This window comes from Choloepus didactylus, chromosome X (genome assembly GCF_015220235.1).
Source record: "Choloepus didactylus isolate mChoDid1 chromosome X, mChoDid1.pri, whole genome shotgun sequence".
Lineage (NCBI taxonomy): Eukaryota > Metazoa > Chordata > Mammalia > Pilosa > Megalonychidae > Choloepus > Choloepus didactylus.
In genome coordinates, this window is record NC_051334.1 from 169,684,367 (window position 1) to 169,756,455 (window position 72,089).

The 72,089-nt window shown below is 41.2% G+C and overlaps 1 protein-coding gene across 4 annotated transcripts; it reads left to right on the forward strand.

The window, feature by feature from the left end:
- Positions 1 to 6,961: 6,961 nt before the first annotated feature.
- Positions 6,962 to 59,799, forward strand: LOC119523661 (ankyrin repeat domain-containing protein 26-like). Of its 4 annotated transcripts, XR_005214648.1 has the most exons (8): positions 6,962 to 7,286; positions 8,681 to 8,723; positions 9,288 to 9,359; positions 9,511 to 9,684; positions 10,530 to 10,636; positions 54,200 to 54,720; positions 54,992 to 55,184; positions 57,016 to 59,799. XR_005214648.1 is itself a non-coding variant. In XM_037822458.1 (6 exons), exons 1-6 carry the CDS (start codon positions 7,087 to 7,089, stop codon positions 54,222 to 54,224), a joined length of 621 nt encoding a protein of 206 aa, XP_037678386.1. In that variant the 5' UTR covers positions 6,962 to 7,086; the 3' UTR covers positions 54,225 to 54,768. The 4 variants fall into 4 exon arrangements, 3 of the variants coding, with proteins under 3 accessions (XP_037678386.1, XP_037678388.1, XP_037678389.1); XM_037822458.1 differs by lacking the exons at positions 54,992 to 55,184; positions 57,016 to 59,799 and having other exon boundaries at positions 54,200 to 54,768; XM_037822460.1 differs by lacking the exons at positions 54,200 to 54,720; positions 54,992 to 55,184; positions 57,016 to 59,799 and adding an exon at positions 25,664 to 25,941.
- Positions 59,800 to 72,089: the final 12,290 nt, after the last annotated feature.

Below are 72,089 nucleotides of genomic sequence, written 5' to 3' on the forward strand. Positions count from 1 at the left end.
GCAAATGTGACAGTTATGGAAATAGGATCGTTGAAGATGTGATTAGTTAAGACGAGACCAAACTGGACTAGGGGGAGCCCTAATGCAATATGACTTGCATCCTCATCAGCAGAGAAAATCTAGACAGAGAGAAGACAGCCATGAGACAGAGGCAGAGGTTGGGTCATGGCACAGCCAAGGAGCACCATGGACTGCCTGCCCCTGCCAAACCCAACAGACTTCAGAGGGAGCAGGACCCTGCCAACACCTTGATTCAGGACTTCTGGTCTCCAGAATGGTGAGACAATACATTTTAAGCTACTCGGTGGTACGTAGTGATGGCAGCCCCAGGTAATGGACACACCCTGACACAAGCATTCCAGTGCACACAGTTCACTTGGGAGGGCATCCTCGGGCAGCAGAGATGGGGAGTGTGAACTGAGAGAGGGGAAAGAAAGTGGCATATACAGCATTTGCCATTCAGTGGATTACACCCCCTTGCCCGACCTCCCTACCCCTGTGGGTGACTTAAGTTTCACTCCCCATGGAGGAGGTGGAGTGAAGGCAGAGTGGAACACACCACAGCTATCCCAGCTGAGGGCACAGGAAGACTGAGCGTTTCTGCACAGCCTTCAATGCTATGAGTCACTGATGGAGAGCTGCCTCTGGGTACAATCCAACATAGCTAGAATTTCCATGTCAGATGCAGTCTCATTTGTACAGTCAAATGAGCAAATTATCAGAGCAGATGTAACAGAGAAATGTTGATTTCTTGAGGGTACTGCCAAACATAAATTTTGGATTCATTACTCTCTGTAAAATATAATTAAATATACGATGCCTCAAGGGCATAGACTATGACTGAATTGTATTAAACTGCCACTAAATTTGTGAAATGTACCTGACTTTCTAGACAATGTTTTTACAGGAGTCTGAGACTCTTCTTTCAGGCTACTGGAACTATATTTACCTTTCCGTTCTCCTTGCCTTTCTTCTGCCCCGTCAGTGGCCACCACCTGCTGATCACTGCATTTAGATCATATTCGTCTTCCTAAGCTGCCTTCTGTCTTTTGCTTTTTTTTATGAACAAGGGTCTGCAATTAGTGCTATGTCTCAAAAAAGCAAACAATTATAGTGCTCTGTATTCATAACATTTTTCCTTTTGTTCTATTCTTTTTATATAATTAGATTTAAGCACTTCAGGAACCCATTATGTACCTTAATCAAAAGTCATCTTGCCTTAAGCATCTATTCCTCTTTAAAAATTTTATTTCTAAAGTGACTGTGCTACTTTTATATTTTTAACTCCACCCTCCGTAGTTTTCCTGAACCAGGAGAGATGTTTCAATGGCTTGCCTGTGAATTCCAGCAAACTGGTCATTTATACTGATTGCCTGGTTAGCCATAACTATTCTACAAAAAATAAGTGATGGTACAGTCACAACAGCTGGGACTTTACAAAAAGACAAAACTGAATTCTCGTCCTCTCTTTGCCACTTATAAAGCAACCTAACTTCCTAAACCAAAATGTCTTCACTTGGGCTCTAATTTTGGTATCCAGTGACTCCAAGATCTATTTTGAAGTTGTTAGGAGAATTAAATACATGGGAAATGATGGTAGTCCAACAGATGTTTGTTTCCTTTCCTGTAATTTACCCAGTCCCCTCTTCAAAGCAGATATGACAACCAGAGCAGATCTGGTTTGCTTTCTCTCTAGCCCTAAAATACTTCTCAATGGAGAGTATCATTTGGATTTGGGGACCAAAATCTCAATCATTGGGCTTTTCTCTATTGCAGAATTTGTTTAGCTGTGCACATCCCACTCTTGAAGCTGCATTGTTCTAAGAAGGATAGAAGGATAACTGAACTGAAAATGTTTTAAGTTCATTTAAGAATAAGATGATTATTCTTATAATCATTCTTATAAGATGGTAGAAGCATAGTGGAAGGAATGAAGTTATTTCAGGATATTTGTTGTACCCATTACTTTACTTTGTTTTGTTTGTAAATGTTTTTTATTTGATAAATAAAATGTTACTTTAAAAACAAAAAAAGAACAAGATTTTAATAGAAAAGGATTTTTTTGTGAGCTTGCAAAACTCTAAAGTTTATTTTTAAATTAGGAATTTATAAGACTGCAAAGGGTCACTGAGAGAAACAATCAAACATCTTCAAATATTATTTCAGAAGAGAGATGTAAATGCACAGGCCAGGAAGTTATTCAAACTTGCTCGGTGTAAATGTAAGGGATGTTTCAGGAAGTAAAGTAAGGCTCAGTTTTACATGGGTGAAAGACATTCTTACAAAAGTCCAAGAAACTAAAGGCACATTTTCCCCCCTAAAAATGTTCTTAAATTTCACAAGAAGAGATCCCACCTTCTCTGTTAATTTCCTTTAATTACTTTTAGGTGGGTATGGTATGATGAAAAACTTAGACTGGTCGTTTTCCCAGGTTCCTGGGGAAGCAAGTTCTGAATCTTTGGAATTTCCTGTGATAGTAGCACAACTGATAGTTACAGGACAGTGCGTGCGTGTGTGTGTGTGTGTGTGTGTGTGTTCCTGTGATAGTAGCACACCTGATAGTTACAGGACAGTGCGTGTGTGTGTGCGTGTGCATGTGTGTGTGTGGCAGCCACACCACCAGAGAGACCAACCAGGTAGGTGTTTGGGGCATGGGGCTTTGAGCCCGGCCCATCAGGCATCTCAGCCCACCTCCCCGACCTCCAGGAGGCAGGGGCTGCAGATTGAGCCCAACCATGCAGGCACTGATTCCATCCATCACACCTAGTAAGGACGCCCCTATCAACTCGGGACACTGGAAACCCTGATGAAATTCTGTGATTTAGATAATACATGGCTGCCGTGCCAGGTGGGTGACCAGTTCTGACTCCACGAGGGGGAGGACACAGAGCTTGCATGAGAGAGCCTCCCAGACCTCACCCTGTGCACCCTATGGCTTCTTCTGATTTGTATCCTTTCACTCTAATAAAGCCATAATCATAAACATAATGCTTTCACTGAGTTCAGCAGATTGTAGCTCCCAAGGGGATGGTGGGAACCCCCAAATGGGTAGACAGTTGGTCAGAACTGCAGGTGGCCTGGGCCCCCAAACTTGTGACTGGTGTCTGAAGGGGAATCTTGGAGAGGATGGCCCTGAACCTGGGTAGAGTTCTGGCCCAGCTCTGGGAAGAGTCAGAGTTGAGTTGACTGAGTTACTGCAGTCTCTGCAGCTGGTGTCAGAAGCCATGGAAGTTGCAGAGGTTTTGATATCCTATATACAGAGGGTATTAGCAAGAAGTACAGGCAAAACATCCCATATAATATCCTTGATTTCTGGTTTAATTCTGTAGCCCTGTATAGTTGTACCAATATGTTATTACATCCCACCCATGTGGTCAAATAAAGAGGCAGGACTTGTAAAAGTTGAATAGGACTCTGTTTGGAAGGTCCACAGAATTATTACCAGCAAAGAATTTCCTGTAACGTAAAGGAGTGAATCAACAGATAGGTTGTGGTCATTTATCAAAATTTCAGACCCAAGTAATGATATATCATAGTAAAATAAAGACAACATGCTGATAGGAAATCAACATGGACTTTTCTAATATTCAAAAATTACATAAATGGTTTTGACAACTAATGTTTTACAAAAACAAGACTGGTTGTGTATACATGGAAGGGAGAGCTGAACAAAGCATTACAAAATTAATGCAATTATTGACTAAATGAGAAAATTCAATGATGCCTCAAGGAAGTCATTATCAAGAGTATTTCTGCTAAATTCAAACGTGTGCTTCATTACATTACTACTATCTGCTAAAAAAATTAACAGAAGCAAAATGATTAAGCTCTGATCATTCTATTCCAATCTGGCTATGACACTGAGCCAGCAATGATGATAAACAATGGGTAGAACTCACCGTGTTTCCAGTTAATGTTTACAAGTTCAAGCTTGAAACATGACTTAATAACTTAATTTTTAAAATGGGCTATCTGAGCTCAGCATGGTGAATTTGAAAGAAGTTCCAATAAAGATGCATTGTACAAAATGGAACCCTCTCAATTGAACCTTTTTTTTTTTTACTTCATTACCCATCCCTAGGCTGACATGTGGACAGAAGTTGATAGAAGATCTTCAGAACCAGGAGGTCTTCTGGCTTCTAGGCAACTACTTGAATTGAGACGAGTGACTCTATTGAATGCAATTTGCTCCTGGAGTATCCCAGAGCAGGGTTCAATATTTGGGCCAAAACAAACTCATCCCCAGCTGTGCTTCAAACACTTGGATTGACATCAGGGAGCTCTGTCCAGCAACAGCACCCACGGATTTTCTAGGGCATTTCCAAACTAAAACTGATCTGCAGGCATCACTCAGTGTGTTTCAAGGTCAGCAGATCAGCAAATTCAATTCTGCCTGCAATGTGAATCCCCTTTCCATGTCAGGTTTCATATGAGCAGGTTCTGGGGTGAGGACACAGATGGCTTTATTCTGCTTCCAACAGCATCCATCTAATTCCTTTATTTCATGAATTTAGAAACTGGAGAACACAGAGTTTGTGATTGATATTTAAGTTATCTTTGACTACTGATCAAATACCTATGATGGTTTGAAGCTGTATCATGTTCTTTTAATCCATTCCTGTAGGTGTAGACCTATTGTAGGTGGGAACTTCTGATTAGATTATTCCAATTAAGATGTGACCCACCTCATTCACAGCAGGTCTTAATCCTCTTACTGGTGTCCTTTTTAAGAAGATAAAAGACAGAAAAAAACCAGAGAAGCTGAGAGAGGAAGCCACTGAAGCCAGAGGCTGAAAGCAATGAAACCTGAAATCTGAAACCTGGGACACAAGGACCAGCAGATGTTTCCATGTGCCTGGCCATGTGGCAGAGGAGCCCCAGATCGCCAGCAGCCTTTCTTTAGAGAAGGTATCATCCTGTTGATGCCTTAATTTAGACATTTTCACAGACTTAGAATTGTAAACTTGCTAGTTAATAAATCCTCACTGTAAAAGCCAACCCATTTCTGGTATACTGAATTTTGTCAGCTTTAGCAAACAAAACAATACCCTTTCCAATAGAATGTTGAAAACTCATTCTTAAGCAAAGGAAAGTAATCTCCTGGGGAACAGGCATTAAAATCATCCCTGCACTAGGAACAAGGAGGCACCACCTTGGCTAACACTGGGTTCAAGTCATGTGGTTCTTCCTCCCTTTACTTATTGGTGAAAGGAGTGGGTTGGAGTCTAGGCTCATGAAGGTTACTATGGGGTCCACAATTTTGAAAGTTAAAGAAAAAAACAATTTTGAAAGATTCCAGTATTGTTTTCCCCCTAAAGTCAAAAACACTTGGACATTTAGCACAGGACAGAAAAATGTATTGTTTCTTTTTATAAAGTGGGGAAAATAATCCAGAAAAAAATGTAAATAATTTACATTTTAGCAAATCTTTCATTAGAATTTCAGTAAACTCATTTTTTTGTGTCTATTGTCAATTTAGTCACTTAATATTAACTTTGGTCCTAAACTTACATTAGTCACACACACACTATAATATAATAAAAGCCAACACTGAAATAATTAGAACTTAAATGCTCATCACAATTATTTAGTAAAATACACACTAGGTTTTACTTGATGCTCTTTATCTTTTCATTAACATATGAAATTTTATATTTAGGAACAGAACTCATAATTAAGCATTAATCTGACTTTAAAGAGCAAATTCCACCCATTATATATCTGTCCCTCATTCTTTTTGCATCAAAGTTAATAAAGCCATACATCTTAATTATATACATGTAGATGTATATATATTCATTGTTTTCATGTTCATCATATATATAAAAGAAGGACAAAACATATTTTATCAAGAAATAAACGTAATGAACATTGATAAAATTTAGAACTCGCTCCTAAAACAACATGAAACATTGTCTGAAAACTATGCTTCTGTCTTCTGCATCTGTATATGTAATTTTTGGTATGTATTTCCAATATCATAATTTGTTTTTAAAAGAAAATAATGGTTAAATGAAATCTTCTGTGCACCTTTCACACAATCATTCCAAACTTTAAAACATTAAACTCTGACACATATATTTCAAAACCTCTGAGAAAATAAATATTAACACTTACCAATTTGCCAAATGAATTATGTAAATAAATACAACAGAAACCGCATATAAAAAGTGAATGTTCCAAGTCTTTATCCAATTCATCTGTAAAAGAAGTTTAAAAAGAAAAAAAAAAAACACTTGAAAATTGTACCAAGTTTGATTTGTTTCAAACACATGATCCTCAAATAAGTCAAGGACAGTCTCTGAAAGCACTCAATTAAAATGAAATGTCAATGGAGGGATCACAGTCATGAATATTTACGGGGCAAATCACAAAGCATCCAGAGATGCTTAAAATGCACTCACCAAATTTACGTTAAAATGCTAAGATATTATATTGTTTGGGAAAAGTTTAACAAGCTTCCCAGTTTTTGATAGAACAAGCTGACAGAAATAAATAAGTGAAAATGTTGCAAATATCAGCCACATGATAATGTTGGTTAACAGATATAAATGAAGCCGTAAGTCCTTAAAAGTAGAGAATGCTTTCTGTTTCTACAAGTGTCAGCAAAAGGACCATAGGTTAGGTCATAAGGAATATTAACCTAAACTTAAAAACTTAAAAAAGAAGAAATAATTCTGAGTATATGTTCTCTGTCACACAGAAATACAAGCACCCAATTTGTTAATAATAAGATAACAACAATCCTATCCTCACGAACGTCAGCAGCAAGAAACCCTGACCACTGGGAAATTACAAAGCCGGGGGGGGGGGGGGGCTCAGGACACACAAACCGGAGCTAAGGGCAGCCTCACGGCAAACATCGGCATGCGCACGGGCGCCGGCTCCTGAGGGGCACGCGCGCATGCGCACTTCCGTTTAGCCAACCGCTTGGCTACAGTTATTCTGGGCCAAGAGGCGTTGATGCTCCCTGTGTGTCTGTGTGACGGAGATTGGGCGGGTTCCCCTCTAGCGCTGGTTCTGGGCTCGGGGGACAGCGAAGAGCCGAGGGACAGCTAAGGTGTCTCCGGAGCCGGTGCCTCAGTGATGAAGAGGATTTTCGGCTTCGGGAGGAGGAAGAGCCATCCGTCCCTGAGCTCCGGCAGGGCCGGCGGGTGGGGGTACCTCCTCCGGGACCAGGACCTTGGCAAGATCCACAGGGCCGCCAGTCGCGGCAAAGTGGCCAAAGTGCAGCAGATCCTGTTGCTCGGAAAAAATGGCGTGAATGACAAGGACAAAAAGAACAGGTGATTATAAAGTTTTCTTTAAAAATATTGTACTCTCCAACTGTATTTATCTATTATTTGAGCCATTCTTGCATCTGTTTTTTTCATCAAACATAGCCTCAACACCTGTTATACAGCAGACACATTTTTCTATTAGGATCTTTTTGTCCTTAAAAACTTCAAGTTTACCTGCCTAGTCTGAGCAAGTTGAGAAATTTAAAATTGAAGTATTAAGACTTAATGTGAATTGAAGTTTTTCCTCTCTCCCTTCATGCAAAAGCATTTCTGAAAGTAGGAAATTGTAAAAAGAAAACTTTATAAATTAAAGCAATACTTTTGCAATAGGAATAATCAATTATATTTTCTACTTTTTATTTTTTTATTTTCATAAGGACAGCTAAAATTTTATAAGTACAGAGAAATACTTTAATTGCCTTCTAAAAATTTATAACATTAAATATTAATATTAATCTTTGGAAATACATGACTTACATACATTGTATACTTCTAAATATTGAATAAAATGAGCTATACCTAATCATTTAAATTCTGAGTTTCCTTTGGCTGAGTTAAAGTTTCTTGAAAACCAAAGTAACAATTACTTTATCCTTTTAATTCCTTTTGTTGTTTTATTTCAGCCCTCTTTCCCCATAACACTTTTAAGAACTAAACTTTATTCAAATGCCAACCAAATGACTTGAACTTCAGTAAACCTGTTGTATGTACCATATTTCTCTTAATGTAAGGCACTGTGAATTGTGAGATGTCCCAATGAAGATGTCCCATTGTTTCATGTATCAATAAGAAATTTTTTAAAATGCAGCTAACTACGGTTGTAAGACATCATCAATGTTAAGTTGCATTCCAATGTCAGAGCTATTAAAATGTGAGAAAATGAGCATCTTTGAATCACGGAAATACGCTTTTTCTCTAATTCTTAATACATACCTGCAAAATAAGTATAATTGTATCATTTTACTTAGTTGAAATGTTATCATTGTTCAGTAGGAATAATAATTTTAGCTAACATTTATTGAGCTGTTTTTTCTGCCAGGACCTGTTATAAAGACTTTGTATAGATTCTGATTTAAGCATCACACTGGTGTCCTGTGAGATAGCTACTATTTTTCTCCCCATTTTACTGATAAGGAAGTGGAAGCACAGAAAGGCTGATAGCTAATAAGTCACAGAGTTGAAATAGGATTCCAACCCAAGTTGGGCTGAATCCAAAAGCCATGCTCTTTCATTAATGTAGTAAGTAATATGTGCTAACAAATATTAAACTTCAGAAGAAAATAAGTCTTTGTTTTGAAGGCACAGGAGTAACATGCTCTTTAATGTTTACAAATACACTAATAATTGTATATCTTGAGATAGTGACTATAAGTTCCTAAAAAGTCCTCTCCCTTTTATAGGACCGCTCTGCATCTGGCCTGTGCCAATGGCCATGCAGAAGTGGTAACTCTCTATCTTCTTGACCAAAAGGGGGATGCAAAATGAGACAAAATGGTTTCAGTGGCTGAGAGATTCCAAATGGAGTCGAGAGGTCACTCTGGTGGACATTCTTATGCACTATATAGATAACATCTCTTAGGCTTTAATGTATTGGAATAGCTTTAAGTAAATAGCTGAAACTACCAAACTCCAACCTAGCAGTCTGGACTCCTGAAGACAATTATACAATAATGTAGATTACAAGGGGTGACAGTGTGATTGTGAAGACCTTGTGGATCACACCCCCTTTATCTAGTGTATGGATGAGTGGAGGAATGGGGATAAAAACTAAAGGACAAATGGGGTGGGATGGGGGGATGATTTGGGTGTTTTTTTTCACTTTTATTTTTTATTCTTGTCCTGGTTCTTTCTGATGTAAGGAAAATGTTCAGAGATAGATTGTGGTGACGAACGCATAACTATGTTATCATACTGTGGACAGTGGATTGTATATCATGGATGATTGTATGGTGTGTGAATGTATTTCAATAAAACTGAATTTAATAAAAAAAAAAAAAAAAAGAAGTGGTAACTCTCCTGGTAGAGAGAAAGTGCCAGCTGAACCTCTATGAAGGTGAACATAGGACAGCTCTGATGAAGGTATGTAGTGGCCAACTGTTTCAGCATGAGATGGATTTGACTTAAATACTTAGGATAAAAACAGATTTGTATAACTAATCGGTGAAATATTTGGACTGTTTATTCTTAATTCCTAGAATCTGAAGTCTGTTTCTCCTTCTAATACTGACAGGCTGTACAATGCAAGGAAGAGGAATGTGCAACCATTCTGCTACAACATGGTGCTGACCCAGATATTATGGATGCCAGTGGCAACACGGCTCTCCACTATGCTGTCTGTGCTCAGCATATACCAATAGCAGCCAAACTGCTTTCATACAATGCAAATATTGAGGCAAGAAACAAGGTAGAGATCTACTAGCTTCATTTACAAAATATTTGAAATAAATTTATTTTCATCTTGACGTAAGTAGGGTCTATTTTACATATTTGGTTTGGAAACAGGCTTTATTAAAATAAACTAGACAAAAGCATTTTACAATAAATAGAATTCTTGCTGCTTCTGACAGTTCCTGTTTTATAAAAAATGTTTACATAAAAGTGATTTATCTTTCAGTGACCAAGGCTTAATTTAAAAGAGAAAAAAAGGAAAAGAAAAAGGAGAGAACAATCAGAAATATTCAGATCAATTTGGAAATTTAGTAATTGAGGGAAAATATCAAGAGAAGACTTTTTTTTTCAGTTTTTATGTTTAGGCAAGGTGCTCTTCAATTCCGTGGATGATAATTCTCAGTTTGGAAAAGGGTGAGTTGTAAACTTGCCTAGAGATCAGTTTTAGGCAGTCTGTGAGGAAATCAAATTGAGTGAATTGGGCAATGAGACAGAAAAACAAATAATTAATTGACATCCTATTCTGGCAGAAATAGCCACTTAGATAAGAGTCTAACCTCTGCTCTCAAATCTCGAATGTCTTGATGGGAAGCTGGGAGGAAAGGATTTTATGCACAATGAAATTAAGGTACAGTTTGAGTTTACTAGGCTCTGTTCCACTGCTACCCAGGAAAATTAAATCCAGTTTTTGTTATGTACTCTATTACTTACTCTTTCCTTTTTTGGCCAAATCTCCAAATTATAAAGGGAATTGGCCATGCAAATGTGAGACAAAACTGAAGTGATCTTTTTTAAGGTTTTAAATTCACTTGAGAAAATAGGTAATTTTGTAAATTATAAATTGTTTTTACTAATTTTCAGGATGACTTCACACCACTTTTATTTGCTGTACATGAAAACAAACAGCAAATGGTGGAATTTTTAGTAAAGAAAGAAGCAAATATACATGCAGTTGATAAGGCAAAAAGGTACAGTAGTTCTTTCTTTTTTTATACCTCAGTGGTGTTCTAGAGTGGTAAGAACCACTCATGTCAGAGAGATTGAATTAATAAGAAAAGGACTAACATGATTATTTTTATATGGTGAAAAATATCAACACAAATCAGATAGTAGAAAAGTAGTTTTTCTGATGGGGCAACATGAAATCCAGGATGCAGCAGGATTTCATATTCCTTTATGATATTGGTTGATGTTTGTGATTTATAATTTGATTTTTTTGTCATATGATCTCATAGTAATGATTTTGTAAATTACAGACTCTAATTTTTATTTTACTTTATGATGCAATACTGAATTTCTTTTTTTAATGTTTTTTATTGTGAAGTATAACACATATACAGAAAGATGATAACTTTCAAAGTACGATTTAACAAGTAGTTATAGAGAAAATTTCAAAGAATGTTATGGTTTACTATTCCACCCTTTCAGTTATTCCCTTATTGTGAAATATAATGTAAATACAGAAATGTGATAACTTTCAAAGTATAGTTTAACAAGTTGCTATAGAGCAAAGTTCAAAGCATCTTATATGTTACAGTTCCACCATGTCAGTTATTTCCTTCTAGCTATTCTAGTACCCTAGAAACTAAAAAAAAAAAATTATATAAAGATTCAGTATTCGTAATCCTTTGTTAAAACCTGTCTTGTCAGTTGATTACCATCTCAGTCTTCAGGGATATCTGTGCAGTGACCAGCATAGCCTGTTCATATTAAAAAGGGGTGTCAACATTATGGGGAAGGGGCATGCATCTGGTTGATGTTCTTGGAGAGGCTATTGCCTCTGGGGTTTTAGGATTTATCTGGTATAGGAACAGTCTGGGGGATTCAAGTTCTGAAAAGTAAACTTAGTGAAACTTTTATAGAGTCTCAGATAGGGATCTAGGTATTCTCGAGTATTTTTGGACTACTGTTGATTAGGGCTTGGCATACTGTGGGCATTTGGAATATCTACCTGGAACTTGCATAAGAGTAACCTCCAAGATAGCCTCTTGACTCTATTTGAAATCTCTTAGCCACTGAAACCTTATTTTGTTACTTTTTATCCCCCTTTTGGTCAAAAAAGCATTATCAATCCCTCAATGGCAGGGCCTGACTCATTCCTAGGAGTCATGTCCCATGTCGCCAAGGAGATTCACTCCCCTGGGAGTCATGTCCTACAAAGGGGGTAGGTTAATGAATTTATTTGCAGAATTGGGCTTAGAGAGAGAAAGGCCATATCTGAAAAGCAAAGAGGTTCTCTGGAGGTGACTCCTAGGCATAATTATAGGTAGGCTTAGCGTCCTCTTTACAGCCATTAGTTTCACTAGAGTAAGCCTTTAGATCAGGAGCTTGACTTATTAAGTAGGGGGTTCCTAATTTCATGTAACATATATTCTGTCCAAGATAAACAATCAATGTCTCACATTATCTTTACTTAGTTGTACAGTCATTGTCACTGTCAAATTTTTAAACAATTATCATAACCCAAAATACCCCAAAGCTCTTATCAGCCCCTGGTTATTTAACCCTGGTATTACTATGGTACTGGTAAGGTATTCCTATTAAAGATAGCTTATACTATTCATATATAGTCTATAATGTGCAATATGTAGTTTTTCCCATATACCATTCTGTTGTTAACTCTTTGTACCCGTGTCATACCTTAGAAGTAGATCATGCAAGCACTTGCGGGATACATACCTTTAAACAAACCCTTTCAATCATGTTTGCCTTCCATGTGGCACTGAATACTTACAGTCTCAATAATGAACAATCATCACCCCTGTCCATTCCCATACATTTAAGTTCACTGTTATTAACATGTCTGTACATACTAGGTTATCATTCCCCCTTCACTAGCTTCTATGTATAGGTCCCCTATATTCTACATTATAAGACACTGATTTTACATTGTTCAGGGAGTTCACATTAGTGTTAACATACAATATCTCTCCTTTTGTGTCTGACTTATTTCACTCAGTATTATGTCTTCAGGGTTCATCATGTTGTCATATGTTTCAGGACCTCATTCCTTCTTACTGCTGCATAATATTCCATCATATGTATATACCACATTTTGTTTATCCACTCATCTGATGAAGGACACTTGGGTTGCTTCCACCTTGGGAAATTGTGAACAGTGCCACTATGAATATTGGTGTACAAATGTCTGTTCTTGTGACTGCTTTCAGATCTGGGTATATACTGAGAAGTGAAATTGCTGAATCGTAGGGTAACTCGATATCTAGTTTTCTGAGGAACCACCAAACTGTCTTCCACAGTGGCTGTACCATTATACATTCCCACCAGCAATGAATAAGAGTTCCAATTTCTCCACATCCTTTCCAGCATCTGTAGTTTCCTGTTTGTTTAATAGTAGCCATTCTTGTTGGTATGAAACGGTATCTCATTATAGTTTTGATTTGCATTTCCCTAGCCGCTAGTGAAGATGAATGTTTTCTCATGTGTTTTATAGCTGTTTGTATTTCCTCTTCAGAGAAATGTCTTTTCATATCTTTTGCCCATTTTATAATTGGGCTGTTTGTACTATTGTCGTTGAGTTGTAGGGTTTCCTTATATATGCTGGATATCAGTCTCTTATCAGATATATGGTTTCCAAATATTTTCTCTCATTGCATTGGCTGCCTCTTTACTTTTTTCACAAATTCCTTTGAGGTACAGAAGATTTTTGGTTTTGAGGAGTTCCCATTTATCTATTTTTTGTTGCTTATGCTTTGGGTGTAAGATCTAAGTAACCTCCCAATACTACGTCTTGAAGATGTTTCCCTACGTTATCTGTTAAGAGTTTTATGGTGCTGTCTCTTATATTGAGATCTTTGATCCATTTTGAGTTAATTTTTGAATAGGGTGTGAGGTATGAGTCCTCTTTCATTCTTTTGGATATGGCTATCCAGTTCTCCCAGCTGATTTGTTGAAGAGACTGTTGTGTCCCAGTTCAGTGGATTTGGGGGCCGTATCAAAAATCAGTCAACCATAGATCTGGGGGTCTATTTCTGAACTCTTGATTTGATTGCATTGATTTATATGTCTATCTTTGTGCCAGTACCATGCTGTTTTGACTACTGTGGCTTTATAGTAGGCTTTAAAGTCTGGAAGTGTAAGTCCTCCTACATGGTTCTTTTTTTTTTTGAATGTTTTTGGCAATTTGAGGCCCCATTCCCTTCCAAATAAATTTAATAACTAGCTTTTCCAAGTCTGAAAAGTTTTTGGAATTTTGATTGGAATTGTGTTGATCTGTAGATCAGTTTGGGTAGAAATGACATCTTTACTGGGAAGGAACCACCTGCTCTGCAGGTCTATTTTGGTAGAGGTGGCTGAGCCAGAATGACGACATTAACTCTCTAGCACCCAAACTCTTTAGACAACTCCTCAGGGGGAAAGAGACTATTGGGCAAAATCTGTCCCGAACATGACCAAGCACAAAATCTGTTCTTCCACAATGAGAATACATGTAGGCAGTATTAAATCCTATAAGATGCATGAGTGAATTGCTTATATAAAGAAATGCATCATTGTTGAATGATCATGCTATTATTCATTAATTTGAATGTATGAACACACAGAAACTCTGCTTCCATTTCTGCGAATGACAGGCACATATTTATACTCAACATAATTGGGGAAAGGAAATTCAAATCCAAAATAGACCTAATTCCCTTCACATAGGAAACAAATAAGTATTTCTACATTGTAACCAAAGTGAGATGATGTCAATTACTCCAAAACAGTGCCACCCATCCACACGTGCCAGTTCAATCGCAGCAGCCTAAAAGCCCAGGCTTTGGTTCTCTTTACTTGACAAATGCCTGGAGACTGCACCATAAGGAGTTGCTTGGATTAACCTAAGCTTTGCTAAGAATTGCCCTGGGGTACCTGTTTCAAATACTACCTGGAGAAGGTAATGCTTTAGTCACCAAGATATCACTGCTAAGGAGGTTATCAAATTGCTTTTCTTTCCTTGAAAGAGAAGAACTAGAAGATCTCTTGGTAACTGGGAAAATGTGTGTGTGTGTGTGTGTGTGTGTGAGAGAGAGAGAGAGAGAGAGAGAGAGAGAGAGAGAGAGGGAGGGAGGGAGAGAGGGGAGCAACTTCAGCAAGAGAAGCAGCAGAAACAAAAGAAGAAACAGGAGGAGGAGGAGGAAGGGAGTAATTGAAAGAACTGAAAGAAGAATAAAGAAAGAAAAGACAGCCCCCACTGTAATTTTTCCTGGTGGTAGAGCTGATTGTTCTGGAGCATGAGGGGTTGGGGTATCCACTTTTGCTCCCTCCCCAGGCAGCCAGTTTGAGGTGGCTGGCCTGTGTTTTCACAAAGAAATGAGCTACCTCCTGGTGACAACCTGGCGGACAATAGCTTGGAATACCCAATACACACAAGTCCAGTTACACCCAATGCCTCTCCCAAGTGCCCCTTTTGGGACTTGAATAGCTGGAGTAATTCTCATGGCCTAGCACCATTTCCTCAACACGATGTCTACAGAAGAAGAGATATTTCCACCCATCCATGTATGTATACACACACAGACACACAGACACATACACCTCAAATACAAAATAGGCAGAGTCTCCATTTTGCAAAGCAGACATTTGGAAACAACCTTGATTTAGAAAAAGACCTCTGACTATTAGTACAACAGTGGTTAGTTTGTTTTAACACATCATTTCTCCAATAAGATCAATGAGGACTCTTCACCTTACTTGAAGTCAGTGGTCCTCAACAGGGAATGGCTTTGCCCCCCAGGGAATATTCTGCAATGTCTAGAGACATTTTTATCACACCTGGGGAGTGCCATTGGTGTAGCATGGATGCTGCTAACCATCCTACAATGCACAGGACACCCCACCACCACCCTGCAAACAAAGAATTACTGGGCCCAAAATGTCAAGCTTGCCAAGGCTGAGAAGCCTTACTCTAAACCAATATATGGAAAATTCCATCAACACCAACTTGGCCAGGGTAGCACAACACTGTTCTGTGGTGATTAAGAAAGAGAACCAGCTGCACCCTTGAAACCACAGATTTCATCTGATTAACACTTATCAGATATTTAACAGAAGATTGAAATCCATTGTTATTTCAAATGCCCAATTACCTCATACTCCATTGATGAATCGCCAGCCCTGAGGCACAGCTGCAAAAAAGTTTTCCATGCTAAGAGAAACCAAAAAGTAGTGCCAGCTGGCTACACTCTCTTAGGGCTAGTGGTTATGAATAAAGGTATAATCTCTTGAGATGGTAAACTGGCCTCACCTAACACATGTCCTAAGAAATATTCATATCTTTTGACACAATAAATATACTTCTATGAATTTACCCTAAATAACTGGAGATGTGTCCCAGATTTTATTTAATAGTTAAGGCCTATTAGTTGAATTAGTGAACTGATATTCATCAAAATGTTATTAGCAATTAAAAGTTGGAAATAACTTATATGTTCAAAAGTAGATGGTAATGAAATAAACTCTAGCGTATCTGTATCAGGGAGTAATAGGCATTGAATACAATCATTTTAAGTGATTTTGACATCATATGAAATTGTTAATTACATAATGTTAAGTCATAAAGCAGGAAACAAAAATGTAAAAAGCATGAGTAAAATTTTATAAATATTTATATACAAATAAAAGGAAATAAAATAGTGATGGAGTTATACATGGTATACATTATTTTATTTTTTGTAGTTTCCAAATTTTCTTCATTAATGTTTTATTATTTTTATCACTTTTTAAAAACCAGGCTTGTCCCCTTCCAAACAAGCAGTGTAGGATACTTGTGTGGGGAATCTGTCCAGACAAGAGAAATTGTATGACTATATGGATATCAGTTTCCTGAGGAAATGACCCAGCCAGATAATCCCACTGTGAAGCCCAGAATAAACTCATCGTACTTCATGAGATCAGGGTCTCAAATGATCTGAGACCCTACTTTCTCCTATAAGCAGACAGCCATGGATCATGAGACACCTCAACAAAGAACCCGCAATGCAAAATAGCGACCAAAACAAATCACAAAGTCAAACAAGGCAAAACAAAAACCAATCGAAGGACACAGAAACTAACCAGAGGGAAGTAAACCTCAAAAATTCAAAAGATGTGTAATTAATATCCTCAGAGATAACAGAAGACTGTGAATCCATAACCAGTGAATAGAGTACTCCCAAAAGGAGCGCTCCAAGGAAAAGAAGCAAAGATCTCTGGGCTTTATGTATCTATACAAGCTCAGAAGAAATCTGGGAAAGGAAAATGGGGAAATCTTCCAGGAAGAAGAGCAAAAAAGTAAAAGAAAAAGAAATAGAAGCGGAAGCATAAGAAAATGATAGGCCCTGTCTTGAAAGTTCAACAGTTGAGTAACAGTAGGTCTTAAAAGAGAAAAGAGACGATAGAAAGAAATATTTAAGAAATAATTCAAGAAAATCCCCCTTAAGGAGATTAGTCATATTTATAGATATATATCAGTGAATGCCTAGTAGAGATAATGTTACTCTCTCTCTTTTTCTCAGTGATGGTTGGGTTATGGAACAGGGATAATTGCAGGACATACATTATATATACTATTATCAAATAAACATTTTGGACTTGTCCCCTTCTCATGCAGAGAATCATTGGCATTCCAGAAGAGTACAGAATGTGGTCTCATGTACCAACTGGCACACTCTTAGATTCCTGGGAACACTGTACTCTTTTTGAGCAGCACAGTTCACTCTACAAAATCCAAGGAGTACCTGAACATGTTTCTCCAGGCTCTTGTCCATCATCTAACTCTTGCCTTCTTCTCTTACTCTATCTTCATGATGATGTAATAATACTGATTTATTCATTGTTTCCAAACTCAGGCTTTTTTCTGAACCTTCAAGCCTTTGCATAAGCTAATTCTCTTGCTTAGAGTGACTCAACCCAAAACACACATACAAATGCACATGAACACAAATAAATTTCAAACAATGCCACTGAGTACAGCTGGGACCACTGTGTTTTGCACAATCTGAGATAAGAAGGTTATCAGGGACAGTAATTCAGCTCAAGACGCCATGTTCTTGCTGTCCAGATGGGGCAACTTTTTGTAATATGCACAGAGACACCATATAGACTGCTCCATTTGATAAACCTCCATTATTTCTTCAAAAATCAACTCAAACATCACTTTCTCAACATTCCTGAGCCTGCCGCACCACTGTTCCTATTTATTATCCTTTTCTTTAATGTATTGCACTGACTGTAATTACTTGTTTTTACATGTGTCTCTCCCTTACTCAACTGTAAAACTCCAGTAATTGGAGTCCAAGACTTATGCATTTTGGTGTCACTCTGTCACTGAGCAAGGGCTTGCTGCCCAATGTACAGAGAAGTCAAGGCCAAGACATCGGGATTTTGAGAAAAGAAAGAGCTTTAATGCAAGGTTGATGAGCATGGAGACAGGAGCCCCTTGCCCTGGCACAAATGTGTCTCCCCCAAATTTTAATGAGTTTAGGGTTTTTATGGGATTTAAACAAAGAGAAGTGGAGACAGTGACATCATTTAAGTTGGCACAGATTGACTATGTTTCAGTTATAGTTGTTAGGTCCAGAGCTGTTTAAGAATCCAACGAGTCATGGTTTAAGTAGAGAGTTTAAGGTTTATTAGAGGAAGAAAGGAGAAGAAACCAGGTGGGAGCCATCAGAAAATAAAGAAAGGAAAAATGGCTCCAGCCCTCTATCTGAGAGCAGCATTTTTTAAAGGAAAAACCCACGTTGGGTGTTGGGGGGGAAGGGTCCTGCTGAGTGTGTTCTGGGCCTCGACTGGGTGAGTGCTTATCAGTTTCTACTGACTGGTTACTAGGGTTTTAACACACTACTCTTAATCTTCCCTTGTCCGCCCCCTGAGGTCTAGGCACCACTGTGACTGGGATTTCTAAAACAGCCTTCAACCCTTAGTTTATGGCACACCTGCTATCTATGAGATAAGCAGCAGGGCCCCTGGATCAGACATTCCTTCTACATGTTAAGACTCTTTTTCTGGGGTCTGACATTCCAGCCTTTTATTTTTAATAAAAAAAAAATTGGTACGGGTTTGGGTAGAATTTTGGGTTAATGCTTTAACTTAGCTCGAAGCAACCTTTGTAGGGGAAAGGGACGTCGCGCTCATCTCTTAGCTACTTCCGGCTGGGTTCGGACGGAGTTGGGGCAGAGTTGCTTTGAACTAAGTTTTAGCATTATTAGATTGATGTTTGGATATTTTCTGCTGGAACTGGCTGGTAGTGAGGCCTTTGCTGCGGCAGGAGCAGATTTTCAATTTCTCGTTATAGCAGGAGTATGTTTTTGGAGTTTTGCTGGTTAGTCACGGCTGCTATTGACCTACTGATAAATTTAATTAGACATTGTAAGAGACAAGGAGCAAAAAGAAAAATTAATATAAGGATAATTACTGGCCTCATAAGGGGGAGTAGAATAGCTTGTAGAGGCATGGAGAAGAATGAAAGAAAAATTGAGAGAAAGTTTTATTGAATATTGCATAGAAAAGAATGAAAGAAAAATTGAATATTGCTTACTTACTCAGACTTACTCAGCAATTAAATCTCTCCTTTTTATGAGACATTTTCTTATTTTTAAGAAACGGTATCTTGTGAGCATCTTCTATAAAGGGGGAGGTGGGTGGAGGTTTTTTCTTGTAACTGCTTTTTGCTGAGCAAGGGTTAATAGGTTTTTATATTAATTTGGAAGATGCTCTGGACAAACTTAAAGATATAATACAGGCAACAATTAAGACAAACAAGTGACAAGCAGAACACAAACTATGGTAATAAGGGCCATTTTCTATTTTATGGTAAATTCATTAACCACTTAGAAAATGCATTTAGTTTACTATAATTTTAACATTATTTTGCATATGATTTAATATTGAAGAGACAGTGTTATATTTATTTGGTATATATGTGTAGCACTGAATACTAATGAATGTTTAAGTTTTTCCTGAGCTGCATTGGGTGTTAAGTTTATAATACCATACATGCTGTCCCCTCATAAGAGCAGGCCTTAGTGTTAATTATGTTTTTAGGTTTTAACCACATCACACTGGCAATTGCAGCTCCAGGAGGTATCTTCTTTGTACAGTTGTAGTGCAGCATCGTTGGTCCTCTGGGAAGCAGGACGGTGGGCTTCAGGGTTCCATTGGGCTGTTTCACAGCACCCTCTGGCACCATGCAGCAGAGCTAGTCTGGAGGCTATGTTCACCAAAAAGCTTAAGTGACTGAGTCTTTTCTGGCAGGCAGAGGCAAAGGTGTCTGTAATAAAAGGTGTTTTCAGTAACAGCATGTGTCCATTTACTTCTGGAGCACGTTCATGTGATATGGTTGACACCCTTATAGCTTTAGGGACCACGGAAATGGGTCTTACCAATAACTTTGATGGGGAGAGAGCATGCAGGCACAGTACTAGGAGCTTGGTTTAAACATGCAAGCACTTTAATTAAAATAGAGGTCTAATTTTTCTTTACATTTTTAGTAGGGTTATGTTAGATAATGGGTAGAACATAATTTATATACTTGCCTTGCTTCTTTTTAAAAGTGTTTTTTTGTTGTTGAAGATGAAGCTTTGACTCGTAGCTAACTGCAAGCACTTTCAGAGAAGCATTAGAGTAAAACAATGTAACTTACAAGGAAATTTGGCTGTTTTTGTGACAGATAACACTTTAAAAATAACTGAAATTATAACTAGCAGTACTACATTGTTGTTTGATGTTATGCACATCAGTAACCAAAAGAAGGTTAGAAGTTTTTAATTCTTATAACATTGTCTAAATGTTTCTTCCGCAACTTATAACATATTACATGAATTTAATCATTTTGCCTTTTACATTGATTATTGAGGAAAACATTCTATAACATTTTAATAAAAAATATAGGTTTAAACTTGTTAGAATACTGCTAAATAATTAAAACACTTCAGTTAATGCATCTTGAAATACTAATAAACAATTTTTGGCAAGGATTAATGGAATGTATAGGTGTTACATTGTTTCTCTTAAAAAAATGCACACAATGATTTAACTTGGCATGAATTTTGAAATTCATGAAATATTTTCTTTTTTTAGTTTTGTTAAATTTTTTATAGCATATTGGCTCTATGAATATGTTGATTACTGTATTACTGAACAAGGTTGCAGTTACGAATAAGCTTTATAATCTTGTATAACAATTATTAAATTAGAGTATTTGAGAGGGTTTTGCTGTTTGCCATTTTATGGCTGCTTTTTATGCCCACCTTTTTATGTGCTTTAAGGTAGCTTCCTTGGTAGGTTTGGGACATATTAAGAGGATATGGGTTAAAGCTTTTGCTTTGTGCTTACAAGATATTAAGTTTTCTTTATATATTTCAGGTTTATTACAGTGATTATTAAGTAATTGATGGATACATTTATTTGAGGCATGGATAACTTAGAGAACAAATAATATTTTTATACATTTACAAAGTTTTGTTTAATATAAAATGAGTCAACATAGTTTTATTTACTGGCTAAACAAGGCTGTTAAAGGGGCTTTGTGCTCATGTTACAGGTTTGTTTGTTACACTTTAAACCTATGGTTTCTATTGGAAAAGGCCTGAGCCTTATTAGGTCATCATTTAGCCAGTTTGGGTTTCATTAAGTAATCTCCCATTTAAATAAGAGTATAGGGACAGACAATAATTTAAAAGTAGAGAGTGCCTAATACAAGAATTTAAATAAACATAATGTTAACATAAAGTGCAAGAAGTTATTTTGATAAAAGAGACTTTTTGCATCCTACACTGATTACTCAGAAAAACACTTCTACAACCTTTTAAGAAATAACACCCTAATAATTTAAGGAAACTTTTTCTTAGTAAAAACAGCAGGAGACCTTAACATGAGGAGCTTGCAGTATGGTGAGGAATGTTTATATTTTGTGAATTATTAGGCACATACTCACAACATTGCATATTACTGCTTTGGGTGGTGGTTAAAATATTTAATGCTATTTTGTTTTATAAAACCACTTTTTTCTTTAAGTTTTGAGGTTTTGTTGTTAAGCAGTGTTATTACTAGTTTTTACTATTTTTTTTAACTTTGACCATAGAAATAATTGTTTTTACAAACGTTTTACAGCTTTCTGTACTTTTGATGTCCTTTCAGTAATTTTAGGTTTTTGCAAGGACCCTTCTGACTAGGTTCTTTTTGACTTCTTAATTTTAAAAACTGATAGGCTAGCACAATTACATTATTATTATATTTTTTAATTGCTTTGGAAGTTATGATATTAAAGCACAGGTGGAAGTTCTGCACATATTTTTTAAGCTGTAACTTTTCTTTTAACTTATAGATTTCGTTGTTTTTCTTGAGACAGTTTGCTATAGCTAGCCATACCACATATAAAGGCCAGCTGGCTGCAGCTATAGCTTAATAACAATTTTAATGACACTTTTTAAATTTAGGCCAATTATTAGGAATAGTTTTTAGGGAAGATGTAACTGGCACGTTTTGAGAGTTTCCCATGGCTGAACAACAGCAAAAGAAATTATAAAGACAGAACATAGGAGTAGGAGCTGTTTAAATGTTACTGGTTTTTTACACAAATGCAAACTGTGCAAACTGCACAAAATTTAAAAGGAGAACTACAAAATCTGGGGTTATGGTTAGTGGGGTTCAAACCCACTGAGTTTGCATGCACGACCCTTGGATTAACTTAATTAGCCTTACTACACAATAGACTAATTGAAACAAAAGAAAGCAAAGTGAACACAATAAACAAAAAAATTACACACTTACCAAGCACAGGGAAAGTCCCAACCGTAAAGCTACCTCAACTCAGATGCATTTGGCGCCCGCCTAAAGCGGGCACTTTCACCTGGACTTCCGAGTCCCAGTACTCTAGGAAAAATTTCTGGGTATCTGAGGGGAGCTTCACAGCCCATGAGACATGGATTAGGGCATTTGAAAACATGGTTTTAAATAGTTAGGCTTGCCTGACCTCTCATTAAATAGAGAAATAAGGTTTTTTTTTGTTAGGGGAGAGGGAAATTTTTAAGTAAGTGACTTGTGGCTTAGAAAATTGTTTTTTATTTTTGGAAACTATATCCTTTTTGTTGGAGGGAGTTAAGGCTAGGGCAGCTACACAGTAGGAGGTCATTCACACATTGAAGCAGCTCACTGGGATGTAAATTTAGTGTTTGCAAATCAGAGGCTAAACATTGTTAGGGATGAGGTAGGTGTGTTGATAGTAAAACAGCAGCAGACAGTAAGTAAGGAGTTCTTGCCTTATTCATTTATCCTCCAGTTACGCCAGGTGTGCAGGCTTCGGGTTTGTGCTGCACTCTCCTGCCCGGGAGAGGCGGGCTGGAGGGGGAGACAGGGGAGGGGCACACGGGCAGTGAGCATGCTGCACGCGGGTGGGGTGAGGTAAGAAGGGGACAGTGATGATGGGACGAGAAGTGGGGGAAGGGGTTAACGGTGAGGGGAGGGGAGTGGAAGGGGTTAGAGAAGAGTTACAAGGGGGATGATTTGCAGGATTAAAGAAGAGAAGCTGCTTAAAGGCTTTTCAGGGTTAACTTTTATAGAGAGGAAAGCAGAAGACTTAGAAGGATTTTTTTGTGAAGGAGGAGGATTTGGTAGGAGATGACAGAGTGGCCCAAGAATAGCCGGGACCAAACAGTTTAGAAAGCTTAAGATTAAAAGCTACAGACCACTTGTTGTTGTGCCAAATAAAATTATTAAGTTCAGCGAGAATTTGCCAATTGAAAGTGCCATTTTCTGGCTAATGTTTTTGTTGTTCTAAAGGATACTGTGGCCAAATTGTATTGGTTCTACTTCCCCTTTTAATTGAAGTTTAAACATCTGAGGGGGTAGATTTAGGAGGAAATTCATCTTTGGAGCTATTGAAAAATGACTGTATATTACCTATGATTATCTAAGAAATTCGACAGGCTTGTGATTTGTTAGGGAACTTTTGCTCGTCAGAGGCTTACAGAGATCGCCCGTGAGAGATATTCACTGTTTCCTGCTCCTTTAGAGGCTTACAATTTCCCTGGACGAGGCTGACACGAATTGGGGCTACGCTCCTCAGAGGCTTACGGAGATCACCCGTGGGGGGGACCCACGGCTCCCTGCTCCTTTAGAGGCTTACAGAGACCACCCAAAACATTGCTCAAGTGAGACTAACAGCCCAGACCCATACGACCTGGTCACAACAACAAAGCAGGCGTCCCCGGTTTGTCATTGGGGGTCAGGAAATGTGTGCAGTCTTTCGCCCAAGGCATCCCCCGGGTTACTTTGACTACTGCAATGGGGAAAGACACTCACGGAGTGTTGGAGAGTTTTGACTGAGTGCTCAGGTTTCCTAGGCTTACGAAGCCAGGTGTCGCATTAAAGCGAGCCAAGGCGCCACCCTCAGGTGGGCCAGGATGTCCACAGGACATCGAACAAAACTCCCGAGGGGTGATCTGGGCAGAAAGACATCACTTACCTACCTAGGGCCGAATTAGTTGTAGATGTTTGAAAGCCGTGAGGGTGAGCCGGCATCGCATCAAGGTGGTCGGAGTTGATGGACTCAAGCCACTGAATGCATGGAAACCTGAACAGCTGTGTAGTTCGGGGAATGGAGTTGACTGGGAGGCTGCCCCATTGTCCCGAGGGGCCAGGAAACTTAAACCTCAGTCAAACCTCCGTCCCAGGTCTTCGGCACCAAGTGTTAGGTCCAGAGCCGTTTAAGAATCCACACAAACGCAACGAGTCATGGTTTAAGTAGAGAGTTTAAGGTTTATTAGAGGAAGAAAGGAGAAGAAACCAGGTGGGAGCCATCAGAAAATAAAGAAAGGAAAAATGGCTCCAGCCCTCTATCTGAGAGCAGCATTTTTTAAAGGAAAAACCCACGTTGGGTGTTGGGGGGGAAGGGTCCTGCTGAGTGTGTTCTGGGCCTCGACTGGGTGAGTGCTTATCAGTTTCTACTGACTGGTTACTAGGGTTTTAACACACTACTCTTAATCTTCCCTTGTCCGCCCCCTGAGGTCTAGGCACCACTGTGACTGGGATTTCTAAAACAGCCTTCAACCCTTAGTTTATGGCGCACCTGCTATCTATGAGATAAGCAGCAAGGCCCCTGGATCTATATGTTAGACTCTTTTTCTGGGGTCTGACAATAGTCAATAGGGAGTGTGCAGGGGCAGGTCAGAGAAGCCGGTGAAAACTGACAAAACCCAGCTGGGGCAAGCAGAAACTGGCTGTAAATGAGGGTGTAAAGGAAGGCCAAGCTTCTGGGTACAGCAGTTTTATAGATCACTCAGTGAACATAAGAAAACAACTACAATAGCAAGTAAAGGAATGGAAAGAAGCTACACAAACAGGCTGTAAATCACGGCTGTAAAGAGGGGCAAGCATTTGGTTACCGCTGTGTTACAAATCACTCAGTTAACGTAAGATAACAACTACAAAAAGTAAAACCACTGTAGTCAGTGGTTACAGACCTCACACCTTGCCTGCCCTGGAGGTAACCCCAAGCAGATATTAGCTGAATGAATGAAAAAACCTTCAGTATAATCTTAGGCAAATGGCAGGACCTCCATGAATTATAGTTACTTTAATTGCTGTAAACTGCGAAGCCTGGATAAAATTATTTCTAAAATGCCTTCTAGCATGAATATTCTATGATTAATACCCATGAATTTGAGTTTATATAGCTTTAGGGGAAACAAACACAAACGATCTTGAGGAGTAATTACAGCCAGTTTCTTAATGCTTCCTCACTTCAAAAGACAAGATGGTAACAATTTCAATTGCACGTTTGCTTGTTTGGTTGCTTGATTAGTTCTACTTAACAAAGAAAATAGCTGGTCTACTTAAGACTTTAAAATGATGACAGTATAGACATTTCCCTCCCCACCCCCCATCCACAGTGCTATTTCTCTTTAAACGTTGACAAATCTCCCTCCCACTCTCCCTGACTTAAATGCATTATTTAGCTAACTTTTATGACTATTCTTTTATCCACTATTTCAATAATGAATTTCTTTTCTCAGTGGGAAAAACAAACATTGAAATAGAAGTGTTGGGGATGAAGAAGAATCAAAGAACAGGTTCTTGTTACTTTGACAGAAATAGACCTGAAGTGCACTCAGAACCCACCTGTCCCACGACTACCCACGAGCCAGCTGTTGGCCATGGACTGGCTTATTTTCTTCATTAAAAGCAAACAAACAAAAAACACATTCTCTCAGTAAATCTGAAGGTGTTTGCATTCACTGTCTTAGAGTTGGGAGGTATTTTTCTTGTTATGTCATGTTATGTTTTGTTATGTTTGGAGTCTGTTTGCTGCTGCAAAAGAAAAAATAAATAAATGTATTGACTCATTGCTCAGCCTGACATTTGTTAGCTCAAAGGATTTTCAGAAAAAATGGCCAAAGAAGGCCTCCTTTCCTCTTTGGAGCACAATTTCCCTTGTCTGTGAGGATTCAGGAAAAGCATTCCAAGTGATACATTAAATCAGGGATTAAGGAGAGAATCTCTAAGTGCAAGCTATTTATTTGGTTCGAATGGTAGAGAATGTACTGATTGATAATGGAATTCAAAGAGGATCACGTGATAGACACCAGATCCTAGAATTTCTTTTGTGAGCCTCTCTTCTTCACTGGATGACAAGGGCAATGAAATAACCTGAGCCGGAATCCTACTTTAAATCGCTCCATGGACTATATAAGCTACTTGAGCAGGTGGGCTGGCAGAAATCTGATCAGGGTTTCCTGTGCAGGCGAATGGAGGGAGAGGATTAAAGCAAAGTCAGGATGATCTTTTAAGGTCCGTCCTAAATACCTCCTCTTCTGCAACACCTCCTCTCATGTCTCCAAGGCAGAATTAATAGCTCTCTCTCCATTATAGTCCAGGGAACTTCACATAGTCCTCAGTTATGACACTTCAGTATGGGTTATTTATAGAACCATCTTCCCCACTTAAGTGTGAGAATATCACAGAGGGATGCAGGGTCTTACTCATTTGTGTATCCTCCGTGAACTGCACAGAGTATTTAATAAATGCTGAATGAATGAATGAATGGGAGCAACAGCTGGTATACCAGCCACTGCCTTAAGCCCTACAGCTCCATAAAGTGGGTAATTCTCATGGGGCCACCCAACTGGTAAATGAGGGAGCCAGTGTATACACTCAGGTGGTGTTAGAGGCTGTTGCCAAAGGCATTGCATCAATAGTTCAAGAATAATGATTATGCAAAGCTCGTATGAACAAATCCAACTGACTTTTTTTTTTTGGCTTTTTTAAATTATTATTTTTTATTTCTTCTATTTTTTTTATTTTGAAATGAATTCAAAGTTATAGGAACAGTTGCAAAAACAATACTAACCCCATACGCAGAATTCCATCATACCCTGACCCCCCTCCCCCGAAAGCTCAATCCACCAACTTTAACATGCTGTCACATCACTATTTCTTTCCCTCCCTATCATCCATCATCTATTGCTCTGTCATCTGAACATATGCGAGCTAGCTGCACACATCCTTGAACATACACTATAATTCACGTATACACTTCCCATGAACAAGAACATTCTTTTATGCAATCCCATTAAGCGCAGCTAAGAAGTACAAGAGATTCAACAATGATACAAAGTTTATATTCTATATTTCCTTTACCTTATGTCTCAACTGTGTCCCTTTGAGCCACCTGTCCTCTATCCTCCAATCCCATCCAAGTTCATCCTTGGCATTCAATCATCTATTTAGACTTTTTTTTTTTTTTTCAGTTGTGGAAACACACATACAGCCTAAATTTTCTCTACTCTTTCATATCTCACCAAGCACTGTGTCTCTTGGTTAGAGGTGGCAAGTTCATGATAGAACAAATTGTCCTCTGGATATCCTGGCAGGTCGCAGACTGCCAAACTTCACCAATGTGAAGTCTTCATTGAGTTGATCTCACATTCCTGCATAGGAGCCTGATGTCACTAAGGGAGTGGACCATTGAGATGCTATACAGAATGTCAAGATGAACTTGATGCCAGAGAGAGAAGAGTCAAAATTTTTGGCTGAAATGCTTTCAATCCTCCCTGATGATGACTCTCTAGAAGGAACAGTGATACACTAAATGCCATTTTGACTACTCCAGTAAATGAACCACTTCTGGAGTGGTGGCTCCAGCTGGTGCTACTGCACAATTAAGTACAGTGGTTTGTAATCATTTTCCTAGCCCATCTGGATTTTGTGTAAACCAGACCAGTGACTCGAACAAAGATGTGACAGCACTCATGTCCCAGTTTCCTTCAAGTCTTTAATGGTGAACCAAATGTCCGCAATTTCTCCTGAGACGTACTATTGCTTCTGCTTTAGGGTCTTGGCCCCTTTTGGAGATTCCACTTGGCTTTTCCCATCATAACAATCCTTGCTCCACAGGTCAGAGAATCCATGTGAGGGACCTGCCTTTAAGTATTCATCCCAGTTGTACACTTGGGGGCTGCGAGAATCACCTAGCAAGTCTCATAGAAACATTGGATGCACCATGGAAAGAATTTGGATCAAAAGTCCACATCTAAGACTCCTAAACATTTCTGGGTATTACATTCTTGCCAGTGTTCTGGCAAATGGGCATGGGTGCCTTTGAAGAAAATTTGCAGAAATATTTTCTCTCTGGCCTTGTAGTAGCATGACAGGGTCTTTCCCTTCAGTTGGGAGTGGGCACTCCGTCAATCTGTGAGCTCTAGATTTGTGAGCTAACTGAGCTCTGAAAACTGGGTAAGAGACCGTGGTTTCCCACCAGTGCATTTAATGGCAGCTTTCTATGTGCCAGAACTAATTTCTTTTTATTAAACGGGTCAAGAAATGCCACTAGAATCATCATGATCTATTAGCCTTAGCTCCCCGAGCTGAGGCACCTGGGCTGTTTTTCTGGCCTTGTTACCCATCACAGTAATTAGACCCTTTTGCTTCTAAGGGCTAAGTGCTGATGCCTTCCTCTGCCATCCCAGAATCGAATCAGCCATATAGATATTAGAGAATCCAGTCCGGTGGCTGCACCTTCCACAGTGAGTCACCCCTGCCTGCAGATAACCACCATGTAGCTTCTAAAATATGCCCCTTCCTCGCCTGTGAATTCCTTAGTGCAGGAGTGAAGTGGGCACGGGAGGGGTCCTCTGAGCCCTTCCAGGAGATGGAGTCATGGGGTACATTCTCTGGTTTTCACATAAGCAATCTGTTCCAGCACCCCAGCTTCCCTGACCCTCCTACCTGCTCTCAGTTCTACAGAAAGGGAGAGCTGGCAGTGCACCTTATTATGGAAGGCCATCGCTGTGTCCACTATTCCAAAGGCCAACATCTCAAACTCTTAGGGTCAGCTCTGGGTGTCTATCCAGGAACTCGGATTCCAAGGCATGTGTGACTGCCCACAGTGAATTCTCTCTTCTCCAGCCTGATGCTCTGCTTCTATTTTCAGTCTTGTAGTGTCAGTCAGAAGGTGAGACATCTAAAGACATGTTGCCAACTCCAACACAGATGTCGGGGTCTCCAGCAAAGGCACGACTCACACAGGCTCTGGTGGGAAGACATTTTACTCACATGGAGAAGAGACAGAGCATGGTCAGCTTCACTAGTGGACGATGTTCCCCATGGCCAGTGGGTCTCACTGTCTCATTCCCAGGCCAAGCCAGGAACATGTTCTACATACGGTGCCCGTCTTGTGTTTGGTGCTGCCCCAGTAGAGGAACCCCACTCTGTCCCTGCCAGGGTATGAGCTGGATGTCCTAAAACATGCCCACCAGAGTCAGACTGTCCCCAGTGAATATTTACATATACTCAGGACTATAGGGAAGGAATAGCCCATCAGTTCCCTTATTTACTAGGCGATTGTGTTTTATCCCGCCAGATTGACTCACCTGGCTCTGAGCACAGGATGTCTGTGGGTCCTGGGGAAAGGTGGCTGGCCACGCTAGGACTGCCCCCTACCACCTGTAGTCTTAAGATCCACACCTCCCATGTGCCCACATGTGCCACGGGTGACCCTGGAGCTGCAGCTCCTGGGATACAGGTGCTTTGTTCCTCAGGGCAGGGCTTGTGCCTCCCGGCTCAGGCTGTGATGAGGCTGAGGGGCTTCTGCAAATTGTGAGGTCACTGCTTGGAGGATTAAATCAGCAACTCACTTACCAGCACCAATTTGCTCCCTTCTACTTTAGAGAGATGCATGATCTAAATCGCACGTCCTAGGCTGTGATTCTGCATGTTCGTGCCCAGAGTCCCCAGAAAACGGAGCTGAAGGTGGAGCTTGTGTTTTGATGCTTTTCTAGGGGAAGTGAGCTCTAAGAAGCAAGATGTGGTGCACTGTAGAATTGACCCCAGCTGTACAATAAGTTTCTCAAGCAGACTAGACATCTCTGAGGAGGCAGAATGGAATCCCCTAGAAATGCCTGCAGGGAGAGTAAGGGGGAGACATTCACTGCCCCCATCTGCACTCAGTCTACACGGGGCTAACACTTGTGCTTCTGGTGCTTCCAGGCAGCCTCTAGTGATCCCGGAGTCCCAAGCCACGAGTTTGGCACTTCATTCAGATCTGGAAGTGGGTGGTGAGCCAGAGCATCCTCGGATCAGTTGAGGTGGACTCTGGAGCAAGAGCACTGCAGCTTCTGCTGTGGTGGGCAAGATGGTGGCCATGCTGGAGCCCAGTCCTTGCCCTGGCCCTGAGAAGATGAGCTGGTATCCACAGTGGACATCTGGCTCTCCACCATGTGTAAGCAGCCAAGGGCAGGAAGGCAGGCGCAACTCATAGTGATCTTGGCAGGTACATAAAAAGGTTCCAGGATATGTGATGGTCTCCTTATTTCCCAGGACTCCTTCCACTACATTATGCAGGAATCTTATTTCTTTGACTTTATGATCTTTTCCTTCCTCTTCCATATTTAATGGTTGAAAAGAACAAACTCATTTCCAGGTGAACTTTGTAAAGAATTAATATTAATATTATGTTGATCATAAAAAGACTCCTAAGAAGCTCTGATCTCATGCTCTGTAATGTTCAGGTCTTTTGTTTCCAGGGGGAGCAGTCAACAAACTTTAGTTGAGTAACCCTCTAATTTCTGTGCCCTCTAATAAACCCTAAAGCAATAGAAAAGTTTCCATTTCCCATAACAATCAATGGCTCATTAATTTTTAATCTCACTTTCCACACTTTTCCAACTGCAGCTGCTTTCCCAACCCAAAGTCTTTAGTATTTCCTCATGCTTCTCTCCCTCACAAAGTCCAGATCTTGGATTATTACCAAAACCTACTGAAAGGACAAAGATATGCAATACTAGACATAGCAACAAACAGAAGAGAGCTAATTAGTGTTGGGATCTGGCAGGCACTTTCCTATAAATGGCCTGATTCCATCCTCACAGCAACTTGCAATTCAATAGTGTTACCCGTACTTTGAGGAGGAAAATTCAGAAACACAGATAATTCTCTGGCTTTCCAACACTCATCTTTTAAATCTACAACTTCTTATCTTCTATTAGAGACTTATTTTTGTAACTTATTTCAAGAAGTGTTCCATTTCTCTGGTACCATACATACACTGGCTCCTTCGTGGCTACTATCATTTTATAGATTCCCTCCCTCCCTCCCTTCCTTCTTCTCCTCCTCTTCCTTTCTTCCCTCCCTCTCCTTTCCCTCATTCCTTCCTTCCTTCCTCTATCTTTTTATTTCTTTTTTTTTTAAATTAACATCTCTTGGCATTACACTGTAAGCTTCCTGATAACACAGACTAAGTTTATTTTGCTAAAAATTGTATCCCCACTCCATATCTGTTGAATGATAAATGAATGAAGTAATCACTACAGGAAGAGACCGTATAAACAAATAAATATCTCCTCTCTTATTTCTATACTGCCCCCACCCCCACCCCCACAATTAACTTTTGGGATAATTCTATAGGCTTGGTGTTAACAGTCCCCTTTCACAGACAAGGAAACAAAGACCCAGTTAATAGAAGAACCAGATTTTATGACCAACAGGCAGGGATACTTTTTCCAGTTCTGTTTTTATTGTACCATATGTTTTCTTTTAGTAACGTTTGGTCCTTGGTGTTGGAAATATACTGGAGGCTTAAAAAATTGTTTCCTAATGGGATCTGCTTGGATGGGCCAGGTGGTTGTGACATCCTTCAGCAGAGAGTGCTCTGTGGTGTGCTGATGGGATGACAGTCCTTAGAAGAGGTTATCTGATGGTTCTTGGGGAGCAATCTGTTCTAGCAGGTTTGACTGTGTTCCCAAACACGCTTTGTGTCTCCCTCCACCTCATCTGTAGCAGGTGAAGTGGGAAATTCAAGACATTTTATTGCTAGACTTTCCAACTGGGACTCATTAATAGAGTGCTCCCATTCCAGCAGCTAGAGTTAAACTTTGTCCACTATGCCAAAAGGCAAATTTTCGCTAAGGGGAGATTACTGCCTAAATTATATGTTAGGCTGTGTCTCGGGAAATGGCATCAATTACCACGAGATCCGTGGTCTGTCTGCTAGAACTTCATGACAATTGTGTGGTGCTGAGCTTCCTAAATTGCCAAGGAAGCTATTGTTTCCTCCTGATTTAAGCTACTTCCCTTTTTTGTTTGACTGAGGTCAAAGAGGTTTGATCCTTTCAATTATTAAAGCCGACCTACTTCTGTGCTTGATCAAACCAATGCCTTTTTGGGAAATTAGGATTTATTTAGACAGGAAGATGATAGGCTATTCAGTGTGAAAATGGCAAGGTTCTTTACTTTGTAACGTGGCATCTTAAAAGGTCTTGGGAGTTAAGGGCTGGAGTGTCTCTTTGCCATCTAGCAGGATACAAGATCAGCATACAAAAATCAGTAGTGTTTCTATACACTAGTAATGAGCAATCTGAGGAGGAAATCCATTTACCAAAAAAAAAAAAAAAAAAAAAAAAAAAAATTCTATTTACAACCGTAACTAAAAGAATCAAATATCTAGGAATAAATTCAACCATGGATGTAAAGGACCTGTATTCAAAAAATTACAAAGCATTGCTAAATGAAATCAAAGACCTAAATAAATGGAAGGACTTTTCATGTTCATGGATTGCAAAACTAAGTATCATTAAGATGTCAATTCTACACAAATTGATTTACAGAGTCAGCACAATCCCAATCAAACCCCCAAAGCATACTTTGAAGAAATGGATAGGTCAACTATCAAATTTATTTGGAAGTGTAAGGGGCCCTGAGTAGCCAAAAACATCTTGAAAAAGAAAAACGAAGTTGGAGGAATCACATTTCATGACTTTAAAGCATATTGCAAAGTTACAGTGATCAAAACAGCATGGTACTGGATAAAGATAGACATATTAATATCAATGGAACCAAACTGAGAGTTCAGAATTGGACCCACACATTTATGGCCAATTGATTTTTGACAAGACTGCCAAGTCTACTCAACTGGGATAGAACAGTCTCTTTAAAAAATGGGCCAACAAAAAGAAGACCCCTATCTCACACCTTATACAACTGCAGCTGCTCCTGGGTTTTCCCCCCTTTTTTTTTTTTTTTAAAAAGAACCAGTCGGTCTCCAAACGCCAACCCCTGGCTTCCCCACACTGCCATGTGGCTGCGGGTCTTCTTCAGAAATGATTTTTGGCTCTCACTTCTAAATTTTGCCACCATTCCTAGTCTTCAGACATGTTAAAGATGAGTTGTTTTTCTTAAACCAGATAAGTCAGTTACTTCTGGCTAACTCTTCTGATATTCTGACCTAGGTGGTGAAAGAGGCAAAGGTGGAAGATGATAAAAGTAGAAGAGAGCCAAATTACAGAGGCAATTGGAGAACTGGTTGCTAAGGAATTTCCAGGAAGGAAAAAAAAAAGACTTTTCAATATTATTTTGAAATAATAATAGCTATCTGAAAAGAAACTGCAATCAACCATGGCCAAAAACGTGAACTGGTTGAATGATTATAAGAATTTTGCATATTAAGCAAAGTCAAGTCAGGCAGATTTTCAGAGGAATAAAATGCTCATAGGTAGAGCGAGTACAGGGAGCATATTAGCCCTAGCCAGGTAGAAACGGCACGTTCAAAGTGTCAGTATCAGTTCAGTTATGTCAAATGGCTTATAAATTTCTTATTTTATTTTGATTTTTTACTGTTATAGTACAAAACAAAAATTAGAAAATTTGGCCTGTGTGTTAAGAGCTACATTGGAGGAAAAGCCAAGTGGAAACCTCCGAGGCTGTCTCCATCCCCTTAGCTAAGATTGTAAATCAGAACCACTACTGCATCCCTGGGGGAGATTACAAGCTCTAGGGTGTAAAGGTGGTGAGCTCTATCATGTTTCTCACTAGTCTGGTCCCCTCAGAAACCAGATGATCCTGGAGAATGTCTTTAGACTATTGCAAACTCAACCAAATAGCAGCCCCAACCAAAGCTGCTGTTCTAGATGTGTTATTGTTGCCAGAATGGATTAATAAGGCCACAGGGACAAATGCGTCTTTTTCTACTCCAGTTAAAACAGAGGACTGAAAACAGTTCACGTTCACATGGTGTGGACAACTATGTCCATTTATAGTTTTACCTCAGGGTTCTATCAACTCTCCTGGCCTCTGTCCTATTATATTCTGGAAAGAAGTGGACCACCCGAACATCCCTAGAGTATCACTACTGCACTGGTGACATCATTTGGCGGGTGGCCATGATGCTGGGGGCCTGGTGAGACACAAGAACTGCCAGCTCAGTGAAGATTTTACGGATCCGGCATCAGGGGAATGTCAGGATTTCCTCCCGAATGGGAAGACAAATCGCTGCATCTTGCCTACCCTTTCACAAAGGACACACAGCACCAGGTAGGGCTTTTTGTGTTCTGGAGGCAACATATTTTATACCAGTGATTCCAAACTGGAGCCATTTTGCTCCCCAGGGGACATTTGTTGATGTTCGGAGATATTTTTGGTGATCACAACTGAGGATGCTACTGACATCTAGTAGGTAGAGCCCAGGAATGCTGCTAAATATCCTGCCATGCACAGGACAGTCCCCCACAAAGAACGATCTGACCCAATATACCAATACTGCTGAGGCTGAGAGACCCCCTTTGGTCCATACACCAGGTGACACTCAGGGATGCCAGATTTGAGTGGGTCCCGAGCAGATGGGGCTCTGCAGTAGGTCCAGCTGTGCTTCCAGAAGCCCTGCTGCTTTGGCCAGGGGATCCAGTTGATCCTGGGGTGTTAGTGGTCTCAGTGGTGGGAAAAGACGCAGTGTGGATCTTATCGCACACTCCGGTAGGAGAACCCGAGCGCTGGCCCCTGGGGTCTGAGGGTGAGTCTCCAACTAGAGGTTGCCTGTTAGAGGAGCCCTAAGTTGGATAGACATGGCTTGGTGTTAGTATCTCTGCTGTGCTGTCACTCGCTGACAGCAGCCTGGCAGAAGCAAGGCTCGATGTGAGCACCCTGCTGGAGACAGAAATGCAGCAGCTGGAAGCTACAGTTCACCTTCAGGTTCTCCTGAAGACAGATCTGAACTGTTCAACTCAGCTGCTTCTGTGTCAGTCAGGGTCCAGGCAGAAGACAGACACCACCCAGCCATTTAGACAGTGGAAGTTTAAGATAAAGAATTATTAAGCTATGATAGGAGGGTCACTATAAAGTTGGAAAGATAACTCTAAAGTGGAGCCCAGGGCTGAACGATGGGACCCAAAGAAGGGCAAACTCGGGACGGAGCTTCAGACCGTGTTGAAGAAGGTATGATTGCAGCCCACTGGATGGCAGAGATGTCCAGCCCTCTCGGTGCACCAACCTCCCAGCCTCCACTCCTCTGTGCCCCGTGGGTCCTTCCCGCTTGCTTGGCTACAGAGGACCGGCCCTGGCCTGGGTTCCAACAGACAGCTCTTTTGCTTCTCCTTGCTCCTTCTTCCCTTCACCGATGTCAGAAGTGCTGCCCCAGCATGCGGAAAGTCACCGAGATTGGAGGCGCCCGACATTTAACACGCGCACCGGGCATCCGCGAGAGCCAGAGGCGTGCGCACGCGCACTGACCCCGGCGCCTGAGGCGCGCACACGCACTTCCGTTTAGCCAACTGTTTGGCTACTGTTATTCTCGGCCAAGAGGTTCCCGGGTTGATTCTTGTGTGGATGTGTGACGGAGATTGGGTGGGGTCCCCTCTAGCGCTGGTTCTGGGCTCGGGGGGCGGCGAAGAGCCGAGGGACAGCTGAGGTGTCTCGGAGCCGGTGCCTCAGCGATGAAGAGGATTTTCAGCTTCGGGAGGAGGAAGAGCAATCCGTCGCTGAGCTCCGGCAGCCCCTGCAGGGACGGCGGTTCGGGGTACCTCCTCCGGGACCGGGACCTTGGCAAGATCCACGGGGCCGCCAGTCGCAGCAAAGTGGCCAAAGTGCAGCAGATCCTGTTGCTCGGAAAAAATGGCTGAATGACAAGGACAAAATGAACAGGTGATGGAGGCCCTGCAGCGGGGCGAGGATGTGCCAGCAGGAGAGGTCTGGGGGGAGCCGGGGTGCAGCCTGGAGCCCTCTGTCCCCCGATAGCCGGTCCCCTGAGAAGTAGTAATGTGTGGAGCTGCCTCCCTAGAAGCATCTCCTGTGAGGCTGTCACTTGAGGGGCGTCCTCTGATAGTTTATCATCTGGGGGGCTGGCCCCCAAGAGTCTGTCCCTTGATAGTTTATCTTCCCAGGGGCTGCCCTCAAGAGGCCATCAAACCGAGAGGCTCGGCTCTTTCCGTCTGAAGAGCCTAAGTGCCTAGGACTTGGAAACTTTACCTGGGGTTTGGCGCCCAATGGGTCTTCAGGAGCAACAAGAACCAGTACAAATCCTTTTGCACTCACAAATCCCTTAGAGAGTACCAATTTTAAAGTGATTTAACCAAGTGTCCATAGAAAGAAATGAAATTGCCTATACAATGATGTACACATGTTTAATGTAATACATTTCAGAAAAGTGCATGATGGGAGAAATAATTCCCACAGTATATCAACTTCTGGGCTAAAAATTCTTCCAATACAATCCAATATCTATTTTATGCACAAGTATTCACTAACATCTATACCTGTGTATATATGTACTTTAGGGGGGCTTAGAAGGAAACATCTGATTCTTGCCCTAAAGATGTGGAACAATTTTTTAAGCAGTTTTATTCACGTACCATATAATCCATCCAACCTGTACAATCAGTGGCGCTCAGTATAATTGCAGAGTCATCATGCTTTAATTACTAATCAATATTAGAACATTTTCATTTCTCCAAAAAGCAAAACCCCATATCCTTTATACCTATTATTGACACTTAGCATGTGTGTTACTTTTGTTGCAATTGATGGAAGATATTAAAATATTACTGTTAATGGTAGTCCAAAGCTTGCATTAGGTGTATTTTTTCCCATATACCATCCTATTATCAACACCTTGTAATAGTAACATATATTTGTTCTACTTCATGGAAGAACATCTTATATTTGTACTATTAACCACCTTCATCATCCACAACAGAGTTCACTAGGTTATACAGTTCCATGCTTTATCCTCTAGCTTTCCTTCTCATGAATAACCATGACCCTAAACATCTCCTTTCAACCAGTCACACACGATTCCGCACTATTATACTCACAATAATGTGCTACCATCACCTCTATCCATTTCCCAACATTTTCAATCAACCTTATTAAAAATTCTGCACAAATTAAGCATCAGCTCCCCATTTTCTACCCTCACTATCTTCTGATAACCTATATTCTAGATAGTAATGCATGAGTTTGCTCATTATATTTAGGTCATATTAGTGAGATCATACAATATTTATCCTTTTGTGTCTGGCTTATTTCACTCAACATAATATCCTCAGGGTTCATCCATGTTATCACATGCATCAGGGTTTCATTCCTTCTTACTGCTGAATAATATTTCATCATAGATATATACCACATTTTGTTTATCCATGCATCAGTTGATGGATACTTCGATTGTTTCCATCTTTTGGCAGTTGTGAATAATGCACTATGAACATCGGTATGCAAATGTCTGTTCATGTTCCTGCTTTCAATTCTTCTGAGTATATATCTAGTAGTAGGATTGCGGGATCATATGGCGGTCTATACTTAGCTTCCTGAGAAACCACTAAAGTGTCTTCACAGTGGGTTTACCATTTTACATTCCAACCGGCAGTGAGTCAGTTTTCCTATTTCTCCACATCCTCTCCAGCATTTGTAGTTTTCTGTTTGTTTAATAGCAGTCATTCTAGTAGATGTGAAATATCTCATTGTGGTTTTGATTTGCATTTTCCTCATAGCCAGTGGTGTTTAGCATTTTTATGTGCTTTTTAGCCATTTCCTCTTTGAAAAAATGTCTATTCAAGTCTTTTGCCCATTTTTAAATTGAGTTGTTTGTCTTTTTTTGTTGAGTTGTAGGATATCTTCATATATTCTGGATATTAAACCCTTATCAGATACGTGGTTTCCAAATATTTTCTCCCACTGGGTAGGATGCCTTTTCACATTTTTGTCACAGTCTTTTGAAGCACAAAAGTCTTCAGTTTTGATGTGGTCCTGTTCTAGTTTGCTAATGTTGCGGAATGCAAAACACCAGAGATGGATTGGCTTTTATAAAAAGGGGGTTTATTTGGCTACACAGTTATAGTCTTAAGGCCATAAAGTGTCCAAGGTAACACATCAGTAATCGGGTACCTTCACTGGAGGATGGCCAATGGCGTCCAGAAAACCCGTTAACTGGGAAGGCACGTGGCTGGCGTCTGCTCCGAAGTTCTGGTTTCAAAATGGCTTTCTCCCAGGACGTTCCTCTCTAGGCTGCAGTTCCTCAAAAATGTCACTCTTAGTTGCACTTGGGGTATTTGTCCTCTCTCAGCTTCTCCAGAGCAAGAGTGCTTTCAACGGCTGTCTTCAAACTGTCTGTCATCTGCAGCTCCTGTGCTTTCTTCAAAGTGTCCTTCTTATCTGTAGCTCCTCTTGTAAACATCACTCACAGCTGCACTGATTTCCTTCTGTTATGTCAGCTCATTTATATGGCTCCACTGATCAACTTAGACCCACCCTGAATGGGTGGAGCAACACCGCTATGGAAATTATCCAGAGTCATCACCCACAGCTGGGTGGGGCGCATTCCAAAGAAACACTCAAAGAATTACAATCTAATCAACACTGATAACATCTGCCCACACAAGATTACATCAAAGATGATGGCATTTGGGGGACACAATATATTCAAACTGGCACAGGTCCCACTTATCTCATTTTTTCTTTCATTTGCTTGTGCTTTGGGTATAAAGTCTAAGAAATCACTGCCTACCACAAAATCTTGAAGATGCTTTCCTACATTTTCTTATAGGAGTTTTATGATCCTGACTCATATTTAGGACTCTGACCCATTTTGAGTTAATTTTTGAATAAGGTTTGAGATAGGGTTCTTCTTTTTGTTGGCCCATTTGTTAAAGAGACTGTTCTGTCCCAGTTGAGTAGACATGGCAGTCTTGTCAAAAATCAATTGGCCATAAATGTGTGGGTCCAATTCTGAACTCAGTTTGGTTCCACTGATATTAATATGTCTGTCTTTATCCAGTAGCATGCTGTTTTGACAACTGTAACTTTGTAATATGCTTTAAAGTCATGAAATGTGATTCCTCCAACTTCGTTTCTCTTTTTCAAGATGTTTTTGGCTACTCAGGGCCTCTTACCCTTCCAAATAAATTTGATAATTGACCTATCCATTTCTTCAAAGTATGCTTTTGGGGGTTTGATTGGGATTGTGCTGACTCTGTAAATCAATTTGTGTAGAATTGACATCTTAATGATACTTAGTTTTCCAATCCAAGAACATGAAAAGTCCTTCCATTTATTTAGGTCTTTGATTTCATTTAGCAATGCTTTGTAATTTTTTGAATACAGGTCCTTTACATCCGTGGTTGAATTTATTCCTAGATATTTGATTCTTTTAGTTACGGTTGTAAATATAATTTTTTTTTTTTTTTTTTTTTTTTTGGTAAATGGATTTCCTCCTCAGATTGCTCATTACTAGTGTATAGAAACACTACTGATTTTTGTGTGATCTTGTATCCTGCTAGATTGCTTGTTTATTAGCTCTAGTAGCTTTGTTTGGATTTTTTGGGACTTCCTAAATATAGGATTATGTTATCTGCAAATAGTGAAACTTTTACTTCTTCCTTTCCAATTTGGATGCCTTTTATTTCTTCTACTTCTTGTCTAATTACTCTGGCTAGAACTTCAAGCACAATGTTGAGTAACAGTGGTGACAGTGGGCATCCTTGTCTTCTTCCAGATCTTGGAGGGAAAGCTTTCGGCCTCTCACTGCTGAGTGCAGTGTTAACTGTGGGTTTTTCATGTACGCCGTTTATCATACTGAGGAAGTTTCCTTCTAGTCCCACCTTTGGAGTGTTTTTATCAAGAAAGGATGCTTGCTGGATTTTGTCAAATGCCTTTTCTGCATCAATCAATATGATCATGTGCTTTTACCCTTGATGTTTTTTTTCTTTTTTTCCCTGCTCCTCAGCTTGACTCATTTCAAGTGTTTTGTCTTCAACTTCACTGATTCTTTCCTCTGCCAGCTCGTCTGCTCTTTAAAATTAATTAATTAATTTTTTATTGAAATATATTCACACACCATATAATCATCCGAAGTGTGAAACAATTGTTCACAGTAGCATCATATGGTTGTGCACTGAACACCAGAGTCAATTTTTGAACATTTTCGTTACTCCGAAAAATAAAATTAAGAATAAAAATAAAAGTAAAAAGAACACCCAAAACATCCCATAACCCTCCTCCCCTGTATTATTCATTTACTTTTTGTCCCCATTTTTCTACTCATTTGTCCATGCACTGCGTAGAGGGAGTGTGAGCCACAAGGTTTTTACAATCACATAGTCACACCATAAAAGATATAAAGTTTTACACTTGCCTTCAAGAATCAAGGATACTGGACATAATGCATAAGAGTTACTTCCAGAATGACCTCTCAACTCCGTTTGAAATGTCCAAGCCACTAAAATTATATTTTGTTTCATTTCTCTTTTGGTCCAAAAGACTTTCTGAATCACTTAGTAGGTCTTAGCCTACTAAGCTGGTGGTCCCCAATGCTTGCGAGAATATCAGGAATTCTCCAGCTGGGGAAGTTTAATATTTCCACATTTTCCCCCAGTCCCTCAAGGGAGGCTTTGCAAATACTTTTTATTCTCTGCCCAATTTACTCTGGGTTGTATCAGGGCTTCATGCTAACCTGTACAAACCAACAAGATCTCGCTCCCTAGTCTAAGTTTCATGTAATTATAGAATTTCAGTAAACTGACCATACAAGTTAAATTATATAGCATGCTACAGAAAATACAGATTTTGCACTAAATAAACATCTCTTCCTTTGGTCTCCCACAGAAGCCATCTGCCGGGTCCTTCTCCAGTCTATATCCTCCTCTAGAGTTTCAAACAATTCAGAATTGTCCTCTTTTCCTGGAGAGGAGTTTTCAATAGCTGTTTATGTTGCCATGTTGATGACATCACTCCACCCAGTGTCTTCTTAATACCCATTATCTCTTTTGCCTTATTTTCCTTCTCCTCCTTGAATTGGTTTAGATTTGTGTGAACATCTTTGGTTAGTTGTTCCAAATTCTGTAGCTCCTCCGACTTTCTAATTTGTTCCTTTCGTCCATATCTTTCTGTTTCTTCATATGGCTTCTAAATTTTGCTGATATATGGCTGTCTGATTATCTTGACAAGATTATTCTGAAAGTCGATTTCTCTGTCTTTTCTTTTTGTTGTTGATAGGGTTTGTGTTAAGGGTCTTCTGTGACCCTTAGTTTGTTGGTATTTCTGAGCCAAAACAGGGCCAGGGACCCACACTGGGGGCTCAGACCAGTTCAAAGGGCCCTGAGGAGAGGGTTAGGAAAGCCTCCAAAAAGCCTTTTTCTCCAGCTCCCTAAGGCTGTGCTTTCCTGGCCTGTCCAGTGGTTGGCATTCTTTGGCAACATATTCCCCACAGCCCTAAGAAGGCAGGGTATTCTTAGCCCTCTGGTGGCTCCATCTCTGATGTGGGTTGAAACAGTGGCCCAGCGGTGCCTGTTCAGGATAGGCGAAAGCAGCAGGACATAACCAGTAACTGGATACTGGGCCAGGTTTCCCTCTGTTCTTGGGGAGGAGGACATTCAGGGCCCTCCCAGTCTGCAGCAGCCCTCCAGGCAAGGACCAGGTTGATCTGAAGCTGCTTGCCTTGATGGTGGGAGATGGGTGCAAGGGGCCACAGCCTAACAAGTTACTCGTTACTCACAGATTTTCACCACAGTTTCTCAGTCTCTCTTTCCTGCTCTTCCCTGGATGCTGTGCAATACACCACTGGTTTCTGGAGCCTCAGAACAATTGTTCTGGACAGTTTTTGCCTGTCCACTAGCTATTTTTGGAAGAGGAGTAAGACCTGCAACTCCCTATTCTGTTATCTTCTCAGAAGTTTGCGGTACAGTTTTTAAGATTGCATCATTTGTGCAATTGTTTCACACCCAAGAGAAAGCTTCCTTTCCTCTGTTCTTTGGGAATTTTGATCTGTTCTATTTCTTTTTGTTTTGCTTCTAAAGTTTTCTTTATACTCCTTTTACTGCCCCTAGCTGCTTTTGCCTGGGAGGAAGGTCAGCCTGCTCCCAAGTCAGTATTGCCCAGCCAGAATAGGGTCAGGGACCAATGAAGGGGGCGTAGACCAGCTCCAAAAAGACCTGGGGAGAGGGTCACGAAAACATCTGAAGGTTTTTTGATGTCTCCCCAAAGTTGCACTTTCCTGGCCTGCCCGGCAAATGACGCCCTTCAGAAAACTTCTCCACAGCCCTAAGGAGGCTCTGTGTCTTTAAACCTATGCCACCTCCATCCCTGTTAGGAGAGGGGTTGAAAAAATGGCTGTGCTGTCCCTGTTCAGGCAGGCGGAAACATCAGCTCAGAGCTGGGACCCAGCAATCTGAACTCACAGGTCAAAAATTGTGATCCGTGCTTGGCTGCCCCTGTTCTTGAGGGAAGGGGATTTCCACTTCCCTCTCCTTCTGCAGCAGCCAGCCAGGGACTGGCCCCAAGGCAGCTCAACTAGAGAGTGGAAATGAGTGCTGGCATCTGCGATGGAGCCAGTTACTCACAGTTGTTTACCACAGTTTCTCAGTCTCTTCCCTGGATGCTGTACAGCATTCCCCTGGCTTCCAGAGTGCTGGTAGAGTTGTTTGAGACAATTCCTGCCTGTCCATGAGCTGTTTTGGAGGAGTGAGTCCTGGAGCTCCCTACTCTGCCATCTTCCTCAGAAGTTCTCTTTGTGGTTTTGTTGTGCATTTCCCTAATGGCTAATGATGTTGAGCATCTTTCATGTGCTTGTTGGTCATTTGTATATCTTCTTTGGAAGGGCAAAGTACTTTTTCACAGAAGATCTACAAGTGGCCAGTGGATATAGGAAAAAATATTTAGAGCTCCTGATAACAGGATAAATTTAATTTAAAAGAGGAATGAAATACCATTTTCCTCCCACAGAGTTTATGAGGATGAGGAAGAATGGGTACTTATACTGCTGCTGGAAGTTAGGTGCCTTGTGATTTTTCAACTAGGTGATTTGGCACAAGTATCACATCTTAAAAATACGTAATTAGAGAAATGTAAAATACGTAATTAGAGAAATGTAAAATACAATTGTTTTCTCAGCACTGCTTAAAATAGCAATATATTAAGATTCCATATAGATTTTATAAATAAATTGCACTGTGTCTATAGGATGAAATGATAATACAACCATTAAAGATACCACAGATACAGATATTTGTTGACATTCAAAGATGTACTTTAGTGGATCATTAAATTAGGAAAAAAAGATCAGTTTGAGTATATGTAATACAAACAGATTATAGTCTTGTGTTAGCCAAAAATATGCACAAAATGAGATATTTTGGACCTTTGTATTATAAATGAATTTTTTTTCCTTTTTTCTTATCTGTGTTTTCTAAAATAAGAATACTGGTATACAATTTTAGCTAAAGCTTATTAATAATGAAATCATACTTGGAAAGAATAGGAATATGAGTCTCACATAGGAAAAAATAATCTTCCAGTTTTATTAATTATTTTGGAATTTTTTTGAGGATTGGTGTCTTCTGCCTTAGATTTTGTTAGGTGTACATATTATTATATATACATTTTTTGTTATATATACTAATTACATATATATAATTGATTATAGGTTAATCATGGTATTTCTCTGTACTTATAAAATTTTAGCTGTGTCCTTATGAAAATAAAAAATAAAAAGTAGAAAATATAAATGATTATTCCTATTGCAAAAGTATTGCTTTAATTTATAAAGTTTCCTTTAAAAATATTGTACTCTACAACTGTATTTATCCATTATTTGAGCCATTCTTGCATCTCTTTTTTTCATCAAACATAGCCTCAATACCTGTTATACAGCAGACAGATTTTTCTATCAGGATCTTTTTTTTTTTCCCGCTTTTTTTTTTTATTTTGAAATAAATTCAAAGTTATAGGAACAGTTGCAAAAACAATACTAACCCCAAACACAGAACTCCATCATACCCTGACCTCCCTTCCCTGATAGCCCAATCCACCAACTTTAACATGCTGTCACATCACTGTTTCTTTCCCTCCCTCCCTCCCTATCATCCATCAATTGATCAAAATGCAAAATAAACTGATGGAATCAGTTTAAATCAATAATTATTGGTGCCCTCCTTGTCACCAAACAGCCCCTGGCCTCAGGGAAAGCGAGCCTCTCTGTGGTTCTTTGGAAGAAGCTGCGGACATCAAGGTAGCTATGCGCATATATTATACAGGAAGATATTAAAGAGAATCTATAATGAGATGTCACCAGTCTGGGGTGTAGTTGACGGAGAGAACAGCTGCAACATAACTTCTGTGTCACTCTACACGTGCTGAATATGCTTGCCTTTTAAAGATAAGGTCAAGCTGACAGGCAGGGCTGCGGGGAGAATTTTGGGCCATGGTTACTGTCTCCAACAGAGTTTCAATAAAGAAGTAGGATAACCTTGAGATGGCCTACCTACATCGACTGCTCTCCATCTCCTTTCTTCCTAGGCATGACGGATTTCTTTGCAAAGCCTTTTCGGCAGCAAGCCAACAGAGCCTGCGGTTTGCAGCCACTTACAAGTGTCATTGGGGTTGGTGGGGAGAGAAAGAGCTGGGATGCCCCTTTTGCTCTTGCTGGGAATGCTGCAAATCTGGAGGGTGTTTTGAACTTGGTATTCGAGTCAAGTCTCCGTGTGCTTAAAACCCCAAGGGAATGCAAGCTCCTGCAACAGACTCATTTCAAGGGCCTATATTTTCCACTTGCTTCCTATCTCCACTCAGGCCTATGCAGATGTGAACTGGAAGATGATTTAAGGGCTGGTCAATAAACCCCTGGCCTCCCTGCCCAGAGTGGCAGCAGTAGCGGTAGGGCTAGGTAGTCTGGACAAGAGTACAATCAAGGATGAATTTTTCCGACAAGTTATTTAGTGTGCTATGGGGGCGTCTGCCCTCCATCGTCTCATTTGAACCTTCTAAGCTGATTGTAAAATGATCAATTGCTTCTTCACTGTATGTTTTCTTTGTACCACAATGGATTTGTTCGAATGAGAAACTTAGAATGGCATTTTTTCGTACATGCATTCACAGGACATGGATCCTAATTTCAACATCCCATTATTCTATTATTCAATAGGAATCCAGGAATCAACATCTTCCAATGTGCCATTTCTAAGATAAAGAGGAAACCCCAATCATTTGCTAAAATAGGAGGTGCTTGGTGCAACGTTACATATTTTTTTATTTGGTATATTTACCTGTATTCCAAAATTATTTTGGTTGCTTATTTCATTCTGAATTTCTCCATGTACTGGGAAAAAACTGGGATTAAAAAATGCATTAATGACTTTTAAGAATCCAGTCCACTGTTTGATGGGGGTGGGGAGGAGAGGAGTAAGGAAAAAATCAACATACGTGCCAGGTGCTGGACAATCGATATTCAGCCAACACCTTGGGAACTGACAAAGGCCAAACCCCACATGCCTGAGTTCTGGCCCCTTCCTGCCAGGACCCACTTCTCTGGGCACGGGGGCCTCCCAGGCAAATGCTGGCTCTGACCGTGCCAACAGGGCAGCTGGTATGACCAGCTGAATTTTCCAGAAGGGGACGGCGAGCATCAGCTCTTCATTCTTGGGACCACAAATCAGGGCCCCCTCTGACTGGAGCCTGACATCCCTCCAGCCATCTAAGTTTCCACGGGAACCTCTGAAGCTGTAAACCCAATATCAGGGATGCACATTGTAAACCCTTTGGGGTGGAATCCTGCACACTTGGTCAAGATGACACAGAGGGTACAGCCGGGAAACTAGGGTGAATAAACCGATGCCTAGGCAGACAGTGCTTCCAGAAGCTTCCATCTGAAAGACTTCACTCATCGCCTCCAAGCAGTGCTGACTTTCAAAGGGCCACACACCAATGATTCATACATAATTGATGAACGAGTCTTTAGGAGGGTAATTATATCACTGTCTGTCTTGTAGAAGGTGCGTCTGGAATATGCATTGTCACAAGGCTAAAGCTGTACATTTTACCAGTTCAATGTGGATGTTGTATGTTTGACTTTTGTTTTGGTTCTTTCACAGGTGTTGAGTCTCTGAAACCGTTTTTTCTTTCTTTTAGGGGACTAAGAAATCCACTTGTTACCTGGTTTCTATCGAGAACCAATGGCAGCCAACCATGCATTCAGTCCTAACATTTCCATGGGTTCCTAATTCCTAACTGCAGTTGCTTTTTTAGGAGATAGGACAGCCCCTTCCTTCTATGAACACCTTCCTGCTCCTTTTATGATGCATCTGATTGATTATAATTTTGTATTTTTCACTTCACCTTTCTTATGTCTGGCTGACTTCAGTTTATTTCATCAATATGCCAAAATCACATATTTTATATGTGTCTTTGCCTTAGGAACCTGATCCAAGAAAATCACTTCTTACTGATTTAACTTCAGCATATACCCAACACGATAACTGGGAGCCCTCTCTAGATAGAGTCAACCTTACTCCCCTCTGTGGGAGAATAAACAATTCACCGAGGTAGATGACGGAGAGACTTTCTTTCTTTATTCTTTCTACCCCTTTCAATGTAGAAGAGTTGGGGAGACCTCTGAAAATTAAAATATTTTTCTCAGCTCTGTAACACATAAAATTTTTACCACAAAGTGCCCTTAGAGTCATGTATAACTGAGATCCTATGACTGAGGGAAAGAATGATTAAATTTTACATTAAAAATGCAGGGAAATTAAGGAACACAATTCTTGATAAAATACTCTAATTAGCGATGAGGACAAAAATTCTACCAAGGTTAAAAACTGCCCACAAAAGTTAAGATAACAAATTGTCCCAAATGGTTGAAGACATTTGACAATTGCTATGTGACTGCAGTATAATAATAGCAAAAACCTTTTGAATATCCCTCAAGTGAAAACATATTTTTATGCAAAATCACACCAAAAATTGTGACTCAATTGATGAAAGAAGAAAGCTCCTAGTTGTTTGAAAAAAAATAAAATCATAGGTGAGAAAAGCTTCACCCCATGCAGGATCCTGACTCAGCATATAATCCTAAAGCAGCTCTTACATGAAAATTAAGAGATATAGCGTTTTTGGGGTCCACAGGGAAGAGCTCTTGGGATTTTCATGACTTCTCAGTTACAGGAACCAGCTGTTGGAAGGGAGAGTTCTAAGGTCAGACCGAGCACACATGGTCCCTAAGAGCAAAACGAGAGAGTGCCAAGTTCATTTGGCAACCCCACCGCTTCTCTGAAAAGAAAGGAGCCAGAACTTCAAACCTGAAATTTAAGTGCATTCCAAAACTTAAAAAAATTTAGGTGCATTCCAACACTTAAAAAAAAAATTAGACTCTAGCATATGTTGACGTTTCTGAGTGAGATCACACTCTATTCCTTGCCAGTCTCCCAACGTCCTGCTGTCGAGGTCACTCCGAGTTTCACTTCGCCTTTATCCCATGGACCAACCCTCTGGTGATGAGACAGGAATCTCACCCATGCTGTAGCTGACAGCAGGAAGGACACTCAGCAGAGCTCGCAGAATCCAGGCACTGGGACCCTCTCCCTCAGGTCCCTCTGAGTTTCTAGACTCCTACCCTGAAATAGTCTTAGGGCCCTTGTGTAGAGAAAATGAAGCCAAGTTGGGAAAGCTCTTCCATGTGGAAATATCACCCCACAACCGACAGTCACCGATGCACACGGGTAGCCACAGCAAGCAACATTTCAGACCCGTTTCTAACCCATGGGGGCTAAAGGAAGGTGTCCCCAATCTGAAACTTTGATGCCAGAAAAACAAGACCACAGCCTCTCCTAGAGACAGAGGTGCTCCCAAATCATCCAGGTCATCCCGTAGGGTTCCCAGCTTCCTTTAAGTTAGGTGAGGCTGCGTGACGGGATTCAGCTACATGTAAGCAGAATGTGGCATGTCCTTTCTTCTCAAGCACAGGAGAGCATCTCTTCTGCTGGTGACATTCCAGGTGATAGGGTTTCCATCAGTCTGCCCATGAATGACTCAGGGTGGTGGGGCCCCCTCTTACTAGACCCCTACCTCCCCGCACCAACAGGTGTTACATACACAGCAGTAAACATCCTACAAAGCCCAGGGCAGCCCCCGCCACAGAGAATCACCCAGACCCTAATGTCAGCAGTGCTGAGGCTGAGAAACCCTGAAACCCAGCAGGGCAGAAAATGAGCCTTTGCTGGTTCAAGCTCCTGAGATTTCAGAGCTAAATGGTTACCCCAGGACAGCCTGACCACATCCTACAGGTATACCTTTTTATGGTGAAAACATGAAATAACACAAATTCTATTTTCAATACAATAAATCAGAAGCCAGCCTGAGATATATATGGTCAAAGTAAATCTTTAAGATTTGGTGATAATTGGTGCAAAAGGATTAACATCTCTAAAGGGGAGATCACGCATCAAAGAGCAATGGAAATATAGAGCAAACAAAGATGCAGGGAAAAGATTTCTGTGCTCTTCCAAGAAATATGAAGAATAATATAAAAAAATACATAAATATAAAAGAGGCATGAATCTCTGATACATGCCACAACCTGGATGGACCTTGAAAACATTATGTTAAGTGAAAGAAGTCAGACACAAAAGACCACATATTGTATGATTCCACTTACACAAAACGTCCAGAATAGGCAATTCATAGAGAGAGAAAGCAGGCTGGAGGTTACCAGGGGAGGGGGGGAGAGATGAACGGGGAGGTTACTGCAGAATGGGTGTCTAGTTTCCATTTAGGGTAATGAAAACATTTTGGTGATGGACAGTGGTGATAGTTGCACAACACTGTGGATGTGATGAATGCCACTAAACTGTACACTGGAAAATGGTTAAAGAGGCAAATTTTATGTTCTGTATTTGTTACCACAGTAAAATTTTGTAAATGTATAAGATGGAGAGGAGCGCCAGGGGCTCAAAGCTGTTCCTGCCCCAGGTGCAGTGATGCCTTTGGAGCAAACTTAGGAGCATTTGTGTTTCTTAGCCTTGCTGCTAGTGTGAGACTCAGAGAGAGTGCACAGTTCTGACTGCAGGCTCTCCAGGGTGACTCCCCAGGGAGAGGATGCCCTGGCAGAGCAGACAGGCTCGACCAACGTGGTGCCTCCCACCATCTTGGTGTGCAAAATATCACCCATTCTCTGTGCTTCTGTCCTGGAAGGCACTGGAAGCACCTTCTGCAGATACAATCAGAAAATGCTTAAATCTGCACAACAGCTGCAAAGACCCAGTCTGCAAAGGGTGTTTGACTTTATGCCGATATCCCTTTTTTATGAGGGGGTGGCAGTCACATTTAATTCAGGCACTGACAGTTGGATTCAAATTCAGTTCAGGCTCTGCAAACTGGCATGTTTTTTAGCTTTTCTGTGAAGCAGTCTCCTCCTCTGTAAAATGAGAATAATAGTACCTGCCTTTGCTTTTAGGATTAAGGACACTTTCTTACAGGTAACACATTCTGAACAGTTCCTGGAGTGTGACAAATGCTACATAGTATTTAGTTGTGAATATAACACTACTGCTAATCTAAGCGAAGAACACATTAGCTTGCATCTCCTCTTTAATCTCTTGCTACTGTAATACATGTTTGAAGATATACATTTTTTTACTAAGAGTTCTTAAAGAATAAGGAAAACTCAATTTAAATTGGCTCTTAATTTGTCACTCAGATTCAGACTTCCCTTGATGAATGATGCTCAACTGTTCTTCTTGGCAAGCATTATTTTGGATGCTTTCAGGATCATACAAGCCATAAAGGGTATTTTGGGCTTTCAGCCTTGGCATCTGTGCCAGTTTGAATGTATTGTGTCCCCCAAACGCCATTATCTTTGATGTAGTCTTGTGGGGCAGATGTTTTGGTGCTGATTAGATTTGCTTGGAATGTGCCCCACCCAGCTGTGGGTGATAACTCTGATGAGATATTCCCATGGAGGCATGGCCTCACCCATTTAGGGTGGGCCTTGATCAGTGGAGCCATATAAATGAGCTGACTCAAAGAGAAGGAACTCAGTGCAGCTGTGAGTGATGTTTTGAAGAGGAGCTACAGACAAGAGGGACACTTCGAAGAAAGCACAGGAGCTGCAGATGAGAGAAAGTTTGAAGACAGCCGTTGAAAGCACTCTTGCTCTGGAGAAGCTGAGAGAGGACAAATACCCCAAGTGCAACTAAGAGTGACATTTTTGAGGAACTGCAGCCTAGAGAGGAACGTCCTGGGAGAAAGCCATTTTGAAACCAGAACTTGGAGCACATGCCAGCCACGTGCCTTCCCAGTTAACAGGGGTTTTCCGGATGCCATTGGCCATCCTCCAGTGAAGGTACCCGATTACTGATGTGTTACCTTGGACACTTTATGGCCTTAAGACTGTAACTGTGTAGCCAAATAAACCCCCTTTTTATAAAAGCCAATCCATCTCTGGTGTTTTGCATTCCGCAGCATTAGCAAACTAGAACAGCATCATTTCCAGCCTTACCACTGTCTTGGAGTTCTTCAAGAATTATTTCAGATTTTGTTCAACTTTTTCTGTGTGAGGGACACAAACCTGGTGACCCCAGGCTTGCCCCACTAAGTAAGTTTACAGAAATGCTGACATCACACGTTAACTGGTGCTTGAAAAAAATCCATCCCATGATCTCCAGAAACTCAAAAAGCATTCTGTGAATTTCCCTCTCTCCAGCCAGCCCAATGCCCCAGTTCTCCTTAGAACCAAAGAAAGTTACAATGTGCCCCCACTTGAAGCCATCTTGGCAGAGCATGTCTTCTCACTCAACACAAATAAAGGATCCCAAAGCCCTGAGGTTCACTCCTGTCTGCTCTCTGTCACCCAGCAGACTACCACACTCCAGCTCGAGTCCTGCCTGCCGCATGCTCTGGAACCCACAGAAGGAAGGGGAAGCTTCTTGGGGCTTGGCCAAGGGTCCAGCTTTGCAGCCAGGCTGGTAGGAGAACAACCCTAGTATTCCACTGACTGCCTGTGTGTCTGAGGGCAAAATACTGCCCTTGACCAAGCACAGATGTTTCCTGTTGGGGGACACAGAAATCTAGAACCTGGCCCAAAGGGGATCTGTGATACATGGCAGACACTTTACCTTCCCTACCTCATCTCTGAATATGGAAATCCTACCCATCCTTCAAGAACCTGCAACAAATTCCTCCTACAGGAGCCTGGAAATCGCCCCTCTTCCCCTCACCATTCTCCCCCACCTGTGCAGCCCTTAGGGTAAATCACCACCTGGGACCCCATTTCTCTTACCAGATTATCCCTCTCTGGAGGCAAGATTGGGGTATTATCCCTGGTAGCACTCAAATGCACAGCACCCAGGGCTTCACCTGTAGCAGGTGCTCCATGAGTGAGCATTCATTTGGTGAATTAACAAATGAATGAGGCGATGGCCCTTAGCGGGGGAGGGACTAAAACAGAGGGAAGAAGCTCCAAGACAGCATCCTAGAGCCTGGAGAGGCAGTTGGAGGCTGGAGAGGGGGAAGGGAGGCTGGAGAGGGGGGAGGGAGGCTGGAGAGGGTGGAGGGAGGCTGAAGAGGGCAGACGGAGCCCCCTGCATTGTGCTCTCTGCCCTCCAGAACGCCCCCATGAGCCGCCTGCCTCAACTCACTAAGACTCTCCAACTTCCAGCACGAAGAAGGAACAGGCTGCTTGGGGCTCTGGGGAGGGGCAGCAGGGTGACAGCAGATCACTGATGGAGGAAGTCAGAGCTTGGAAATACATTTGGATGCTTCAGCATCCCAAAACAGGCCGAATAAGGGACTAGTGTGGCGAGCACGAGACACTGTGCGATCAGAAAAGAATGTCCGTGGAGAAGTGAGCAGGATGGGCAGCGGGCAGCTGAGAGGGTGCACTGCCAGGCAGGAGCCAGTGCAGGCTCAGAACTGGTGTATCCAAGGACGGCTACACCCAGGGACTTGAGGACATGGGTACCAGAGAGATGACGAGGAGGAGGCGGCCTCACAGTGGTGACCACAAGTAAGAGAATTTACTGTCTGGGGCGGAAGTTCCAGTTCATGGAGGGGCAGAGAGTGCAGCAGTGGCTTCACATGCCAGCTGCACAGCAACCCTGGAATGCTGCCTCTGTCTCTGACAAACCTCCATCTCCATCTCCCCATCTGTAAACAGGAAGAACACCTGCACACACAGACAATCATCATCGAGAGTCCACTTCCCAACCTCCCTTCAGTGAGGAGTGAGCAGGTGACCAACTGCTGGGAAGGTCCGGAATCTCTCTTGGCAGATGGCTGACACACATCCCTTTCCTTCCCAACTTTTCCCTCCATTCTGCACCTTGCTGCTTGGAGGGTGGACACTGGCATCAGTCACCATGAGGAGAAAGACACTGCCTCTTACGGGGGTGGAAGGGGGCTTGGGGGATATGTGTCCCAGAGACTTCGGAGTCAACATACAAGCTTTGGGCCATTCACCTGTAGACTTCATTGATGAGAAGGAGCTACAAACCTCTGTAACATAAGCTACTGCTATTTTTTTTTTTGTTTTCTGATACACCCAAGCCTGATTCTTACCGAGTCATAGTCTCTTTAATCATGAGGATTAAATGAGATATGGAATGCAAAGTGCTTAGGAGCATGTCTGCCAGATGGTAAATACACAATAAATGCAGTTTATTGTTATCAGGAATGGCTTCAAAAGACATACAATGCCCACATAAAAGAGATGAGAAATGTTAAGAACAAAAGATTAACAAAGGGAAAAGTATATAACCACCTACAAAACATTTTTGTATCGAAGATAAAAAGGTAAAGAAGACACAGAGTTGTCAAACACTACGTCCCTTGGTTAATGTCCTTTTAAAAAATATCAAGTCTGATAGAGCAACTGAAAGCAAATCCAGAGGAGAGGTGAGTCAAAAGTAAACATGTGAGAAGGACCCAGTTATACCCCATGTTGAAATGAAAGAAAAGAGATGTGGAACATCATGTAGAAAATCAATGAAACCGTAGGAACGAGTATGTAAGCGGAAAAAACACTGAACTCTGGTGAGAAGGTTACGACAAGCTGGGTGCTGAGCTAGGTTTGAAGAGTGTTTGAACATCCAGAATCACTTATTTGGTATTTCAGAAAGAAAATTCAATTGATTTATCTTGACTCCATAAGGAAGCAAGTTTGTACTGGGGCAAATTACAAAAGTAATGGACGGTTGGTTGTTTTTTTCATCCATGCTATTAGCGTCATCTTAGGTCAGACATGAAGACTTTAGCAGAAAAGTGAATGTCTGCTTCGCAAATTGTCTAATCTTACATACTAAGTAATATGAAGTGTCATATGAATAATTATGTCTAATAGAATACGTTGGAAAAAACAAAATATGTTCACAAGGTTTTTTTCATTAGGGGAAATGAATGGCTGGAACAGTTAGGGCTGATACTACAGCATCTGAGCAATAGGGATATAAAATTCATATCCTGCCCTCGGTTTTACCTCCTTCATCCCTCATTGCTGCCTTCCCAAATCTGCTGCCCGTGACTCCTTTCCCTAAACCTAGCCAATGACTTTCCAGTGCTTACCACGTCTAGCTGGATCCCCCCACCTACGGCTCCTTTCTCAACACCCTTCCCACCCCCCTCATATCCCAAACCCAGTTCCCCGGACTTGCCCATTCCCCCTTCAGGAACAAGCCCTCATCTCCCACACCTGCAACCATTTTGCACACCAGTCCCTCTTCTGGGAATTTCCCACCTAAATACTAGGACTTAAACTATCCCTTTGAAACGGTTCAACTAGTCAGTCTATTCTTGTCATCTGCAGTAGTTATGTTCTATAAAGCTGCCACTGACTCTGAATTAGTGAACCTTGAACTGCTGCCCCTGGGGGAAACCGGCATGCTTTTCTGCCAGCCCCTGGGCACCATATTTCCTCAATGGATCCTGCTGACATTTAACCTTGTTTATGTTTGCTACTGTTTAAAGACACTTTGTATCTTTTGCTTCCTCCTTAAATATGCACAGGGTTCCTAGGAAGTTCTTTGTTTCTCCAGCCTTTTAGAGACTCCCCCATTTTGATCCTGCCAAGCAGTTTCATTGCCTTCAGAATATGAGAGCTAAATCAAGAAGACAGAACATCCTCACCTCGTTCAACCACAGCTGGGGATGTGCACACTGGGGAACTCAATTTTTTTACCGTTCTGTTCATGTCCACAAATGACCACCAGGGATCACAGAGGTGTTATGGAATCTGCACAATGAGAATTATTAAAACCAATGGCGATCAACTATACATGCTTTTCCTTAATTGCTACGAAAGTGACGGTAGGGCAAGAGCATGTACTTTTTAAGGTAAGCTGGGGTATGGGAAAGTTCTCTGAGCGCTTGCATTTGGAAATACTAGAACCTTCATTTGTTCCACTTCAACCCTCGATATTTTATTTCTGACCCCTTTAGATACTACTTCTGCTGACCAAACAGTGGAGGACAGCCAACAAATACAAAAATTATCAACAGAGACAAACACCAACCACAGCCTTTCATATATCAGTTAACTCAAGAGGCAAAAGCAGCTGTAAATAGAATCTTCTCTCTTTTATTAGGTGTATTTTAAAAGAGAAACTTCCTTTTTAATGGAATGAAAACAATTTTAAAGAGTGAAAAAGGAACTCTCGCGTCCTTATGATGGCAATGCAGTTTTGATGTTAAGCTATCATTACTTATTTTGGAAGGAAGGTACCTTTTAGAAAAGTCAGACAAAAACATGTTTTCTAGAATGATTCTATTATCCTATTAAGTTTGATGGAATTAAAAAAAATGATGCTTTATTTTTTTTTTAATCACAGCACAATAAAATTTTCCAATGAACCTGAACTGAAATGGAGCATGATCTGTGAGGCACTGCTGGTTCCGCAGGGGGACAGACATGTTCTTTTCCAAGGGGAAGAATGCTAACCATATCCTGTTCTCCTCTCTACCACTGCAGCTTTCTGGAGAGCTTATTTCCCCACAGAAGCCAAAAAGAAAAATCAAATAAAGGTGATTATTTTTCTCTAGAGGATGTCAAAATCCCATACATGTTTACAGAAAAACTTTAAACTACTAATTGTGCTCTACTTTGCAATGTTTTCTAGAATTGGCCCATAGCCATGCCACAAATCTTGGTAACACAAGCTGATTTATTAATTCTCATATTCATGTGATTATTTATTTTGGTCTATACTGATCTAATGGGAAATCTGCAATGTATTCCTAGAGCCAAATATCTACCTACCTTCTAAAATAAATTTTATCCGTAAAATCAGGTTGCCTTTCTGTTTAAATATTAATAGCATCAATTCACATGTCAAAACTTAAAGTCAAAATTTTAACATACATCAAATGGCAATATTTAACTCAGAGTTCCACGGTATAATCATGCTTTCAAGGGTTCTTCTAAAATGCCACAGAGATAATAGTATCAGATCATTGATAAACTTTATCATGCGACTCACTGAGACAACTAAATAAGTTATAGAGAAGAAACGACATATAAACGTTTAAAAGGATTTTTTTTAAGGTGGAAACAGAATTCTTGCTCTATGCTTTCTGAATATAAGTATTTAGTCAGGAATTGTCAAATGTAATCCTCCAACTAATCAGGACAAATAGTCATTGGATCTTAGAAAACATTTCCAGTCAGTTCTAATTACCTGGTGGCAGTGAACTGCTGCCAAACCAGCCCTCTGCAGGAGGAATAAAGCCCTGATTTGTAGTGCTTGCCAATTTCCATGGTGCAAATTCTCCATCCTGGCCAATTTCAAGCTACCAATGCTTGAAGAACCAGCAGGCAGGATTCCTGAACAATTAGGAGTGACCTCCAGGACAGGGCTGCCTATGGCTAAACACTGCAACGAAATTTCTCTTTTACTTTCTACCAAGTGTTTTGCGGTCAGGCAGCAGCCTTCTTACCCCTAAGATTTATGGATTCCAGTGATTCCTAAGAATCTCCAACCAGAGTAAACCAGAGATGGTCCAAGCAGGCTCAGTTAACTAGTATCAGCTTTCCCTAATTGACAAAGCCCTCCAGCTGAGATTCACATTCCACAGCACAAAACTCGAAGATGTAGGCAACTCCTCCGTAGACTATTTTGCCAGTGCCTCCAACACAGAGCATTTCACATATTAGGCAATCAATAAGAATTTATAGAAGAAGTGAAAAGACAAAGTGCTGGCTAAATAAACACTGAGCCGTGCCTGAAAGCCGAGTCAGTAACCATCATTGCAGAGTTCTAGCTATAATTTGAAAAGTAAATAGAAGGTTCACAAATTCCATGGCTTATTGCTCCCCTTTGGGGAGATGAACAATTCTAGTATTGAGATAAAGTGATTTTTTTTTATTGCCAATTTAAGGCAGAAGACTGTAAGGAATGCATCAAGTGGAAATAACATTTGCATCCTTCTGAGAAGCAGATTTTATCCCGGTGCCAGAAGCCCATCAGAAACTGGGCTTGCTTTTCTCACTTGGTATTTTCTGTCTCTTCCTGTGCCTTTACTTGTGATTCCCACACATACTGTGGTCCTTAGCCCTGACCCAGGATGTCCCACCCTGCCTAAGGGGGACTGACTTTATTTAAATGCAGTTTCCCAGGGGTCAGGATGTCACAGAAACGGTTCTCTACTTTTTTTTTTGCAGGATCCATATCGAAAGAATCGGGAGTGGTAGAGGTCTCATTTATTACATGGTTCAGACCTGAACTCTCTAAATCAACATAAAAAAAGAAACAGGGCTCCCATGGAGATTAAGAACATGGACATGTCGATGAGATGTGTAAATAAAATCTTTCCATTTCTAAAATCATAACCTGTATTTTTTTATTTTGTCTTCCAGAAATCATTGCAAGGAAGCTGCCCAGATCTAAAGAAATGTTGAAGGGGAAATTTGGTGTTGTTTCTGAGGATAATGTAACCGATATAATTTTCCACCTTAAAGAAGGCTGGGTAGGCAGCCCTTTAAGTTATGTCCTTTGTAAATTGGCTGGGTTTGTAGGGTGGGGAGAGCAATGGGAAAACAGTTGAAGGATCACCGTGAGTTTACAAAAGGCCATCAACTGGGAGGTTACTGGATAGCCTGGGGGAGCCTGGCCTCTAGGAGCTGAACCCCAAAGCATACGAGAGCAAAGAAAAGTACTTAATCTCTCAAGGGGGGCCTGAAAGGCCAACTTCAGTATCTGCCGCAAGAATATACAACGGTTGCATGCACTGCAGATTTCTGCAGATTCCAAGCATCTGAGTCAGCCATAAGAACAAGACTGCAAATTCAAGTTTCAGGTATACAGTCAACAGTCCTTAAAACATACAACAACACTTTAGATTACAGGTTGGCTCCATTTGTTCCCTTACACTTGTTAGACATAAAATTATGGAACTGGTACCGAAAAACTGAACGAGATGCCATTATTGATGGAGATCACGATTCAAAGGACACTCGTTGGGGAAGTATGGTGGCATGAAAGCATTTTGATCCAATGGGGGAAGGCATTCCGGGCCCCTGTGAAACCTGGAGCTACCCCCGGAAGGAGGAGCCCTGGCAGCGCAAAGGGGCGTGAGTGGCCCAGTACCACACTGAGTACCTGAGCCATGAGGTCCCCAGAAGCAGAAGGAGAAGAGAGCAGGAGGAAAGGGGAGCAGAAAGCAAAGCACGCCCGCATGTTTCGGCACCACTGAGCTCTGCAGAGCAGAGACCACACTCATTCCATCGATTCCCGCCACGGCTGCAGGAAGGATGAGGCACGCGGGAAGGTGAGTTGACTCACTGTTTGGCGGGTGCCAGCGCACGGCATTCAGGTAGGAGTTGCAGTAATGGAAGAGGAACTCGTGCTCCAAGCGTTGGCTTCTCCCTCGAAGCAGGAGCATCATGTCGTGTCCATCAATGACCCTGTGGGACAGAGCAGTGGGGTCAGGTGGGGGACAGCCACGCCATCCTCAGGCGGAAATGCCCCGACGTCAAATTGTCCTTCCTTAGCAAACAAGGGATGCTAGGTCCACAGCCAGAATGAAGTAACTAATACAAAGGATACCACCAACCCCCATGGGAGAGCCCAGCTCTGGCCATCTGGTAACCCAATTAATTTCTTAACAGCACATTGTTTGGAGATATTAGCATCCCCAGCATAGAGGGGAGGAAACTGAGGCACTGAAATTCTAAGTCATGTATCTCAGATCTATGACTAGTAAGACACAGAGCTGTTGGTCATCCAGCTCTCCATTGCTCCACGTACTGCCTCTCCTAACCACAATTTTCTACCCATAGCCTTGTCAAGGCGCAAGCTCTATTCACAAATGATGGGTCTGTTGAAAATATAAGAATACCTGATAATTGGGTTCAAAAATATAATACATAGCATAAGGCAACTTGAATCAGACAGACATTAATGAATTTCCAAATCAGAATGAATTAATTTATAAATAATGATAATATTTTTTTAAAAACCTATAGTTGGGTTGTTGACAAATGAAAACATATCTCCTCTACCACTGGGCTTCTAGCCATGCCAAGAAGGAGAACTCTGCAGATTGCAAACAATTCATATATAAAGTTGCTTGTGAGCAAAATAAGATTAAAGAAATCTAAAAGTTTAAACAAAGGAAAAAGCCTAATATTTTGTTTTGAGTTAAATTTAACAGCTCCTTTAGAAATCGAAGCCATTGATACTACAGGGTTCTGTAACCAAAAAAAAAGGGACAAAGATCTACTCTGAAAGAGTTCCACGTGTTGATTTTCTTTCTCTGACTAAAAACACAACATCCCTGCCATCCTCTGTTAAAAGGCATTTAGAAACTGGAAGTTGAACATGGCTATATAATTTGAGTAAGTGTGTTTGAGAGGTTCTGAGTCCCTTGAGCTTTTTGTGGTTTACTTGGTGTCACTAAAACCCCATACTGTAATTATAGCCTTGTGGCTCAGCACTTCCCCAATCTCAACCCTTGTTATTACACAGTAGCCTATGGACAGAAATATTCCATTATCATAAGTTAAAAATAAGAACAAAAGGCACACTTGGCTCATGTCCCCAAGCTTCCCCTCCCATTAACCATGAGCAGGATGAAAGGAAACACGGCTGAGACAGTTCTATCCAGAAACAGTGTGTTCTCTGAAATACCGTTTCTATCCCAGAATGGCAGGTATTGTGTTTCGCTCTTTTCAAATTCCTTTCAAGAAAGAATCAGACCTTAATAACATGACATTTTGAATAGAGCTGAAAGAAGGGAAGGGATGGGAAGGAAAGCATGAACGTGTGGGTATCAGATCATGGGATGCCCCCAATGGTGAAAATATCCCTCAAGGTGAGGAAACAGCGAACGGAGAGCTCCTATTCATGTCCTCTACCTCCAGGATGCAGAGAGAAGGCCTTTCCATGATCACCCAGGCCAAGATGGAATGGCTGTTAGAAACCATCTCTCTTTCTATTCTTGAAGCTGTTTTCATCACAGGCCAACAAAACTTAACATTTGACTTAAGAACATGGCAGGTGAACTTGCTCTTTGAACATGAGTGCTTGATAACTGAAATTGGTCATGGAATTACAGAGAAAAATTTATTTAAAATAATAATAATAAGACTCCAAGTCTGAATTAAAGTTTGCTTACTTTAAAGCAAAATATTTGAATACTTTTTAAAGGATGGGATAAAAGTCTATTCTGCAAACTTTTTAGATAGATCTCCTTTTATATATATATATATATATATCTTACACCTAATGCGCCCTTTCCTAGAAGCAGGCAATAAATCATGCTGCTGTGGAAAGTTTAACAGAGTGGCAGATCTATTGCTTGTCAAGGAGAGGCTCATTTCTGCCATGAAAAATTGAAAGTGACCCAATTGAGCTAAACTTTTAAATGACGTCCAAGCTATCAAAATACGGGGGGTTGTTTTCAGCCCCATGTGCAATTCCAGCTCAATGGCGGTAATAAACTGGAGGACAGCACTTGCCATTGACACGGCTAAGACGGAAATGCTTGTACAATGTCATGACTTGAGGGTGGGGGTATGAAGACACTTTCAAAGTGACACAGAGCACTGCTGCTTCCTTTGGAAAAGTTCTAATTGGCATTCTCTGCAGCCTAATTTGGGCTTCCATAGAAATTCTGCACAGACAGCCAATGCCATAAAGTTGGCCGAGGGTTACTGTATCGCTTGCTCGACTCCTTTTGAAAATGTGCTCATTTGGTATTGTTTTTAATCTGGAAGGTGAGATTACCTTAGGTTCATGACTCACAATGACTGTGTCCATATTTAACAACTCATTTCCAAGGCACTGCAGTTTCAGAATTTCAGGTCAATTATGTGTCTTTCATATAATTCAACAGGGCATGTTTTGGGAAGTTTCTCTGGACTAGAATGACCTCAAACCCCATCACCACCACCATGGATGAGCTGGGCTGTCTCCCAGCTCTGAGCCTTTGCACACACTCCTCTCTCAGCCTGCATTTCTTTCCCACCTGCCCTTTGCTTGGCCAAATCTGGGAAAATGGAGCTTGGGTTACACTGTCTCCCTAGAGCACCTGCAGGGTGCAGGAATCTCCACCTGTGTGCTCTGTCAAGGAGACCACCCTCTCCATCTCCACCTCCAAACCCTGAGCTGCAGGAAGCAACTGTGCCTCCTGCCTGTTGCATGGACTGTGGGGGGACACAGCAAATACCAAATGACTTCATAAAATCAATGGATGGATGAATGAATAGTTCCTCAGCTGGCTTAATGTAACATGAATAGGCATGGAATCATTCAAATACATTTGCTGATTATCTATTGGGTCCAGATACATGCCAGGCAGCACACACATATAGATAAATTAAGTAGTCTAAGAAAGCAGAGGTCGGCAAACTATAGCCCCTTGACCAAATTCAGCCCTCCACTTGTTTTTGTAAATAAAGTTTTATTAGAACACAGCCACACCCATTTATTTACACACTGCCTAAGGCTGCTTTGTACTACAACAGAGTTAAGTATTTGTGATGCAGATAGGATGGGACAGAAAACTTAGAATGTTTACTACCTGGTCCTTTTAGGAGAAAGGCAAGCTGCTGACCCCTGCCCAAAGGGATCAGAGTGGGGTAGGTTTGCAGCAACAGAGCACAACCAGTGATATCCCAGAGGCATCATCAAGGTTTAAATATGGCGCCACTCAATTGCAGAAGCCACGGAAGGTGGCCTGGAGGAGAGGACACAGGGCAGAGGGGACAAGACATCCACCTGGGGTGGGGGACCCTTTGGAAAAGAGCACAGTTACCTTCACAAATGTGCAGCAGTCGAGAACAGGTGGGCAGGAGGCGGCGGGGAGGGCATTTGGACATGAGGCTGGAGGGGAGGCAGGAGCGGGCCCAGCTCATGTTAGGAACGCCACACAAAGCACCTTAGATGGCAGTGAGTGGACAGGGTGTTTGGGGTCGTGGTCACAGATGTGGCACACGCACATTGGCACGCTGTACGAATGACTGGCTGCAGCATGCAGGCTCCAGATGGAAATGAGGATGGTGGTGAGGAGACAGGGGAGGAGGAGGAGGCTGTGGGAGGTGGGGAGAAGGTGTAGCTGGCAAGATGTGGAGGCTGGTTTGACATGGCAGATGAGGGAGGAGGATGACAACTCAGTGCAGTGTCACACTGACAGGTGCTCCTGGTGGTGAGGTTCAGCCCTGCAGGGGTCCCCAGGTGCCAAGGTGGGTGGCTGGATGGGGAGTGCTGCCTCGCATTGGGGTTCTGATCAACCAGGCCAGGGAACACAGGAAAAGGGAAAGATGGGGGACACGAAGGAAGGAAAGGGTTTGGGGGACATGGAAGAGGAAAGGGTGTGGGGGCAGAGGAAAAGGGGAATGTTTGGGGAGACGCAAGAGAAGGAAATAGGTCTCAGGGATGTAGGACACCAGAAGGGTTTGGGGATCCCAGGAGAAATGAAAGGTTCGGGGGACACAAAGGGAAACGTTTTGGGGACTGATTAAGAAGCTAATGGGGGACAAAGTTTGTGGTTTACCTGTGCAATGTTCCAAGTAAAGTACTTGTTAATGTAGAAAGTGAGTTGTCATGGAAAGATTTTTAGAAGAAGGTATATGTATCTTTCATAAAAAAAGGGAATCCCAAGTACCCAGAATGTTATCTTGATAATTTCTTTTCATAACTTAAAAACATGTTTATATTCACCAACATTAAACCTTTGCCATATTTAAATACAAAGCAAGAACAGTGATAAGTGGTTGCAAGCACAAGGCTCAGATTGTTCACATAAAAAGTAAGGGAATTCACCTTTTATCCTGTAAAGAGGTGACTAGATATAGCTCCCCAACTGTTTTATTTGTCAAAAATGGAATCATTTTATTTTATTTTAATTATGGAATAGGAGAGCAAATGTTTGCCCTCAAAGCCTTGATTCTCACAGTTGAATGGACCAGGGCCAAAATTTAGATGTTTTCCCAAAGCTCTGATGATAGCAGGTTGTGATTCTTTATTACAATATTAGAAGGAGCTCAAAGTTTTGCCAACACAAAATTGTATCTGCTTTCAGGGATGAGACAGACAGAAACATTTTTCATTTTAATGAATTAATACATCTAGGTGTTAGATAGTCTTCTTTTATGTAAGTCCCTGTTGCCTGCCTTTACCATCATCACCAAAGGTTGCCCTCCATTTATTTCCAGAATCAGCTTATTTGGAGACACTAGAGGAACGATTTTTCTGACTATGCCTGGGGTGATGGCCTCTGAAGGTTCTTTTGATAAAACATGCCACTGAATGCAGATGAACCACTCAAGTATGGATGAAGGAAGAATTCTCTGCCTGGGAGAAATCTCATCCAGACACGGCAGGGTCACCTTAAAGGGCTATTCTCAAGCAGCGTTAAGACTCTGCAAAGCTAAAATCTTCCTGGGCCCCTTGTTGTACCCAGCATCTTTTCACCTAAGTAGAAACCCTGGATCAAAGGGCTTCTCATCTCCCACAAAGTTTCATTGGCCAGGAAAGTCTCCTACTAGACGCACAACACTTCTTGCGCATTAAAGGAAATCCTCTCGTTCCAACAAACCATGTAGGAAAGGGATGAAGTTCCCTCATTAACTGATATTCAGACAGTTGGATTCCAGCCCCCTGAATGAGTTTATTCTCCTGCTAAATGTAATTTTAATATAACTCTAGCAAGAAATCATGGAAGCTGGGTAGCTGAGGAACACTGAGGTTAATGTAAAAGATTTAAGATGATCTTCTGAAAGGTTGATATCTACGCATCACATTTACAGATTGACATAGATAGGCAGATATTATCTAGATGCTTTTACTGAAAAACTTAGAAGGGATTTTGATTATGACAGCATTTCGATAAAAGAGCAATAAACTTTAGGGGGGATCTCTCAATCTCCATACTGTTGGCATATTGAGCTGGATGACTCTCTGTGGGGCCATCCCGGGCACTGTAGGATGTGGAGCAGCATCCCTGAGCTGCACCCACTCAATGCTGGTGGCACCCCCCAGTTGAGGCAATAGAACACTTCTCCAGACATTGGTAAATGCCCCCTGGGGGAAAAATTCATCCCGGGTGAGAACCTCTGCTTTTGGTGGTCATGGTTCCCAATGTAGAAACCTAAGGATAAAAGCTTTAAATAAGCTATTAAGCAATAAATGATATTCCCATGAGGAACTTGGTAGTGGATTCCTGCTTTATAATTTGTGCCATTTCATAGCTGAAGTCGTATGGGGACCCTAAGAGAGTCTTTGACCTCAACAAAGAGACAGTATTGGTGGGTTGACTTAGGTCAACAAGCCCCATAAAAAGAATTGGCAAACAGAAAGGAATCTTCAATACTGAGAATATGTTCTACTGGAAGCACAAGCTCACACACAAAATATTTGTGTCTATCTAAGAGGGAGGCCATTTCCTTTTTCAACAGGCACACATAAGATGAACAGATTCACCTCCATCAGCCTCAGAGCTGGGCAAGAAGTTCAGATTTTCCTTTATGGATTTTCCTCTTGGCCTCTGAACATTTTCCTCACACTTTGTCTTTACACAGTAGAATGGAAAAGCACTTTTAGATATTATAAAGAATAGTGAAGAACAGTGATGACTTTATTATTAGAGGTCATGAGAGAAAAATGCAATTAATGAAATTACCCGAAAACTCAGGCTTAGCTATTTGAGGGAGTAATAAGTTTTGTTCCAAGGGCCAAAGAGCAGATGAAATAGGGAGTGAGCTTTTTGACTTTATATAAGAAAGATCCTCTATGAGTTAGTGCTGACAAGTTTTCTGTCACTATAGTAGAAAAAGAATAGATTGATGTAGAAGATCTTAAACATCTCCTGTAGCCCTCACGTTTTATGAGTCTGTGATCCTGGATAAATATTAAACGTGGAAAAGAACTGTACTTATCTGCATCTTACAACTACTTCTCAATATGGTGGGTGCAAGAAAAGTAGCAAATGTTCATGTGTTGTCTCTACTGTACCTTACATGCAGGGAGGCTTTTAATTTTCGTAATAACCCTGTAAATGAATGCTATTGTCAGGCCCACTTTCCAGGCAAGGAATCAAGGCCCTGGAAGGCTAAACACATACTCAGCATTGGGGGCAGGACCTGAAGGTGAGGAGTGTGGCTCTCCCCCAAACCAGCCCGTGGCCCGGGGTCCCCTAGGTCCCCGAGACCTTCTCAGGAGGCCCATGAGGTCAAAACGATTTTCCCAATAATACTAAGACATTCTTTGCCATTTTCACTCTCACTCATGGTGTGTGATGACATCATCCCTCTGTCAGCCAACAGGATGTACACTTGGGTGCTCCCACATTTTAAAATTCAGTTTTAATTTCTAATATGATAGACATCGATAGATATCACCCACATAAACAAACAAAAATCTTTGGGGGCCTCAATAATTGAAGATTGTGAAGCATTCCTAGGACCATAAAGTTTGAGAACTGTAGCACACTACAATGTGCTTTTTAATTTTGTGTATGAGGGGGGTAGAAATTTGAGAACAATCTTGAAAACAACCAGACTTAAGAAAACAATGAAGCAAAAGACAATGAAAACAGGAAAGATGCTTGTAAACAACAGCAGGTGGAGGAAACCCATGCTGGCTCAGCTTTGGCTGAGCTGTTGTTGTGTCTTTGGTTTCCCCTTCCTTCTCGGTTCTGCTGGCAGCCAAATTTAAGGAAGATTTGCAGCTGCCTGCATGACATTAGCCTGGCCTGTCCCCAAACTAATGAAAACAATTAATCAGCATGTTTCACTCAAAACTCTTCAGATTGGTAATAACATTTAAGAAGAAACCATTGGCAATGCCATATGAAGTTGTATTTAAATTTAAGAGAAAGACATTTCATTTAGAACTTGCTAATTGAAGACATGCTGGGAAACAGGGCCCTTGACTGTGGAACCAGCTGCCTTTCTTGCTGCTACAGCAAAGAGCTGCTGAGAGGGGCCAAAAGGAAAGTGGTAAGATCAAGACGTGTGCAGTCAAAAGGGGTGGTTGACCAGTTGCCCGACGGCAAGCCAGTGATCAAGACAGGCAGGAAATATAGTTTGGAATAATGGAGTGCTGAAAGCGGAAGGCCGAGTTAAAGACCATCAACCCACAATCCCGGTCACTAACATTGTTCGGTACCTTGGAGTTGATTACTCTCTGGGATAAAGGAATTAACAGAGAGGTCTTTCTGTTAGCCAACCCACGAATACGTTTCCTAACAGGATGACAAGTGCAGCCCGACGTAGCATGCCACTGTGCAGACAAATCAGGGTGGGAGTGTCCTGGGAAAATCTGAACTTGACTATAACAAGCACCCTCGACTCACAGTACCTGTCCTCGGGCAACGGGGATCCAGCAAGTTTGGCTACTGTAGGAAACAAGTCCATGTTGCTCATCAATCTCTTGCCCAGCTGGAATCACCCCAGGCCATCGCAGAAGGCCTGGAACCCGGATGCCTCCTTCCCAGTTAGATTTTCCTCCTAAAATGCCAAAAGAGAGGCAATAAGGAGATTTAAGTCTTCACTGCTCACCTGCCTATGTAACATGGAGTCATCAGTTGGGAAGGAGCAAGTGCTTTAATTACATGGAGTCACTGAGCTTTTGATGAGCAGTGCACCTTCTGAGGTTGTGGGAAATAAAATAACAAATGGGACATGGTCATTCCTCTAGCATGGCACAGTCATAAGCAAAGCCAAAGAGTCAGAGTCACAAGTTCAAATCCCTTGAGTTTCTGCTTTTTACTGGCCATATGCCCTTGGGCAAACTGCTTAAGTATTCTGTGCCTCAGACTCACAGATTGCCAGATGTGAGTATTAAAGGATATTATAATCCCAAGTGCAAAGTCTAGTGCCTGGAAGAGACGAAGTGCCCAAAAATTGGCCGTTATCATCATTGCTATTGCTTCATTACCAGTTTAGCTCTTACTGTTTAGTTGAGGAAATAAGCTTTGTACTTATGGGGCAATTAGAACATCATTAAAGAAAAGATGCGATGCATACTTGGAGGAGCCAGGAAGAGGACAAGTGAGAGTGGCTCAGAATGTCAGAAGACATTCCAGAAGCCACCACCAATGCCCCCAGCTGACAGGCCTGAGGGACAGAGACAAGGGCATGGCGGCCTGGGGCCCAGGGAGACGGGTGCCGCAGTCCTGCGTGCCAGGCAGATGGTGGCTCATGGATGGGTGACCACACACCCTGCTTCCCACAAAGGAGCTCCCATTCCTTCAGAACCAGCCAACACAGAGCCGAGCATCCCGCAGCACGTCTTGGGAGGGTGGGTTGGGGAGGAAGGGCAGGAGTCTGAATTTAGCAACTTTAAAATACAGCCCATTTAAAACAAACAATGGATACCAAGAACTAGAAAGAGGAAAGCTAAAAAAGAACACTCAGAGCAGGGATTCAGCATATGATTCACACTGGACATAAATGTCATTTAAATTTAAAAAGTGAATGGCTGGGGTCAGAGGTTCAAGGGATTTTGAAGCAACTCTTCATTTCCTAAAGTTAACCTCTTAATGCTGAAGATGTGGACTGAATTCCCCTAACAGGCAAGACCTTTAAATTGCAAACACTCATATATTTTATATGCACAGACACTTAGGGAAAATTCACATATAAATCCAAATAATAATCTGTAGTTTCTGTAGAGCTCTCCTTAAAAACTTAAAACTCTTCCCCTTACTTTCTCCGTTCAACCTTGAGGTAATTATCTGACAAAGACCATTATTCATGCCTCACAGATGTCATATACAAGAAACAAAAAGTTTAAATAATTTTCCATAGTTCATTCAAGCTGTCAATAGCAGAGCTGTAGCAGAAATTCAGCATGTGAATTTCAGGGTGGTTGTCCTTCTTCTAGATCAAACCTATAGTGTTTTCACCTTAAATTGAACAGAAAAAAAGTGATTGCTACAGGAGGAAAAAGGATCAATTTTTATTTATGGATACAAACACACACACATACACACACATTTTTGTCCCACTGGTTAAAATAAGAATAAAAATGGGAAAGTAGACCAAAATATTAAAATAATGAAAAAGCAGACTTTAAAACTTATCTTCCAGATGCAACATGACATTGGGGATTGGATCCTGGAACAGCAAAAGGACACTGGTGGGAAAACGGGTGAAATCAGAATCACGTCTGTAATTTAGTTAATAGTGATGTACCGATGCTAATTTCTTAGTTTTGACAAATCCATGATGGTACGTAGGATATTGAGATCATGGGAATAACTCTCTGTACTACTTTTGTGATTCTTCTGTAAATCTGAACTTATCCTGAAATAGGCAACTGACCAAATAAGTTTTCTTCCTTGACTAAGTGCTTCTGTTTCCTGCATTGTTTCTTGATCAGATAAATGGCTAACTTTATGAGTTACCTACTGTATCCCATGGACTACAGTGCACATCTTACCTCAGTAAATCCTAACATCTACTCAGGAGGGTGCTACTATTATTCTCCCACTTAAAGATGCAAAATCTGAGGCTGAGAGAAGTTAAACTTCCTGGTCATTCATCTAGTACATGGTGGAATGCAGATACAAATCCAGCTTTTCCAACTCCAAAGCTTGTGGATGTAAACAATTCCTCAATATTTCATCTTTGTTCCCAAAAGAATTGGTGCTCAGTTACACGTGTCTTGACAGAAGAGGATCACAGCTACGCTGGATTTAGAAACTCATGGAGACTAAACTGAGCAGTGGAGCTAAGAAGGACAGTGACACTGGGAAACTTGTTCTCCTCCCAAGAGTTCATACGTGCGCTGTCTTTAGGGCAGAGGGCGATGTCCAAGCACAGTTAACCAGGGCTCACAGGTGAAGGCAAGGGGTCCACCTGGCCGCAGAGCCAAGTGACACAGTGGGTGGGAAGCGTGGCTGTTACAAATCAGAGATTTCCATAGAAATCCACAGGGAGGGACGTGCCAGGTCTGCTCTATCACTATTTGGGGCTCCAGTCTCTTCTGGGGACTTTGCTGAGACGAAGGCAAGGGGAAACAGTCTTATGAGAAGAAGGCTTGAGGCACAACCACTCTGAAAATAAACTCCTGGAGACATCTCAGAATTGTCACACACTGCGAGAGGTTGGGGATCCCCAAGAGAGCTCTAAGCCACAAATACCACCTGGGGGGCAACAGCTTTGCATGGATGGCAGGGATCCAGGTGAGACGCTCAGAGCACCCTCCCAGTTGAAGACCTTGGGGGGCAGCTGTGTCTGCAGCCCCCAATCCCACTGAATGAGGACAGGCCAGCACCAGTTCTGGTTCCACCCAGATGGTCACAACTCTCAGTAGGGAAAATCTGAGCCCACTCTGTGTACCCTCCTAAGACTTTCATCTTACAGTTTGTAATCCATATTTAGAAAGTGAAGAAATGCATCAATAAAATAATCTCACACAATCTTCTAAAACTGTAAGAGGGGTGCTTTTAAATTTTTTACAACAGCCATGGTGAAAAAAATATTTTTAAAAGCCTTTAACAGATTATAAACACATCCATGCATACGCTACCTATGGAAAAACACGTTTTATGGAGTAGGATCACACATTTCCGGGCATATGTTGACGAACAAAATACCCCTGCTTGTTAGATGGTGTAACTTTTCGTCTTATTCCTGCTGCCATCATTCTTGGAAAGGCATATGGACAAGATAAGCCCATCAGGCTTACAGAGCACAGCACCCAGCTCTTCAGGTAATGCTCACGATCATTAGTTGGGGATTGCAGGAAGTTCACCGGGTACCCAACTCAGGAGGGTGAGAACCGGAGGCTTTGTCCTCCTAGCAGATATTGATTAAGCAATGATGGTGGAGGGTAGCATGTGTCAGAACTATTCAAAGGGCAGTACATATATGAAGCCATTCAATTCCCAGGATCATGCTGTAGGATGGCTACCCCAAAGTATTGGCTTCCTAGGGCTCCATGACAAAGTATCTTAAACTGGGTGTTACTCTCTCGCGGTTCTGAAGACTGTAAGTCTGAAATCAACATATCGGACGGGCCGTGCTCCCCCTGACGTCTATGGGGGAAAATCTCTTCCTTGTCTCTCTCCCGGCAGCTGGGGATGGCTGGCAACCCTTGGGATTCCTTGGATAGTGGCAGAATAAATTCAATCTCTGCCTCCATCTTCCCATAGCAGTCTTCTCTCGGTGTCTGTCTGTCTGTGTGTGTCCAGTTGTAAGGACACCTGCCATTTTGGATTAAGGACCTGCCCTACTCCAGTGTGACCTCGTTTTGGTTTCACCAATTCCATCTGCAGTGACCCTGTTTCCAGATAAGGTCCTGTCCACAGGACTGGAGGTTACGACTTGGACATAATTCAACACTAATATCCACTTTACAGTTGAGTAACCTTGGCCAGGGTTACACAGCTAGGAAGTGACAGGACCAGGTTGAATTCAAGAGTCTTTACAAATAAATACTACACTTCACTGATTCTCAGAACCACAGGAGGGACACAAAGATGCGTGATGGTGATCTCTCCCCTACAGAAACTCAGAATCTCAAAGAGAGCTCAGGTACACCCACAGAGAGCTCTAATTGGGTGCCAACAAAAATACAAGAGATTTCTTTTAGCTGGTGAAACCTGCCCCAAGGTACTGGATGTTGAGTTGGGTTGTGAAGGAGAAATAAGGTTAGGAAAGATGGATATGGAGCCGGGAAGAGAGAAAGGAAATTCTGGTTAAGGGATTTGGAATTTTTTTCCCAAAAATTTATGGACAGAGAAAAAGGCATTGTCTCAATTTAAAATATGGTTAAGTAATTGTCAAAGGCACATTTTTAACATTTTGATGTCACATTGATGTGACAGAAAGTCATGGAAAGATGATGGCTGAATTTCTTACTCTCTCCAGGCAAGTGCAGAGAAGATTCTTATACAATTTACTCTGAGACTCATTAGGAACAGCTATTTCCAAACATGGCTTCTATTTCTGTCCTTTCAAATGCTGTGACACAGCAGGTCAAATCACTTTTAGTGGCAATAGCATACGCTAGTCATTCTTGTGCTTGATCTGAGCGCAGCATTTTATGAAAATTTTTCATTTTCCTCCTCTCGGGTGTCTCCTCACCCAGGAAAACACTGATTGCCTGAGTTGGTGCAAACCATATTGAGGCATGCGATGAGTGTAATTCATACTTGTTGGTTTCTTGCCCAAGTTGCTATATTTTATATTCTCCTTGCTTTATTCATTCTAGGAACTCACAAATTATAGATGGGAGCCATAATAATATTATCAGGGTTTTATCAAACTATTATCAGGACAAACATGAAGAATAAAGACCTGTGGACGTCAGCAGAGAAATGAGAGGTAAAGAATTGACAAAGTTCAAATGCTTAAGGGTGACTACTTAAGCAACACATCAAACTGCTAAATAAGTCAGGGGATGGCAAACATTTTTCTCCAATGGGCCAGCCAGTAAATATTTCAGTCTTTGCAGGCCACAAGGCTCTCTGCTGCAATTATTCAACTCTGTCATCACAGTACAAAAGCACACAGTGTGTCAACAAATAGGTGTGGTTATGTTCCAAAAAAAAACTGTATTTAGAATAACATATGGTGAAAAGATGCTCAACATCATTGGCCATTAGGGAAATGCACATCGAAACCACAGTGAGATACTACTTCATACCCACAAGGATGGCTATCAAAAAAACTTAAGTGTTGGAGAAGATGTGGACAAATTGGAACCCTGGTGCACTGTTTTTGAGCATGTAGAATGGTGCATCCACTGTGAAAAGTCATATGGCGATTCCTCAAAAAGTAAAACATTGAATTACCATAAGACCCAGGAATTCCACTTCTAGTTCTCTATCTAAAGAGAGTGAAAACAGGATCTCAAACAGATACCTGTACACCAGTGTTTACAGCATCATGATTCACAACAGCCAAAAGGTGGAAACAACCCAAGTGTCTGTCAACGGAAAAATGGATAAACAAAATGCCATGCATGTACACGAGGGAATATTATGTGGCCATAAGAAAGTTCTGGGACATGCTGCACCATGGAACAATCTTTAAACATTACACTGAGTGAAATAAGCAAGATGCGTAAGGATGACTATTTTACAATATCACTTGTAAGAAATGTCTAGAAATAGCAAATCTGCAGACAGAAGGTAAAGTAGAGATTACCAGGGAGTACAGGAGGAGAAAGGGAGTGTCAGTTTGGTGGATATAGAATGTGCATAAATAAAATTTGTAAATATAAATAAATTAATTAAAAATAGGTGGTGTGCAGGATTTGGCCCAGAAGCCCTAGTGTGCTGACCCCTGCACTAAGTTATTGACCAACTGCTGATTCTAGGAGCGGGAGGAGTGCACCTTCAGCAACAATATTAAACCCTTTCGTATTGGTGGGAAATGTCACTGCAACATCTACTTTTCTTCACTTAATTGGATCCCCACTTAATATCTTCTGAAGGCAGGAAAATTAAGAAATAAAAACATATCTTAGCCTCAAA

Coding starts and splice junctions, on each gene's coding strand:
- LOC119523661 (XM_037822458.1), top strand. CDS start 7,087: ATGAAGAGGATTTTCGGCTTCGGGAGGAGGAAGAGCCATCCGTCCCTG. Junction 7,287..8,680: donor GACAAGGACAAAAAGAACAG/GTGATTATAAAG, acceptor TCCCTTTTATAG/GACCGCTCTGCATCTGGCCT. Junction 10,637..54,199: donor GCAGTTGATAAGGCAAAAAG/GTACAGTAGTTC, acceptor TTGTTTCTCCAG/CCTTTTAGAGACTCCCCCAT.